The sequence below is a fragment of the Aethalodelphis obliquidens genome, unplaced genomic scaffold, assembly GCF_003676395.1.
Source record: "Aethalodelphis obliquidens isolate GAN/ISIS:26980383/991018 unplaced genomic scaffold, ASM367639v1 scaffold3, whole genome shotgun sequence".
In the NCBI taxonomy this organism is placed as follows: Eukaryota; Metazoa; Chordata; class Mammalia; order Artiodactyla; family Delphinidae; genus Aethalodelphis; species Aethalodelphis obliquidens.
In genome coordinates, this window is record NW_020837947.1 from 71,850,116 (window position 1) to 71,922,204 (window position 72,089).

The 72,089-nt window shown below is 39.7% G+C and overlaps 1 protein-coding gene and 1 long non-coding RNA gene across 10 annotated transcripts; one reads left to right on the forward strand and one right to left on the reverse strand.

Moving 5' to 3' along the window:
* Positions 1-20,518: 20,518 nt before the first annotated feature.
* Positions 20,519-51,842, forward strand: LOC113612090 (uncharacterized). The gene is made up of 4 exons (XR_003429718.1): positions 20,519-20,761; positions 24,880-24,986; positions 37,721-37,809; positions 51,507-51,842. It is a non-coding gene; the product is annotated as an uncharacterized LOC113612090 (long non-coding RNA).
* On the reverse strand, positions 36,667-58,176 carry TPBG (trophoblast glycoprotein). Of its 9 annotated transcripts, XR_003429711.1 has the most exons (6): positions 58,065-58,176; positions 56,853-56,968; positions 51,851-51,880; positions 49,542-49,611; positions 43,580-43,642; positions 41,974-42,290 (listed from the first exon to the last, which is right to left on the reverse strand). XR_003429711.1 is itself a non-coding variant. In XM_027091624.1 (2 exons), exon 2 carries the CDS (start codon positions 56,614-56,616, stop codon positions 55,357-55,359), a length of 1,260 nt encoding a protein of 419 aa, XP_026947425.1. In that variant the 5' UTR covers positions 56,617-56,968; positions 58,065-58,176; the 3' UTR covers positions 54,662-55,356. The 9 variants fall into 9 exon arrangements, 5 of the variants coding, with proteins under 5 accessions (XP_026947425.1, XP_026947433.1, XP_026947417.1 ...); XR_003429712.1 differs by lacking the exon at positions 49,542-49,611; XR_003429715.1 differs by lacking the exons at positions 41,974-42,290; positions 43,580-43,642; positions 49,542-49,611 and adding an exon at positions 36,667-37,582.
* Positions 58,177-72,089: the final 13,913 nt, after the last annotated feature.

A 72,089-nucleotide genomic window follows, 5' to 3' on the forward strand; every position in this document is an offset into this window, starting at 1 on the left:
ACTTACTCAACCCTTTTCTTCTACTGGCACTGCACATCTCCCAAAGACTGCCCCAGAAGTGTCTTGGCACTAACCTTTTCTGATACCATCAAACTGACATTAATATATGCAATTGAAGTAAATAATTCCAGTCTCTCTATCTTACAAAGGGCAAATGAGAGGGAGATCTAACTCCCTAGAACAGCGCTATCAAATAGAACTTTATGATTTGATATAAATATATGTAGATGATGGAACTGAGGAACTAAATTTTTAAAAATTTATTTTATTGAAATATAGTTGATTTACAATGTTGTGTTAGTTTCTGGTGTACAGCAAAGTGATTCAGATATATACATATATATATTCTTTTTCATATTCTTTTCCATTATGGTTTGTTCCAGAATACTGAATATCGTTCCCTGTGCTATACAGTAGGACCTTGTTGTTTATCCCTCCTATATATAATAGTTTGCATCTGCTAGTCCCAAGATCCCAATCCATCCCTTCCCCATCCCTTCCCCCTTGGCAACCACAAGTCTGTTCTCTCTCTATATCTTTGAGTCTGTTTCTGTTTCATAAATAAGTTCATTTGTGTCATATCTTAGATTCCACATATAAGTGATATCATATGGTATTTGTCTTTCTCTGTCTGACTTACTTCACTTAGGATGATAATCTTTAGGTCCATCCATGTTGCTGCAAATGGCATTATTTCATTCTTTTTTATGGCTGAGTAGTATTCCGTTGTATATATCTTCTTTATTCATTCATCTGTTGATGGAAGTTTGGTTGTTTTCATGTCTTGGCTATTGTAAATAGTGCTGCAATGAACACTGGGGTGCACATATCCTTTTGAATTAAAGTTTTCTCTGGATATATGCCCAGGAGTGGGATTGCAGGATCCTATGGTAACTCTGAGCAAGAAAGAATGAGCCTCCAGTTTTCTATTTTTTGGTTGGTTTACTTAATGGGTTTGAGGAAATCCAACAGGTACTCATGGTGAAGGCCTGGGGAAACCTACAGGTGACTATATACCTTAGATCTGCACCTATATTCATCTACTTGCATGTGTTTAGAAGTCACCTCTATTTTCTTCTGAGTACGATATTTATTATAATAATAATAACATAGTTTAACAATCCTGAGATTTCTTTAATTTTACTTAAAATTTGGGAAAAAAGCTCTATTTTAGAGCTTGAGAAAAATATTTTCTTATCATATTCCTTCTCCCTTTAAAATATATTTAGGGCTTCCCTGGTGGCGCAGTGGTTGAGAGTCCGCCTGTGGATGCAGGGGAAACGGGTTCGTGCCAGTCCGGGAAGATCCCACATGCCGCGGAGCGGCTGGGCCCGTGAGCCATGGCTACTGAGCCTGCACGTCCGGAGCCTGTGCTCCGCAACGGGAGAGGCCACAACAATGAGAGGCCCCCGTACCGCAAAAAAAAAAAAAAAAAAAAAAAAAATTAAACTACTATGTATTATTTCATCCATTTCATCATCAGTACCATAATTTTCACATTATGAATCATAAATCATTTCACAGAGTATGAGAAGAGGGCTTCCTTTTTTGGTCTCTTGCTTATATTGTTGTACCCCCAGAGCCTAAAACAATATCTGGCCAATGGTAGGCATCCCATAAATATTTGCTGAATAAATGAGCAAATTAAAGACAGCATCTTCTTTTGAAGCAGTGCTCGTTTCTGGTATCTTGTTGTTACTTTGATGTTTCTGTTTGGGCAGAGTATGAGAAAACTAGACAAACATGTGCTCAACTAGATAACTAAAAACTGATTCCTTTTCCGTGACCCAGTTCAGCCCATGCTATTTCTCAGGCCTCCGGTCTGGTTGTAGTTGGCTCATTGTATGCAGAGGGATTTTATCTCAACTGGCATCTTTTCTTTTTGTTGTATGACTAGGAGCCAAGTCATGTTAAAGACTGGAAGAAATTAGCAACTGTTTAACCTCTGCAGGCAAAAGAGTTCATAACTGGGAGAAATTAAAAAGTTAGTCCTGGGGTCACTTTGTGTACTTTCCCTTCCCTGTTCATTACTGGGGGTTCTCTGGCTGATTAACAAGGGGAATTTATCAAGGTGGACCTGACACATTACATAATTTCCACTGTCTATAACTCAGCAACGGTGGTGGGGGGGGAGATGATTGATCATTTTTCCATTTAGCTTAGGAGAATGTTCCATCTGTCACTTGTAATACTTTCAGTGGCTTCCCTCTGGAAGCTTATTCCGCAGATGGGCAATAAGATTTATGACAGACTTGAGGAGAGTGTTGCCAGCAAGAAATACCCAAACTAGGCTTCCCTGGTGGTGCAGTGGTTAAGAATCCACCTGCCAATGCAGGGGACACGGGTTCAAGCCCTGGTCCGGGAAGATCCCACATGCCATGGAGCAACTAAGCCTGTGCTCCACAACTACTGAAGCCCGCGTGCCCAGAGCTTCTCCGCAACAAGAGAAGCCACCGCAATGAGAAGCCCACATACCACCCCTGCTCACCACAACTAGAGAAAGCCCGTGCACAGCAACCAAGACCCAACGCAGCCAAAAATAAATAAATTAATTAAAAAAAAAAAAAAGAAATACCCAAACTATATCCTCTGGTGACTAAATAGAAGCTCATGCCTGCAAGGAATAAACTCCTGGAGTCCCTGGGCCTCCTGAAGAGTTCCATGAACCGCGTGGCAGGGTTGAGCAAAGAAACAGTGGGAAAATACTTCCATTCTACTGCGGTTAAGTTTGAACCAATAGATTCTTTCAGTTCCATAGTGAATAAGAGCTGTTTCTATTGCACAGCAGGCCTCAACATGGTAAGCGGACAAGAGAGAAAAGGTCATCTTAAAAAGGTCATCTTTCCTAGGCACCGTAACTCTGTAATTCTAAGAATTACACCTCAGTTATTGTTTCTTTAGCCACACAAAGACAAAACCTTTAAGATGTGACAAATCTGGATGCTTTGCGGAGATTTAGAGTTTCTGAGTTACCACAGAAAGCACCAGCTGAGATTTTGCTTGCTCTAAAAATAGGTGTGGGTAGCACTCAATATGGTGAGAAGCAAAGTTACAATTTGTCTACCTTTTCCGGTTCCTCATGTCTGATGTTTGGTTGACAAGTTCATTCCAGCCAACCGTGGGCCCAGGCTTATTACAATGGATCCAGTCCTTAAAGCATTTTTTTCCCTGAAGCATGAACTAAGAATCTTCATTTTTAAATTGTACTATATTTTTGGCTTTAAAAATGATAACTGCAGAATTAGACACATTTGGTACATGTACAGTTCCTAAGTGTAGTGTTTAGTACATTTTACACATGTACTGCATTTTACGTACCCCAGAAAGTTCCCCCATGCCCCCTGTCGTCATTACCCCTGCAAAGATAACCACTCTTCTGACTTGCTTCATGTAGATGAATCTTGCTTGTTCCTGAATCTGCATTTTTCTAAAAACCCAAGAGATTCTTATGTACTCTGAAGTTTGAGAAACATTGCTGGAGGTTTTGAACAGAAAGCAAAATAGAAATCTCTGACGCAGGTCCTTTAAATAAAACAAAGCACAACACCCGTGTGTTGAGATTGCTCTAGTGTGGTGATCACAAATCAGTGTTTTCAATTTCATCAGGAAAGCTCTGCAAGGAAATAAAACACAGCTTTGTGCCTGGACTAATATTGATGCCAAATGTCAGAGACGCCAGATACCTACAGATTCCTATTAGCATAAATAGACCATAATGTTTCCTGGACTCGGACTGCACCTTTATTTGCATGGGCAGGAAATTCAGATTCAGGTCGTATTTTTTTTCCCTGTCAGCTGTGGTATATTTTCCTGGCCCATTCTAAATCTGTCATAGTCAGTCTCATGGGTAAACTTTATGGTTTTCGGTACTGTAATTTTGATATTGAATGCAATTTTACCAGTATACCTTTCAGTGAATCCAAATAAAATCGTCAATATTAAGATAGGAACTCCCCATATCCACTTTCTGTGGTTTACAAAATTTTGTATTGGGTTGAATAGAGAAAATCATATTTTGCTATTCCTTGGCCAACTCTCCCCATCTGTTTAGCAGTATCTTCTAATACCATATAATCATATGAACACTGTCAACCTTTTTGACTTTCTGGACCAACTTTTAATGACTCATTTGCCTGAAAATCTATTCATCTCTTCTCAGCAAGCAGTGACTCCTCAATGCATTTAAATCTTCCCTGGAACTTTCAAGAGCTTCACTCCAAATCAATACTTTTTAATTAAATGGACATTTGAGTAAGGCTGCGTTAAGTTGCTTTCATCTCCCACTGTGGGTTGCAGTGGACCCAGCCAGACTCCCAGTAACATCTGTGGGGTCATGATGTTTGTCAATGTCTATAATGATGATCCAAATTTTCATTATTTGTAGCCCCCATCACCACAGTCTACAAAGAAGGTAGACTTCTTTGGCTACCGTGGCTACCAGTAGCCAGAGTTAATAATTATCAAGTCAACTCTAAGAGAAGTTCATTCTCACCCTGACAGACTCCAACACAATCCTTGTGATACATGCCAACCCTGTGAGTCAGACTATGGAACCCGTGCCGTCATGATGACAGGGACTAAAAGTATTGCACCAATAATTTACATTTTATTCTTACCAATTAAATCCTGTAAAGCAAAACTATGACTTATGAGAGAGGAAATGGTTAACTGGTTAAAACCCATATTACATATTAGTATGGGTACTTATATATCTATATATAGAGAGAAAATAGATACATTTCATTCACTTCTGAAAGTGTAATTTACATTATGATGCACAAAGGGAACTTGATTTGCTGTTAATTACACCATCTCTCTGTTCAGTAGCACTAGGCTAAAATGAGGCAAGTTAGTATCAACAACTTTCCCAGAAACTGAAGTTGACTTTGTATTTTCTTTATTTGTTTGAGGTTTTTGGGTTTTTTTTTTTGCCATACGCGGGCCTCTCACTGTTGTGGCCTCTCCCGCTGCGGAGCACAGGCTCCGGACGTGCAGGCTCAGCGGCCATGGCTCACGGGCCCAGCCGCTCCGCGGCATGTGGGATCTTCCCGGACCGGGGCACGAACCCTTGTCCCCTGCATCGGCAGGCGGACTCTCAACCACTGCGCCACCAGGGAAGCCCTTGTTTGAGTTTTTGTTTGTTTGTTTTTGACTTTGTATTTTCAAATAAAAAATAATATAGTTTCATTACACATATAGAGACAATACAGAAAAGTAGAAAGAAGAAAAAAAGCACTTGTATTCACCTACCTATGGATAACAACTACTGCCACCGTGATGCATTACCTCCTAGGCTTTTCCTGCCTGCAGTTTTGACATGGCTGTGCTCACTTTGTAATCTACCTATTTCATTTGCTCTTTTATCATGATACTCTCCGTATTACTGAAACACGTCATAAGCACAAGTTTTAATAATTACATATTTTATTGTGTGGCTATAACCTAGTTTAGTTTACCATGTGTCTAATGTTGAGCAGTTAGCCTGTTTCAGATTTTTCACTGCTGTGAATAAAACTATGATGGATGGGTATCCTTGCTCATAAGACTTTTATTTTTCTGATTATTTCTTTGGATGTTTACCCAGAAGAGTTAATGCAGGTCAAAAGGAATTTTCACCTTGAGGGTACATACTACAAATTTTTTTCCCAGCATTGCACCAAAGAACACATCCACGAGCAATGCATCCTTTCTGTTTCTATTATTGATTCAATCCTTCAAACCCTACCTTAGCAAACTCCTGTCTAGAACCCTTTTATATGAAATTGGTTTCACCCTCTTCAATGTCTAGGCTTATCTAACAAAGAAACTAGATGGAGGAAAAGGAAGAAAAATGAGGGAAGGAAGGAAGGAAGAAAAGAGGGAAGAAAAATAGATGGAAAGGGAGGAAGACAGGCATGCAGTAAGGCAGGACTTTATAAAGGAAACTGAATATGTAAAGCCTCCCCAGCCCAGAGGATAGCCTTTTACACAAGCTAGTTCTCACTCCTTCAGATTCATGACTAGGGACTGACATACATAAAACGGGTTCCAAGTCTTCTCCTTCCTAAACAGCATTCTTCAAAACCCTAAGCTTATGAAAATAGAAATAGAGTTAAAATTAGCCCTCTTTCTCTTTTTGCCAGGCTTCATGAGTTTTCACACACGTTATCGCCTTTGATTCTCCAATGAATCGTTGTGAAGTAGATATTATTACCCTAAATTGACAAATGAAAAACAAACGCAGAGAGGTTGAGCGGCTTCTCCTGTGTCAGCTAGTAAATGGCAAGGCCAGGTCTCAGCATCAAGGTTGGTGACTCCAATTTTACTCTGCTCCAAGGTTTCTGTGGCTTCTCAATATCTCTTCACTTATCTGATTCCTCGCACCGGCATTGCCCTGGGATTCTTGGACTTTTGCCTGGGCTTTGCTTCTTTGGTCTGGGCTTCTTGCCTAATTCCTTCAAACTGCTACTGCCCACATCTCTACCTGTCAACTTGCCAACTTTGTATTACTGAAGAGTGTGTTCACTTAAGAAAACTTCCTTTTGGTGTGTTTTAGACAATGAAGAGACTCTATTAGAATGTGTAGTGGAGATATCCCCCTTAAGTGTAATCCTGGCTTTCTGTTCATGTAAAGTCCTGACCTATTCCTCGGCCAGTGGTCCCTTGTGTCCCCCCATCACCAGGCTGGGAACAGGAGGGCAGTTTTTGTTCCTGTAAATTCACCACATCAGTCCAGTTGCTACACCATGGTGGAAAATACTGATAATTGTTCACTAACCTCATGTCTCATCTTCCTGAACACACAGGTTAAATTTCCCATATGACTGTATTCTAGCGATTGAATGTGAATGAAAGTCCTGTGTGCCACTTCCAGCCCTGGAAAAGCCTTCCCTGTGCAATCAGTCTTTCACTCTTGTTTCCTTTCACTGGCTTGAAGCTGATCTTTGAAGACACATATTAAAGAGGGTAGAGGCACAGACAGAAAGAACCTGGGTTCCTCTATCATTGCTTGAAAGACAGCCATCTATCAACAAGGAAAACCCATTTGGGGCTTCATATGAACAAGTAATAAACTTCTTTCTTATTTGTCCCATGAGATATTGGGGAGTTTATGTTGCACCAGTTAGCCTACCCTAACTAGCATAGCCAGGAACATCTCTGAATTATAAGAGTGCTCAATAAGGACTGCCTCCTTGGTTTGTGGTTTGACTATATAGCAGATTAAAGACACTCATTTTTAAATGGGTATTTTCAAAAAGAGTTTGTGTATATGAATGCACATGTTTGTGTGTGTGTGTGTCAAATACTATTTAGGATCTAGGACTTGTACGCTTCCTATAAGCTTTGAATTTGTAAAACAAAGTCCTATATTGCTGCTTTGCCTTTTTTTTTTTTTTATTTTTTTTTTGCGGTACGCGGGCCTCTCACTGTTGGGGCCTCTCCCGTTGCGGAGCACAGGCTCCGGACGCGCAGGCTCAGCGGCCATGGCTCACGGGCCCAGCCGCTCCGCGGCATGTGGGATCTTCCCGGACCGGGGCACGAACCCGTGTCCCCTGCATCGGCAGGCGGACTCCCAAGCACTGCGCCACCAGGGAAGCCCCTATGTTCATTTTTTAAATGTTTTCTGTTGCCTCTAAACAAACAAAATTCCACAACGAAAGTTGCCTGATGGCTCTGAACTCTGATCTGCATCTCTGGGGGTTGGAACTCTGCCACTTCTATTTCCCAGACACTCTGGCCAGGTGACTGCAAGTTATTCCTATCAGTGGGAGTTGCTGGAAGGAGCTGTGAGGTGGCAGAAAGGGATCAGCCACTTTTCTTTGCCTTTTCTGCTCCTGGCAGTGTCCCAGGCAGTAGCAGAAGCAGTAGTGTGTGTGGGCTCTGTGCTCCCTGCTCTAAAAGCATGGTTTCAGAGGTAGCAGTAGCAGTATGAACTCCAACAGCCTTGGATCTGGTTCCAGAGGAAGCTGTTGTGGGAGATGACTGCCAGCTCCTGGGTTCCTGGCTTTCTGCAGGGTAGTGACTGTTGTGGTCCCAGTGATCCCACAGCATCAGCGGGTGCTCTGGCAAACCTACTTACAGAGAGTGTGGGTTCGGGTGACAGCATTTCCTCTTTACTCCCAGACGCAACCTTGAAGTGTTGTCACATACCTGTGGATAACCACATCACCTTCTTTTTGCATCTCCAGCCTTTCCAACACCTTATGTAACCAGTTCACTATATTAAGACCCCTCTGTTTAAAATACCTGGAGGGGTTTCTGTTTCCGTGACCGACAGAAGAACCAAAGGATGTGAATTTTTTTTTTTTGAATTCTTGGCAACTTTATTATTTGTGATTATACTTACTCAAGGGAAAACAGTTTTTAAGTAGTCCTTGAATAATCATTCATTGAATCAGAGTGCTAATCCTATACCATGTATATAACTCGTATATAATTCATATGATATAATTTATAAGGACTTTGATTTCGTCAGCTAATGAGGGTAGAAGACACACTGCCTGGGTTCACAACTTGGCTTTGGCACTTGCCTGCTGTGCGAACTTGAGCAAGTCACTTACTTTCTCTCTGCCTGTTTCCTCATCTATGAACTGGAGGTAACGTCCGTGCTCAGTTGCATGATTGCTCTGACGGCTACCATGTCAGTACCTGTGAAGTGCTCAGAACAGTGCCTGGCCCGTTGCGATCACTCAGTAGATGGTAGGTTGGTTGTTATTGTTATAGCTACTGTTATTATGTTAATTATTTTCCCTAAGCAAAGAGAAACAAGTCAAAATCTTAAAATAATCCAAACACTGAATGAACCATTGTTAAATCTAAAGTAAAAATAGTCTTTAAAAATCTTTGAAAATTTCTTCGAACCAAAAAATTTCTATTTGCCTTGTATGTTTGTTAATGTCACTTCCTAACATACATCTCTTAGAGTGGTCTAAGTACTTTGAAAACTCAATAACTTTGAAAAGTCAATAATCCAGACTGCTAGGAATAAAAAATCTATCTAGATTAAATGCATTCAGTAACCTCACAAAAATCCATGTTGCCACAAGAAGGGATGAGAAAGTAGAGCAAAAGCATATCCCATCTTAGTCTGGGGTAGAATGGATACATTCTATGTATGGAATGTATGTCTATGTATGGTTGAGTCTATGTCTATGTATGGTTGAGTCACTTAGCTGTGCACCTGAAACTATCACAACATTGTTAATTGGATATACTCCAATATAAAATAAAATTTTAAAAATGAGAAATAAAAAAATAGCATACCCTATCTTTTATTTTTAGGTGTGAAGACAGATTGTTTTCTTTAGTCCAATTAAAGAGCTTCAGTGACAACAAATATCCTTATTGTGCACCTACTATGTGCCTGGAATTGTTCAGTACACTTGGGTGAGCACATCAAACAAGAGAGACAGCCTCTGCCCTAATGTAGCCTAAAGTCTAATGTGGTTTTTTCAAAAAGAGATCTTGGGCTTCCCTGGTGGCACAGTGGTTAAGAATCCGCCTGCCAATGCAGGGGACACAGGTTTGAGCCTTAATCCGGGAAGATCACACATGCTGCAGAGCAACTAAGCCTATGCACCACAACTACTAAGACTGCGCTCTAGAGCCTGCGAGCCACAACTACTGAGCCCGCACGCTGCAACTACTGAAGTCTGCATACCTAGAGCTGGTGCTCTGCAACAAGAGAAGCCACCACAATGAGAAGCCCGCGCACCACAGCAAAGAGTAGCCCTGGGCTTCCCTGGTGGCGCAGTGGTTGAGAGTCCGTCTGCCGATGCAGGGGACGCGGTTTCGTGCCCCAGTCCCGGAAGATCCCACATGCCGCAGAGCGGCTGGGCCCGTGAGCCATGGCCGCTGAGCCTGCGCGCGTCAGGAGCCCGTGCTCCGCAACGGGAGACGCCACAACAGTGAGAGGCCCGCGTACCGCAAAAGAAAAAAAAAAAAAATAGTAGCCCCTGCTCGCCGCAACTAGAGAAAGCCCGTGCGCAGCAACAAAGACCCAATGCAGCCAAAAATAAATAAAATAAATTTTTTTAAAAAAGAGAGATCTAACTCTATTTTATAAATTGTTGGTATTGTCCGTTTTCATCTCATAAAGTTGTATATTAAATTAAAATTTGCATTTTAAAGTTTAAGTAACAAATATTAAATTCTGGAATCAGGGATCAAATTAGATCTTTGTATATGTTTTCATTTATTTTTAAAAATGTATCAAATACCTACTCTAAATACCTACTTGTGCTAGAAAATGTGAAATTTTAGTCCAGAGAGTAATTATCTTTTTCAGAGATGTTTCTCTATATAAAATTAGAAAACAGAATGTTATTATCATTATAGATTTTATTGAGTAGTTTTAATAAGTGGCTTTTGGGGGGGGTTGCTGGAATTTAAATGTATTACTCTCAAATTTTGGACCAGTGGAGCATAAAAAATTTCTAAACAATTTATACGAGAAATTCTTCAAGGTAAAACATGTCCACATAGTTTTCTTCAAGGAGAAAGTATATTTCACATATATCAATATACATAACTGTGGGGTTGTTTTTACTGAACTGGAATAATAAATATTGACAAATTCATCTCTGAGAACCAGTTACAAATCCAACTAATGAAAGTCCCCGACTTCCAATATGTCTGCCGTAGTATTACATCTAACACCTGATGAACAAATACATCATCAATAATTACAATTATGAAATATCACAGTCACCCAGGTGGGAATCTACTCTATTAAACTACGAAATATTTATCTAATCCTCATAGGGGTCTGACTGGAAAAACTATATATTCTTTTATTTGATACAATTGGCAAAACTGGAGGCTTACACGCGGTAGTCTGGGCTGGGTCAAGGTCTTATTCTTGGTCCCCACACCTTACTCTCATAGTCTAGCCTCCTTTCCAAAAGAATTTGCTGCCATCAGCAAAAACACAAGAGTGTTTTCTTCTGTTGTTTTTTTAATCCTAAGAGAAATGTTGCCAACTATGACCTGCTTCTCTCTCCTATCAGGTAATAATGGTTCTGGTGTTCTGAACATTGATTTAGGTGCCTCTTTTCATCTCTAGGTTCTTTGGAAGCACCTATCACTATCATGCCTGTGCCCTCAGACAAATAATATGAGTCATGCTTAAAAAGAGATAAATTTTCTCCGGGTCTCTATTACATTTTAATAGTGCAAAGAATAAGGCAGGGGACAGATGATGGAAAAGGCAAGGAATAGTGGAAGGAAACTTCTTTGATGTTTTTTTGGCTGAATCACCAGACCATAACTCAGATATCGGCTATCCTCGCTTAGATTTCTGAATCATGGACCAAAAAGACAGAAGTAATGGTGACATTGAGATGCAGGAGCATAAACCTTGCAGTATACATCTAATCTGTGCATTGTCACAAATTCATAGTGGAGGACCACGCTAAATGTTAAAGTGTTTTCATTAGGTTTTCTTATACTTCCAGTAATTACTTACTGTCCTTGCACAAAATACCCAAGTCTGCCTTATAATGAATTCTACCGTGTAGAACAATTAGAGCACTGTTAAAATAAGAATCTAAATTGGTTTTCTAAAATTTTTATTTTATATTGGAGTATAGTTTTACATTGGATTTACAATGTTGTGTTAGTTTCAGGTATACAGCAAACTGATTCAGTAATACATATACATATATCTATTCCTTTTCAGATTCTTTTCCCATATAGGTCATTACAGAATATCGAGTTCCCTGTGTTATACAGTAGGTCCTTGTTGATTATCTATTTTATACAGTAGTGTGTATATGCTAATCCCAACCTCCTAATTTATCCCTCCTCCCACATTACCCCTTTGGTAACCATAAGCTTGTTTTCTAAGTCTGTGAGTCTATTTCTGTTTTGTAAATAAGTTCATTTATATAATTTTCTTAGATTCCACATATAAGTGATCTCATTACATATTGATACAACTTCATCAATTATTAGTGAAACAAAAATGCCACGTGTAAAGATACTAGAAACACGTCAAGATAATGTCTAACTCTGTGTTCTCATGTTTTCATGTTGTTTGGGGCATGAGTGCCTTGCTTTCCTAGTTTATTTACTTGTAAATAATTTAATTAATTTAACAATTTTAGTTTGATTTGGTTCTGTTTCTGTTTCATTGGAAGCACGTTCAGCTCCACAGTCAGGCATCGTCCTTGTGGGACACATCTGGGAGGGCAGGTAATGGTCATTTGTCCCTCTCACTTGTTTTTCAAGCTTCAAGTCAGCAGGCAGAGGGATGAGGTAAGCAATAAGGCCCAGTCTTTCAAACCCCTTCTGAGACCACTCATGCTGGCGGCACCGCCAGGAAGAGCTGCTGGTGCCCTGGAGAAGGGCAGGGAGCTTCCCATTTAGAAACAACTCTGTGAATCCCCCCAAAGGCCATTCTTCTCCCAGCAACCACCAGAAAGGGCAGGGACAGAAAACAAGGAAATCTCTGTTTAAATTCAGTGCTTGTTCCAAATGTCACTTCTGGTGATATAATTTTGAAAGAAGAAAATCAATTATGATGGAAGTTTAATAACTTACAGAAGACAGGTGATTAAAAAGAAGTACAATAGTTTATCATGCCAAAACACCCTTCAACATTCAGAATTCAAAGCACTTTTCAGTCCTGAACTGAGTATAAATCTGATACCCACCAGGGTTCTTGGCCTTCCCCAATCAATAGAAATTGACTAGAGGCCAGACAAGAAATTCAGGCAAGGCTTTTTATTGGGGCCCCTGCTGCAGCAGGGGGAGTGAGAACAAACAGCAGGTTCCCTTGCTCGCTGGCTAAGGCGGGTGGGGCGAGCTTGTTCCTTATATGAGGTCAGGGTAGGGGTGTGTCCAAGGGTCAGGCCGGAGGGGTGTCTTAGGTGTTTTGCCCATCCCTTAGGTGGTGTTGAGTGCAGTGGGCATGTGCAGTACTCTGCTTTTGCTCCCGACACCCTGTTTTTGCTCTGGGCTCTTCAGAAGTGGCAGTTGAGTATTTTGGTCTTTTGTATCTTTTTGTCCATAATTTGCCCCAGCTGAGCATGCATGCAGTTATTTTTAGTCCCATACAATTTCTTTGTATTTTGTTGCTCAAGGAGAGGTGTGTCCATGTGCAAGCACTGCAGCACTGCCGCAAAGGGTCCAAGGTCCCAGGCCTGTCTTAGTTCCTATCACACAAAGAGATTTGGAACTTCGTGGTTGTAAACTTCTTGATCTTATCCATGCTATGAGAAATACACAAACCTGTTTTTTTTTAATACAATGCATTAAAACTTTTATTTGTGAATACCATAATATTTGCACAGAAATTTCTCACAAACCTTACATGGCTTCAAAAAAAATAGTTAATTGGAATGAATATTGTGCTTACAATGAGACTTCTTGAAAGGTAGATCTTTCACTTCTAAATATATTTTCATTATTCTTGCAAGGTACTTTAATCATAATTAGAATCTTTTAATGTTATTTTTAAATCTTTATTTTCTTACAGCCTTTGTACTAAGGCTTTTGGAGCATTTTTAATACTATGTGATGACATCACGTTACATTAATCTTCAAAGCAATTGCAAAGAATCTATCAGTGACAAGGGATGTCAGCTTGTTTTATGTTGATTTCTTTTTGTTGTTGATGTCCAATTAAAGGCAACATACAATAAAAGAAGTAAGTTATTGATCTTGAATAATGATTCACTTTAGACCTTGTTTTATTGAATATCTGTTTCATCTCCATACTGAGCATTGTTCCTCATAATCCTGAGTACTCAAAAAGTAATTGTTTATAGTTTCGGTTGTGTTACACTCTCCACTCATCATTACATCATACTGTTTGATATTATAACTACTGTACTAGGATATATTTCTCTCTCTTCTTTCTTAGCCTTATTATTACCCAAGCTTTTTAGTTACTAAAATTTTAAAACCAGTATCTTTTAATTCTGAAACCAAATCAATGCAGACAGTATTAATTTTCCACTGTTTATATATTGTGATTTTTGAAATCTATAGCCACAGTCACCACTAAAAAGTAGTATTTTAAAAGGCAAATGACCCATTGCTGTATCTCACAGTGCCTGATCTGATAGCCAGTGGTATTCTTCCATAGTTTATGTGGGCAAGAGATAGGGGGCATAAAAAAAAGTGAGAATCCTAAGTCAGAGAAACTGGGCTCTAATTCTGATTTTGTCACTTAATAGCATTATGACATTAGGAAAATTCTGTTTTTGCATCTGTAAAACCAGAATAATACATCTTGCCTCACTGAGTTGTTTTGAGGGTTATAGGAGTTATGATTGATTATTGTGTCCAACACTGTGTGGTCAATAAATGTTAACTTTTTTTCCCTCTCTTCAGCCCCAGTGTCCTCATCTATAAATCAGCAATAATAATATCTTTATTGCCCAGTGGTATGCTGGAGCTGGCTCATACCAGCTCACGAGAGCTGCTTGTTAAATTTTTAAGACCTTCGTAAGCCTGTTTTTTTTTTAACACAGTCGATAATAAATATTAAATTACATAAATTTACAATTAAATAAACTATATTAAAAACAAAGGCAATAAATATTCAAACTCATCACTTCATAAGTATTTTACTATTATCATGCTCCTAAGGTTATGTAGGTGTGTTGGTAATCAGTGTGGGGGAAATATTATATAAACAACACCGCATTCAGTGAAGTCATTATATTGGAAGCTTGGAATTACAAATGCTTTAAATCACGGCTTTTTTCCCATTAGAGAGCTGATTGCTAAACATTTATCAGTACTATGCATATCTACCTGGTTTTTAAATGGAAAAGCACTCCACACATATAATTTTAGAAGTTTATTCTAAGTTTGGAGTTCTAATATTTCTCCAATGTCATGTTGAAAACATTGAGGAACAGATGCTGCTAGTGATCATGGCAACATCAGTAGTTAATAGCACGCTGACTATGTACCTTGGGGGAAGGTGGCCCTGAAGTCTGGGTGTGCAAAATGATTGGATCCTTGTATTCAAATAGATATTAACCTAAATGTCCATCAACAGATGAATGGATAAAGAAGATGTGGCACATATATACAATGGAATATTGCTCAGCCATAAAAAGAAACGAAATTGAGTTATTTGTAGTGAGGTGGATGGACCTAGAGTCTGTCATACAGAGTGAAGTAAGTCAGAAAGAGAAAAACAAATACCGTATGCTGACACATATATGTGGAATCTAAAAATAAAAAGGTAGGAATAAAGACGTAGACATAGAGAATGGACTTGAGGACAAGGGGAGAGGGAAGGGTAAGCTGGGACGAAGTGAGAGAGTGGCATGGGCATATATACACTACCAAATGTAAAATAGATAGCTAGTGGGAAGCAGCCGCATAGCACAGGGAGATCAGCTCCGTGCTTTGCCATGACCTAGAGGGGTGGGATAGGGAGGGTGAGAGGGAGATGCAAGAGGGTGGGGATATGGGGATATATGTGTGCATATGGCTGATTCACTTTGTTGTACAGCAGAAACTAGCACAGCATTGTGAAGCAATTATACTCCAATAAAAATGTATTTTTAAAAAACAGATACTAAACATATAACAGTAATCATTTGCCAGGCATGGATTTCAAGAAGTAAGCCCTGCAAATGGCACTAAATATCATGTAGTCTCTCATTCTAATTATAATCTGTAATTCAGTGCCTCCATTTTTAGAATAGACTTGACAGTACTTGCATGTTTATTATCTACAGTGTCATGATGTGCATTTATAAGGTGTCTTTTGATATAGAGGTCAGTGAATTGTGTAAATGATTATTTCTGAGCAGTTACAGCCTTAAACCTAATTCCATGAGACATAGAAGCTCCAATGAAGTCAAAGGTTTTTACCCCTGAAAAATATACTTTAATTATTTAAGACTATGATATCCACAAAAAATGGATTTACTCAAAAGTTCCAAGAAAAGAAAAAATAAATTTAGACTTTAAAATACGTACTAGTGATGGAGTATTCCCATATATTTTTCAATTATTATTTAGAGTATTTTTCTTGTCAGTGCTGTTTTTAAAAGCTCTTAAATCTCATAAACCTGTACTTTGAAGAAGCTGTTTGCACCTAAACCCTTTTTCATTTTGAAGTAACGAGTTGAATCTGTTAAAAAGGAATCTCAGCATGCCAACTTTGAAAGAATAAGAAATGACAAATTGTAATGTTTGGGGAAAATACTATAAATTAGCCATTTTGAAAATAAAATCTGGAAAATATAAAGAATAAAGAACAAGTTAATATTTGAATAATATTTCCAGCAATGATTTATCTCTCTTACACTAAAACTCATTTTTTTAATCCAAGAGATTAGCTTCTATTACAAATTACTTTATTACAAAGAAAGTTATTCTAATCTGATTATGTAATTTGAGAGATAATTATGAGAAAATCACATTTTATTGTTAAATTTCCTAAATTTTATATTTTACTTTTAAATTAGTAAATCGTTTTCCTATCCACATATTTTTCCTGTGTTAGTACACAGTGTTCTTTTTAACTTTACAATTATGAGATTCAGTTTGGTCTCTATTGCTTACTGATCATGACTAAATTAATAAATTAATTAAATTAATATAATTAATAAATATATATATAAATAATATATAAATAAATTAATATAATAAATTAATATAATTCTCCTGATTAGTTTCTTGCACTCATAAAAACTAGGAATAACAGAACCTAAGAAGCAGTTCTAAAAATGTTCGTGTCAAGCAAAAGTTGATTTCCACAAATGTTCCTTTTGGAGATGATGTTAGCATTTCTCCTGACACTAATGCATGGTAGGGTAAACACACTGTACTGATACAACGGTTCAAAATGTCAAAAGACCAGTCCTTGTTGAGGTCATTTTAACTTTCCACTGAAACAGAGAACATAGAAAGAAATGAACATTCACAACACTAAAAACTGAGATTGGATGTATTACCTACATGAGACTGTGGAAAGAATCTATCCAAATTGTAAGGCATGTGGAGTAGACTATGAAAAATTGGGCTGCCCTCAACTCTCACTTGAAATAAAGAACATTTGGAAAATGGTACAAGATACTTTGAACCCCTCAACTCCACCCCATTTGTCACTGGCTTCAAAGAATGAGGGTATTTACCCATTAGAAAATAAGATAGTCAATTTTCCACTTCCATCACAGCGCGCACGCGCACGCACACACACCGTATTCCAGTAAGGACTGGAGTCAATGGAGAGATGCCCTTGCCCTAGCACTTGCCCTTGAGAGAGGCAATTCTTCAGTACATTTTACATGTTCCTTCAAAAGTCCTCACTGGAATAAAGTCCCAGTGGTCCACAGTTGTAATGAACTCAAAACACCACCTTCATTGACTTTCTCTTTCTCTGCCTCACTCGAGCTTCTTGGGATCATACGTCAACGGAACTATCTAGTCATGAGTACTTATGGCAGACTCTCTTTTCAGGGACACCCAAACTAACAGGAATGTCCTACTTCCCCCTTCTTCGGCTTCTTTCTGCTTTTATTCACCCTTTGAGACTTAGCTCAAATATCACCTCCTCAGGACAGCCTTACCTGACTCCGCCACTCTGATTAGATGCCTCTTTTATTATAACATTATAATTGCTCTGAAGTGATGCTTGTTTTATTAATCTGATTGTGGTAATCATTTTACAAAGTTTATGTGTAGCAATCATCATAATGTGTGCTTTATACAATCTTATTTGTCAGTTATACCTCAATAAAGCTGTGGGGGGAGAACAAATTTTTTGAAATGTCAAGCAGTATTTTTCCTGCTGGGAATGTCGGTTTACTCCTATTTTTCAATCTTACTCAAAACCCCTTATTGCATAATTTATGAGCCACAGCAGCTTTTGACCATTGTTTTTTAAAATTACAAACTGCGAAACCCGTGGTGGCATTTTGCTAAATGGCCTTGTACATGTTGGCTTTTGAACATGTATAGAATAAAAGCACACAATAAAAAAAATAAAAATGCTCCCTTTTTTAAAAAAAAAATTATTTGGCTGTGCCAGGTCTTAGTTGCGGCTTGCAGCCTCCTTAGTTGTGGCATGTGAACTCTCAGTTGCAGCATGCATGTGGGATCTAGTTCCCTGACCAGGGATCGAACCCGGGTCCCCTGTATTGGGAGCATGGAGGCTTAACCACTGAGCCACCAGGGAAGTCCCCAAAATGCTCACATTTCTGTTGGAATATGTATGTGAGTGCTGGGTCACAGTGTAAAATGTTTTGTTAAGTGAATTGTGGTTTAAAGTGTTTGAAAGTCCCTGTTCTAGGCTGGTGCTTCTCCCAAATGTTCGGGACCCTCAAATCATAATAGTTCAGCTAAAAATGCAGCTTTCTTGCCTCATCCCAGAAATTCTGATTGAATAGGTCTAGGGTGGGGCTCAGAAATTTGCATTTTAGAGGAACTACAAGTGATTCTCACTAAATCACTAATTACAGACACAGATGATAACACTTCTGGGGTTGCAGTGAAGGGATGTAAAGAATTGCTTGTCAGTTCACTTTCTAGCATTGCAGAGGGCTTCCCCATGATCAGAATTGTGGAGAAGACCTTAATTCGTGATATGAAGCAGCGTAGGGCAGTGGTTAAGAGGGTTTGTAAAATGAGACAGACTCGAGTTCCAATCCTAGTTTGTCATTTACTAGTTATGAGATACTGGGACTCTCTTTTACTTTGTTTGTGTAAATGGGGTTAATAACTGTTCCTACTGCATAGAGTTGAAAGGATTCAATGAGATAAAGCAGCTTCTGCATGATAATAAAGGAAATATTAGCTATTGTCATCTTTAGGAATCACCAACATTTTGAGAAAAATTCTACTTGCTCACTTAATTTGACAGACGTTAGTTGAGTGTGCAAAGAACCGTGCTAAGTGCTTTTAGAAATGCAAAGATGAAAAACAGCCCCTACTTTCATGGAGCTTACAATCTGACATGGTCATAGACTTTTACAGCAGAAAATAATCAGGTTACCCAATCGGGCTCTCATTTAACAGGTGAAGAAACTGAGACTCGAGAGCCTAAGTAAGTCGTCCATACAGTTAGTGGAGAAGTCTGAAGTAGAGCCTAGACACCTGACCCAGGCCAACGTCCTTCCACCAGCGCAGACTTTACTTCATGGCTGGGAGCCCAGTCCTGACAGTGGTGTGCTGGTAAATGTAAACAGCCAGCTCTCTGGGCACAAAAATGTTTGTGCATACATTTATATGTAATTGTATTCAACCCTTTACTTATGTAAAGGATAAGTAACACATGGTCTACAAATGATAATGAAATATGCAATACTCTATAAAGTAAATGCCGTATGACCAGCTGATTCTCACTGGATGTTTTCATTTTCCTCAATTCTTCTATCCATAGCCAACCCATGGTTGCAATTCAACCATGATTTGACTAATGGCATTGTATCTCAATCCACTAAATCTTTTTTTAATTGTGGTAACACACATATAACACAAAAGTTACCATCTTAACCGTTTTTAAGTGTACAGTTCAATAGTGTTAAGCATATTCACATTGTCGGACAACTAATCTCCACAACTTTTTCGTCTTGCAAAACAATCTCTGTACCCATTAAACAGCACCTCCTCATTCTTCCCTCTCCCTAAATCCTGGCAACCACTCTTCTACTTTTTGTTTCTGTGAATCTGACTATTCTCGATACTTCACTTAAGTGGAATCATACAGTATTTGTCATTTTGTGACTGGCTTATTTCACTTTGTATAATGTCATCAAGATCATCCATGATATAACGTGTGAAAAGATTTCCTTTTTTAAGGCTAACTAATGTTCCATTGTATGCACATACCACATTTGTTTGTCCATTCATCCATTGATGGACATTTGGGTTGCTTCCACCTCTTGGCTCTTGTGAACAGTGCTGAACATGGGTGGGCAAATATCTCTTTACAATCCTGCTTTTAATTCTTCTGTATATATACCCAGAAGTGAAACTGCTGGATCATATGGTAGTTCTATTTAAAAATTTTTGAGGAACTGTCCTGCTTTTTTCCATAGTGGCTGCACCATTTTACATTCCCACCAACAGTGCAAAAGTGTTCTCCTGCTTCTCCACATTCTCACCAACACTTATTTTCTGGTTTTTTGATAGTAGCCATTCTCATGGGTGTAAGGTGATCCACTAACTCCTTTCCCAATAAAATTTGTCATTAAATCTGACATGATCTACTGTTAAACTGTGTGAAAATTAATAAAGTAAAACCTCACTAAAATGGAGTCAGGAGGCCAGAGGGAGAAGCTCTCATGTCAATACAGATCCCAACAGGAAGAGAGGTACTTTGCCTCTCTGGCAGGAAGTGATACTACCTCTCTGGCAGCAAGTGATGCTACTTTACTACCACCAGAAGGAGGAGGAAAGATTTTTCTCCCGCTTGACAACAGCCCAGCCAATGAGAGACTGTCACAACTCAGCCAATGAAAAGCCACTATACTTTGAGCTTTCGCTTTCCTCCAATGGACTTTTTGTTTATGACAGCCCCACCCAACTTCCCCTTCTCTATAAGAGTTTCCCCTCCTGCGCTTCACCAGATTTGCATGTGGTTTGCTGTAGTTGCGTGTCCCAAGTTACATTTTTTGCTGCTCCCAAATAAACGCGTTTTGTTGGTAAATAATTTGCTGTTCTGTTGTTTTAAGTTAACGCTACATGGAGGTCCCACAGAGATCCAGAGAAGAACGCTGACAACTCCGAGGCTGGTGAACAAACAGGTGTCGCTACCTTGGAGCCCACGGAACTCCTGCTTTCTTGCTGACCCTGAAATCTGAGGGTAAGTGTTTTTGCTGGATCCAAGCTCCGCTCTTTTTGCATTTTGAAGCTCTTCAGCCTTTATTGAGGATCTGTTTAAAGTCTTTGTCCTTTATTTGTTAAGGCCTTGTTTGGGCTGTGAGTACTCACACTTCCGTTTCTTTTGAAATCAGGCAGTTCCTACTGTAACTGTGCTGGTATTTGACCTGCCGGCTATTAAAAATTATTCTTTGCTCTAGGGAAGAACCTCTGAAAAATTGGATCCCAGTTATCTAAATGTTTTGAGGTCACACACCCCCCTCCCAGGCCCCAGCCAATTTTAGTTTAAAAACCGTGGTGCCTCCTCGTGTTTATTTGATTTATGACTTAACCAGAAGTAACATCGATGGCCATTATGGGGCACTTCTGGACTCTCCAAACTTACCTTTCTTAAAATCTGTTACACAGCCACGGCTCTGAAATAGCCAAACTCAATTGGATGTTTATTTTGATTGGTATTTTGAGGCTTCCAACCATTATCAGGAGTCTAAAAAATTGCCTCTGTGCAGAATACGATAATTAAATTAATTGAGGTGAGCTGTTAAAGAAAGACAAAATGCCTTCCAAAGGCTCACGTTTGTCCCCCGCTTTCCTCCGTCTCAGGCTCCACCTCTAGTGCCATTTTCCTCCTTCTCTGAACCTAGCAGAAACTGCCCCTTTAGTGTTAAATCTTCTGAGGAGCCATATAAGCCCCCAAGTACTTAGGTCCCCTGAACTAAGGCCAAACTGTGAGCTGCAGTTAAAGAGTTCCCTGAAGTCACCGAGGACCTCCCCACCATATGTCTGCTGAAGAATTTCACATAGTTATTCAAACCTACCAACATGGTTTCTCAGGTTTATATGAGTTAGTCCACATGCTTGCTGGTGAGGGTCAAGCCAAACACTGGATGAAACTAGCCCAATGGGAACATACTGGAAGGGATTAGAAAGGCAAACCCTTAACTTGTCAAGAGGCTGCAGCACTCACTGAAAACCCCCATTGAGCAATTATAGCAGCCTTTCCTAAGCCTGTTGATGGGAACAAAATTCAGGCTTGCGCACAAAAATCCGATGACGCTGTCCGTGACTATTGTAGTTGACTTCAGATTATTTTTAAAGAAAATCCTGTCTGTCTTCAGATGTTTAAGTCCACTGGGTTAGGCTTTAACTCCATGTTTATTAATGGGCTTAATCAGGACCTTTCTCTTTTAGTTGAAAGGACCAGGATGGAATGGGAAAGTATGTTCACTCCAGATTTAGTTAATTTGGCAAATCAGCATACTCAAACCCTGGAAGAGTCGCCAAAAAGACTGCTAAAATTCTTTGTCTTCAACTCTGGCAAATGAAGTTCCCTAAACAGAAGCAAAACCTTCCAGTTTCTGCTATTATTGCAAAGAGCCAGGACATTGGAAAAATGGTTGTTACAAATGTAAATGTTTCAGGTATCTTTAGCTTTCTAACCGGCCTTTCCAATGTCCTCCCATTTCTCAGTGACAGACTTCTGAGCAACTCCAGTCGCGTTTCCCAGTGCTCCTCCTTAGCTCAGAGGAAACAACTCTCCAGATGTGGAATGAATCTCTCTCTGTCCTAACGGACACTGGAGCCACACCACTTGGTGCTCAACCCCACTGCTATGAAGCAGCCCCTGCCTCGTAGTACTAAAACAGTTCAAATAGGGGGTGTCTGCAATGAACCTCAAGAGGTTCCTCTCTCTGAACCGATTCCCTTTTGTTTAGGACCCTTGAGAGATGCACACCCTTTCTCCTTAGCCCCTCTGCCCCTATCCATTTATTAGGTTTAGACTTCTTGGAGAAGTATCATGAAGAAAGCCAGGATTTCTTTCTTCCAAAAGGGGGAAATAATTCTAGAATTTGACAGAAACCATCAAATTAGCCAACCAAGATAAGTAACCAAGAGATGTTAATTAATTAACATCTTTTTCTCTGCCTTTGACAGTACAGGAGCTGGTTCTGGAAACACTGATCATTTTTCCCTATTGAATCTGCCACCATCACCACCCTTACGGGCAAAATCTCTAATAATGGAAAAATTCACAGTGCACCTCCCACAAAAGATTCAAATAGATCTCAGAATCTCTCCCCAGAATTAGACAATATAGTAAAGTGTAAATATAGTAAATATAAGTAAAGAAGCCCCTCAAAGAATAAAGCCCATAACAGATTTCAAGGCTCAGGGCATCATCATCCTTTGCAGTAATCCCTGTAATACTCCTGTTTTACCTGTGAGAAAACCCAAGGGCCAAGAATGGAGGTCTGTCCAGGACCCCTGAGCAATACACAACGCCATTATCCCTCGATGCCCTGTTGCTCCTACTGACATCCATTCCCACTGGGAGCACATTTTCACTGTAATTGATTGATGTAGTGCATTCTTTAGTATTCTAGCTGGTAAGGCAAGTCAATATCTTTTTGCCTTGGGAAAGATGACATTACACCTGGAGAAGAATGCCCCAGGATTTCACAGAAAGTCCGTTTTACTTTTCACAAACCTTGAAAGCTGGTATAAAGTTTTCTGCGGGTTCTACTTAGTTACAGTATATAGATGATTCACAACATATAGATGCTCTCCTTCTTGAATCTGCTCACAGGAAGACAGCATCCACTTACTAAAACTTTTGACTTAAGGTCAAAAGGGACATAAAGTCTCCAAAGAAAAGCTGCAGTCTGCTCAAACTCAGGTTCGATATTTAGAGCACCTGATCTCAGAACGGTGGCTACGTCTGGATCCTGAGAGCCTTCATGGCACCCTGAACTTCTACAAACCTAAACTAAGAACCAATTACAAGGTTTTCTCAGGCTAGCTGGTTACTGTTGAAATTGGAGTCCAAATTTCTCTCTTACGGCTCAGCCCCTCTATGCTTTATTGAAACCCAGCAAACCTGACCCCATTAATTGGGGAGGTCAAGATGACACAGCTTCTGAAGGCTTAAAGAAAAGCTTATTGAGACCACCTGCCCTTGGACATTCTAACTATCAGCTTCCCTTTTTCCTTTTATATGTGGGAAGGAAGGGAATGCCCTTGGAGTACTCACCTGCAAACATGGGGACCATCATTGACCCATAAGGGTATTATAGTCTGACACCTGGTAATAATCTACAGGAGATTCCTCTAACCAATGCAGATTTTTCATGGTTTACAGATGATTCTTATTTAATGGGAGAAAATGGTAAATAGAGTGCTGGATAAGCTGTTGCAACTCCTTTTGATATAACTGAGGCAGCACCTTTACCAATGGCTACTTTGGCCCATTATATCGCTTCATTATACAATCTTTTTTTTTTTAACATTTAACATTTCTCTAATAACATTTCTCTCATTTAACATTTCTCTAATAATTAGCTCATGGAACTATACTCAATTTTTTTTTTTTTGGCTGCATTGGTTCTTAATTGCTGTGGGTGGCTTTCTCTAGTTGTGGCGAGTGGGGGCTACTCTTTGTTGTGGTGCATGGGCTTCTCATTGCAGTGGCTTCTCGTTGTGGAGCACGGGCTCTAGACGCACGGGTTTCAGTAGTTGTGGCTTGCGGGCTCTAGAGCGCAGGCTCAGTAGTCGTGGCCCATGGGCTTAGTTGCTCTGTAGCATGTGGGATCTTCCCAGACCAGGGCTCGAACCCGCATCCCCTGCATTTGCAGGCGGATTCTTAACCATTGTGCCACCAGGGGAGTCCCATACTCAATATTTTGTAATAACCTATAAGGGAAAATAATCTGAAAAAGATATATATATATATATGAACTGAATAACTTTGGTATACACCTAAAACTAACACAACTTTGTGAATCAACTATACTTAAATAAATTTAAAAAAAAAAAGACCCACTTGGCAAAATTCCAAATACCTTGGCGAAAAGCATTGACATTGGTCCTTCTAACTCTCACATCCACTCCTTTTGGAGCTTATAAACTCTCACCCTTTGAGATAATCATAAGACACCCAATGCAATTGGCTTCTGCTTCTTTTGACCCACCGTTGACAAAAGAAGATATACTTCGATATTGCACAGGTCTAATTGCTTCTGTTAAAAATAACAATGTTTAGCAAAAAAAAATATATATATAACAATGTTTAGTTAGAGTAATCTTTTCACATTGTGCTCTCAGGAAATGAAGACCTTAAGCATCACACCTTACAACCTGAATATTCCATCTATTGGAAAAGACACCTCCAGAAGGGCTCTCTTCAACCTCGCTGGAAAGGCCCCTATCAGGTACTGCTAACCAACCTTCTGGATTCTTATCTGAACTCGTAGTCTCTGACTTTGCAACCTATAGGCTATAATACTGAGAAAACATTTACTTCCAAACAGTTTCTTTTGAGGTAACAATACTGTTTAATTACTTCATGTTTATTCCTACAATGCATCTTCCCAAAGCATTTCTTTAATTCCTTCAGTTTTTAGTGTGTCCTCGCTATATTCACTATTCTAAGATACAGACTTTATTTTTAAAATGTATCTTATTGAAGTATAGTTGATTTACAATGTTGTGTTAATTTCTGCTGTACAGCAAAGTGACTCAGGTACATATATACATTCTTTTTTTATGTTCTTTTCATTATGGTTTATCACAGGATATTGAATATAATTCCCTGTGCTATACAGTAGGATTTTGTTATTAATCCATTCTATATATAGTAGTTTGCATTTGCTAACCCCAAGCTCCCAATCAGTCCCTACCCCATTCTCCCCCCCAACCCTTGATAACCACAAGTCTGTTCTCTATATCCGTGATTCTGTTTCTGTTTCATAGTTATGTTCATTTGTGTCATATTTTAGATTCTACATGCAAGTGATATCATATGGTATTTATCTTTCTCTTTCACTGAATATGATAATCTCTAGGTCCATCCGTGTTGGTGCAAATGGCATTATTTTATTCTTTTTATGGCTGAGTAATATTCCATTGTATAAATATACCACATCTTCTTTATCCATTCATCTGTCGATGGACATTTAGGTTGCTTCCTTGTCTTGGCTATTGTAAATAGTGCTGCAGTGAACATTGGGGTGTGGGTATCATTTCAAATTAAAGTTTTCTGTGGATATATGCCCAGGAGTGAAATTGCAGGATCATGTGGTAACTGTTTTTAGTTTTTTGAGGAACCGCCATACTGTTTTCCATAGTGGCTCCACCAATTTGCATTCCCACCAACAGTGTAGGAGGGTTCCCTGTTCTCCACACCCTCTCTCAACAAGCACTTGTTGTTTGTAGACTTTTTGATGATGACCATTCCGACTGGTATGAGGTGGTACCTCATTGTGGTTTTGATTTGGATTTCTCTAATAATTAGCGATGTTGAGCATCTTTTCATGTGCCTGTTGGCCATCTGTATGTCTTCTTTGGAGAAATGTCTGTTTAGGTCTTCTGCCAATTTTTCGATTGGGTTGTTTGTTTTTTTTGTTGTTGAGTTGTATGAGCTGTTTGTGTATTTTGGAAATTAAGCCCTTGTTGGTCACATCATTTGCAAATATTTTCTCCCAATCCATAGGTTGTCTTTCGTTTTGTTTATGGTTTCCTTTGCTGTACAAAAGCTTGTAAGTTTGATTAGGTCCCATTTGTTTATTTTTGCTTTTATGTCTTTTGCCTTGGGAGACTGACCAAAGAAAACATTAGTACAATTTATGTCAGATAATGTTTTGCCTATGTTCTCTTCTAAGAGTTATATGGTGTCATGTCTTATGTTTAAGTCTTTAAACCATTTTGAGTTTATATTTGTGTAGGATGTGAGGAATTAACTTCATTGATTTACATGTGGCTGTCTAGCTTTCCCAGCACCACTTGCTGAAGAGACTCTTTTCTCCATTGTATATTCTTGCCTTCTTTGTTGAAGATAAATTGACAGTAGGTGTGTGGGTTTTTCCCCAGGCTCTCTATTCTGTTCCATTGATCCATATGTCTGTTTTTGTGCTACGCTGTTTTGATTACTGTAGCTTTGTAGTATAGTCTGAAGTCTGGGAGGCTTATATCTCCTGCTTTATTCTTTTTTCTCAGGATTGCTTTGGCAATTCTGGGTCTTTTATGGTTCCATATAAATTTTAGGATTATTTGTTCTAGTTCTGTGAAAAATGGCATGGGTAATTTGATAGGAATCACATTAAACCTGTAGATTGCTTTGGGTAGTATGGCCATTTTAACAGTACTCTTCAAGAGCATGGGATATCTTTCCATTTCTTTGAATCATCTTCAGTTTCCTTTATTAATGTTTTATAGTTCTCAGCATATAAGTCTTTCACCTCCTTGGTCAGGTTTATTCCTAAGTATTTTTTTTTTATGTGATTTTAAGAGGGATTTTTTTTTTTACATTCCCTTTCTGATATTTCATTGTTAGTGTAAAGAAATGCCATCAATTTCTGTATATTAATCTTGTTTCCTGCTACCTCGCTGAATTCGTTTATCAGTTTGACTAATTTTTGTGTGGAGTTTTTAAGGTTTTCTATATATAGTATCGTATCATCTGCATATAATGACAATTTTACATCTTCCCTTCCAATCTGAATACCTTTTATTTCTTGTCTGATTGCTGTGGCCAGGACTTCCAATACTATGTTGAATAAAAGTGGTGAGAGTGGGCATTCCTCTCTTGTTCCAGATTTTAGTGGGAAGGCTTTCAGCATTTTGCCATTGAGTATTATGATGGTTGTGGGTTTGTCATAAATAGCTTTTATTATGTTGATATATGTTCCCTCTCTACCCATTTTGGTAAGAGGTTTTATCATGAATGGATGTGGAATTTTATAAAATGCTTTTTCTGCATCTATTAAGATGATCATGTGGTTTTTGTCTTTTGTTGATGTGGTGTATTACACTGATTGATTTACGTTATGTTGAACCATCCTTGGGACCCTTAGATGAATAAGATACAGACTTTAGAAAGATGTCTGGGACAAATCCCTCCTACCCTTCCTTATTACTCAAATGTGACAACAATAGGTTTCCTGTCTGTGCACTTTCCCTGTGATGGGGGACATGACACCCAGGAAAGGTCCTTCCTGGCATTGAGAGATAAAAAGCCACTGAGTGCTAGTTAAAACAAACAGACTCTTGATCAGCAGTGCTTTCAGAGAAAGGTCTTGATCAAAAGGGAGAAATGTGAAAATTAATAAAGGAAAAGCTCACTAAAATGGAGATTGGAGGCCAGAAGGGGGAGCTGTCATGCGTATACCACTCAACACCACTACAGATCTCAACAGAAAGAGACGTACTTTGCATCTCTGGCAGGAAGTGACACTACTTTACTACCACCAGAAGGAGGAAGAAAGATTTTTTTTCTCCTTGCCTGTCAACAGCTCAGCCAATGAAAAACCACTGTACTTCAAACTTCCAGTTTCCTTCAGTGGACTTTTTGTTTATAACAGCCCCTCCCAACTTCCCCTTCTCTTCTATAGAAGAGTTTCCTCTCCTTTGTTTTGCTGGCCTTGCACGTGGATTGCCATATTTGTACATCCCAAATTGCAATTGTTTGCTGCTCCCGAGTAAACCTATTTTGCTGGTAAAATAACTTGCTGTTTTATTTATTGTTTTAGGTTAACTGTTTCTCAGTCCCATACAGATTATATTCATTACACTAAAATTTGTCTTAGTTTAGCATATTTATGTTGGAATTTCACTCACTTACCAAGAACGTGAGTGATTATTTTGCTGAATCAGATAATAGTTTTCCAATACTGGAAGATTCTTCCCTCAGTTTTTTGTGCTATTCACAATGTAACAATTGCAAACAACAACATGCTTTTAGTTTAATTTGCATTATTAACATTTTCCTCATCACTTTTTTAAGTCTAGATGAGGGCTAGGCCAACTTATATCATGGACCCGATACTAAATATTTCACACTTTGTAAGCCACACTGTCACTTTCAAAATAATTCAGCTCTTCCATTGTAGTGTGAAAGTAGCCATAGACGATACATAAGTGAATGGGCAATGCTGTATTCCAATAAAACTTTATTTATAAAGATACGTGATGGGCAGGCCCTAGTTTTCTGAACCCTAGTCTAGACAGTCAACAAAACAACAGATCATTAGCCCTGCTGCTTGCCGGTTTCCCTTGTGTCGATACTCTCACCATTGGCTACTTCAGGTTACCAACATGAAGTTATTGAAAGTGAAATCAGAAAGAGACGCGTAGAAGCATGCTATTTATAGCATTCCTAGCATACAGATGCGATAGATATAAATAACCTCAGCAGTACAGATACTAGTAAAATACAATAAAATAATTAGGAAGTGATGAATTCTGAGTATGTATTACCTATCTTTTTACTATCACTTATTTAATTGAAAGCTTATTTAATATAATTTTTATTAATAGCTCTAATTAAAAACTGGCTCACAAAATTCCTGAAAATTGAACAACTGGCTCTCACAAACCCCTGTTGGCCAGCTGATTCCAGACACCAGTCTCCTGCCAGCTCCCTCAGAGAAGTAAGAACCAATCAATGTCCTGCTCCTTGTACCCTTTCAAACTTTAAGAAAATGTTCTCTCCTGAAAGAGGTCAGAAAACTAAGTTCTATAAAAACACCTCCTCTTCCAGTTATTATTTAGACTGTCTGCCCTTAAGGTAATTACATTTCTGACCAAACCTGCACTGTCTTGGAACTTACAGAACCAAACAATTGCTCATGTGTTTGTATTGTGAGTCACATTTGGTCTAAAAGAATTCCTGTACTCTTTAGAAGTTTCTAAAATTACAGCTTTGCCCAGTCTGGGAACCAATAACTTTGGTAGAAAGTAAGAAGGATATAAGATAGCATGTGTGAACAGAATGAGTTGATCTGTATTTTCACTCAGCCCCAGCCTTCACAATGTAATCTTGAACAACAACTGATTTCACTTATTTATTTGAGTCTGTTTTCTCCTTTCTACAAACCAATGCTTGGTACTCTTAAAGTTTGTGAGGGCAAATATTGCTAAAGTGATTTGAGAACGTTGGCTAAGGGGGTGTTGGAAATGTAGGTCATCATTTATCATCTGGACATGAATGTGAGGCCTTAAAGATTGTAATTCCATGAACCTGACATAAACACTTTAAGCGCTGAAAAATGTGCTTAGATCATTAGGGCAAATTGAAACCACCAGCTGAAATTAGCTTTTTAAATTTTTATCTTCATTTCCTTCACCATGTTCTCCCTTTCTCCCTATGTCCTAAGTAATTGAGAGGTGATGGCTTAATTTATTCAGACATTTTCCTTTGTGTATCTTTTGGACCTGGAACAGACAGTCTGTGGCACCAAAAATCACCATTTCCGTGCCTCTCCTTTCTCTGCTCTTCCTTTCCTACTTGGTACTTCCCATCCTTTTTTCTCCCCCGATTCTTCTTTCTTTCACTTTACCTTTTTTCTTGCTTGCCAGAGTACATGTATACCCAAACAGTCCAACCTGCTATGACCCTTAAATCTGTTTGAGGTATTAAGTTACATAACAATATATATGCTTCTTCTTTAAATAAGAGGCAACCTAGATGTGAATGATCATTGAATCCATGTTTATTAAGCCATTAACTTACATCATCCTTTTTCTGTTTCCAAGTTACTTCCAGGTTCTACCTCTCGCTTTGCTATTGGTACATATACCAAAACAAAGCCCTCTAGCATTAATATGTCTCTTTAGTCATAAAATATGGGGAAAACACAGGATGTGGGTACTGGAGTTCACTTTGGTAAAGCACAGCCTTTGCATGGTAACTCTAGTTCTCTGTAGTCTGTCGATCCCAATTGGGTTCATGCTCTAGTCTCACGAGAATGCCAGCTGACCCATGGGTCCTTCCAGAGCCTGACCTGTCTCCCTGTTATGAAGACCCAGTGTGAAATCTGTATGCTTAATATCCCAGGTCTAATCATTCTTTTCTGGCATTGCATGTAATGGTAAATGTTCAAAGCCACATCAAGTTGGGAAATGTATTTCTCATTTTTAGTGGAACACTGTATTTATTTATACGGAAAAGCTTTTGTTGATGAGCATTTTGTTGAGGAAGGTAGCTGTGAAAGGGTTCTGCAACCCTGGGTTTTATTTGCCCTTTGTATGTGTATGGATTGGAAAGAGAAAACACTTGCTTTTGTATCTGCTAAGATTAGCTACAAGTAATTGTGGTGAGCTTTGCTGAAATTCCTCCTCCTAATGATGCAAACAGAAATCACAGAGCACAGAGCTTCAGGTTTCGGAGGTGACTCACAGAGTCTAGCAATCCATCTTGGAAGTCTTAGCAGGCCTATTTTGGGCTGTAGTCCACACATGGCAAGGCCGAAGAATCCCAGGTGTTCTGCCTGAGAGCAAAGTGAGAGCATGAGGATTGCCCTGCGAAGCAAGAACATGCTCATTAAAGCGGGTTTCTGGTGGGAGGTGGATCGGCCCGGCAGTTCTGCATTTCTCCTTGAGGTGACCCCTTTCCTTATTAGAGAGGGGTTCTGATGTCCAAATGCGTCTGCGTTTAATGAGTTGCAGTTCACCGGGGACCCAGAGAGGGCAAAGAAGTACCTGCTTGGTGAACCGAGAAGAGTATACTGTTTATTTCGTGGATACTACACTGTTTAAATAATGTGAAAGTTTTTCTTTTGCGAGATCTTTCTACTCCATGGTAGTCTGAAATGGCATATGTGAATATAGGAGACCTAGAGCTATGGGGTAAACAGACTAATCAAGTTGGCTGGATTTATGAATTCTCTTATGATAAAATCACTGAACTCTTAAAATGGTGAGATCAGCAGGCATTCATCTCTCTATCTCAAAGGAAGATGGAATAAAATTAGAGAAATTCTTCTCACAGGTCTGCAGATGGTGGTTGGTTAATTAGGTGAAAAGATCTTTGAATAATAGACTAGGGAATTGGGCCACCATATTATTGTTTTAATCTGTCAGGTACTTATTATCAGCAAGAATACTTTGTCTTGCAGGACATTTTTTACTAAAATGGCAAATAAATGTGCATCTTGGTGAAATCAAAAGTGAGAAATTGTATGTAAAAAAATTGTGAATAGCAAAATGACTATATATGGCCAGAGAATAGAATTTTATACAAAATATGAAAGATGTGATGTCTGTATAAGAATATGCATGATGACTACAGCAGTGTCAAAGCCCTCAAGAAACACCAAACGTGTATCAGAAGGTAAACTAAGCATTAACTTGGCATTAAGTGCCATGAGAAAAGATTTTTTTCCTTTGCCATATTTTGGAAGACTTTTCCATCATTCAAAAGTAAGTGTTTTTTTTTTTTTTCTGCCAGTATTCTAGAAATAAATTCAAACACAGTTAAAGTGTATGAAAACCTTTTCCACTATTAGCATGAAAACTCAACTGCAAAGGAAAACTCTGTGCTTTCGAAATCGATGTGTTAAATATCTTTATAAAAAATAAATAAATATCTTTATAGAATCAATTACACATATAATGTACAATTACGTAATTTATGATATAAATTTGCTTTCTCTGTTCAAATAAAAGTTCTAAATCTTTGGAATTTTTTTTTTTTTTTTTTTTTTGCGGTACGCGGGCCTCTCACTGTTGTGGCCTCTCCCGTTGTGGAGCACAGGCTACGGACGCACAGGCTCAGCGGCCATGGCTCACGGGCCTAGCCCCTCTGCGGCATGTGGGATCCTCCCGGACCGGGGCATGAACCCGTGTCCCCTGCATCGGCAGGTGGACTCTTAACCACTGCACCACCAGGGAAGCCCCTGGAATTTTAATATAAATACTCAACTTCCTATTTTGCTATGGATTGTGTAACTCTAGTCAATTCACTTAATTTTTCTTTGCTTCGGTTTCCCCACTGAAAAATGAGGATCATGAGATAGCTCGACCCTCTTTATCAAACTACACAGGAATCAGTTAAACTGAGCACAAGTAAACTATTATTGTATGATGTAATAAATGTATTACATAAAGGTATTAGTACTCTTAAATTTTTCAGTGATCACAACTGAAGAGAACTGCATAATTTTCTAATTAGATGAAATGTAAGTGTATGATCTAAGTCATCACTGAGCATGTCAGGTCGGCGGGGGAGGAAACTGATACAACAACATATACCACTTATTGTCTACTTTTGTGTGCCAAGCATTTTACATGAACTGTTTCATATGACTGTGTTGACACTTTGAGGTAAATACCACTATAAGACCTCCTTTATAAACGAGAAAATCAGGACTCACAAAAGCCACTTGCTTATGTTCAATAGGAAGCGAGAGAGACCAAGATTTGAACCTAGTCCTCTTTTTTTTTTTTTTTTTTTTGCGGTACGCGGGCCTCTCACTGTTGTGGCCTCTCCCGTTGCAGAGCACAGGCTCTGGACGCACAGGCTCAGCAGCCATGGCTCACGGGCCCAGCCGCTCTGCGGCATGTGGGATCTTCCCGGACCGGGGCACGAACCTGTGTCCCCTGCATCGGCAGGTGGACTCCCACCCACTGCGCCACCAGGGAAGCCCGAACCTAGTCCTCTTTGATGCCATAGTCCAAGTTCTTCATCGCACTGTGACTGCTTATCCAAATTTGGTTCCCTGTTCACATGATCCAAGATTCTGCAATACTCAAAATACAAATGGAATGCTGCAGTAGTTGAAGTCAGCACACAATTTCTGAGATCTCCCTTTCCAAAATTCACACTTGAAATGCACGCCCTTTGTCATCTAAATGAAAATAAACCTAGGAGAATCTGTCCCTGGAGCTAGTAGGTGGGAGATATGGAAACATTGGGTCTCCTGCTTTAATTATGTGGGTTTGATAAGATGCATTTTCTTTAGAGACGATCAAATATTTCTCATGCTATTCATGAAAGCTTCAAATAAAACAGTTAAACCAATATTCATTTGCCACTGCCAGGAAAAAAATGTAACCATGCATTACTCGGAAGTTTCTTTCATCTTTGGAGTAGTAATAAATATTTTTTCACCTCTTCCACACAGGGAAATGTTATGATGGTCCAGGAAAATGACGTTAGATGCATAAGTATTATGAATAATCAGTGTGGAATTAAGTAATATAAATAAGCTACCCACTGACTTCATGTACTCACCTAGTACACACTTTAAACAAATATTTCAATTTTGGCATTTTTCCAAAACAATTATTTTAAAAGAAAATATAAATTAGATTAACTTTTAGAAAAGAGAAACAAATATACTCTAAATATTGGGGGAAATGATATACAATGGTTATTTTTTAATACTGATTTCTTGAAGATGTACATTTGTTTATTGAACATAATTAGAAAATAATTTTAAAACGTGTATGTAGTATAAATTGCTATGGCTTTCAACTAGGAAACAACAATTTTTTCCAAAAATATATTATTAAATGTTTGAGCCTCCTAGAACAGGCTAGCTCAGTTTTCACTTCTTTGAAATATGTGTATTTTAAACAGTAAGTGTCACAGTGAGTTCAGCTCACTTTTGGAAGTGTTAGGAGGATCCAATGAAGAGCTACTTAAACACCAGGGAAGAAACCAATTATTCAGAAACAACTACCCTATGTAAAAGCTTCATCCAAATAAGGAGTTTTGTGCAATGTAAATGAACCCCTTTTACTAAATGTAGACATTTACCATTGTTATTAACACTTTATCCCCAGGAGGTACAATTTTCCCAATGCTAAGCAGTAACAGAAAAATGCACAATTATTCTTCCTAGAAAAAAAAAAACTGCATTCAATTTGTATTATTTTACTATTTTGCAAAAACACTGGAACATAAAGAAGAATACACCATATAAGATTTCACTCTACGTAAAACTAGTCTTCAGAAATATTATCCAGCCTGCCAGATGTTTTCCTCCCAGGTGTTTTCCTCCTTTATTATAAATTAACAGTAGTGATATAGAGGAGTTTGCAACTGTATTAAGTCTCCTGTTCCTCATGTGTTGGCATCTTATTTATTTGCAATAAATAAATGTATGTGTATATCTATAAACACACTAAAATTTGTACTTGATATCTTCTAACTGCAAAGCTGCTCTAACAGATACATTGTTTTTCCATTAAGCTAATTTCTATTACTCCATTCCACCTCATCTTGTAACTGACAGCCAAAGAAAATGAAAAGATTTGCTCTTGTTTGCTTTCATGAGAAAATGCCACTTTGTTAATGTTAAAATAATCCTATAATTTTCCAGTTCTTTTTAAGTGACTCCGGAGAAGTAATCCAAGATAAAGAAAAGTGTTGATAAAGTCTGGAAGCACAAGAGGGAACTATACAGGCAGGAAATGTCACTGCACCAGCGCTGCCTGGTGGTTCAGAGCAGGAGAGTTACGGGTGGAAACACACTCACGTGCACAGATGTCCTTGCACACACGTACACAGAATACACCGTCAAGCAGATTCTCCTAGTGTTATTTGGAACTTCTTTAACAGATAGCATTCTACACCAAAATGTGGCTAAATCAGACCTGCTCAGAAAAGCAGAAAGAAACGTCTTTCCTGGAGGAGCTCCAGTGTCTGAAGCCTGTTGCAGTTCTGGTATCAGATCAGTGAAGGTTCTCCTGCCCACTGCTGCCAAGAGAGCATGATTCTTTTTTTTTTTTTTTAATTTATTTATTTATTTTTGGCTGTGTTGGGTCTTCGTTTCTGTACGAGGGCTTTCTCTAGTTGGCGGCAAGCGGGGACCACTCTTCATCACGGTGCGCGGGCCTCTCACTATCGCGGCGTCTCTTGTTGCGGGGCACAGGCTCCAGACGCGCAGGCTCAGTAGTTGTGGCTCACGGGCCTAGTTGCTTCGCGGCATGTGGGATCTTCCCAGACCAGGGCTCGAACCTGTGTCCCCTGCATTGGCAGGCAGATTCTCAACCACTGCGCCACCAGGGAAGCCCGAGAGCATGATTCTTAAACCTTTGGAGTCAGTTACTCCTTCTCAAAATAAGGCTAATAATAGTCCCAAGCCGTCACTTTGGTTTTACACAGCATCTCTTGGATTGCACCTCTAAATGCTTTAGGGTTGCCCAGGTAGGAACCATAATATGGGCTGTTATTGGTGGTATTAAAAGCTCAGAAACCCAGTGGACAGAGAATAGGTCGGTATCATCCTCAATACAATCTTGATCTTTTGGCCAACACGGTAAACACTGATTAAATTGATGTAAAATTAAATCTAGGGCAAACCCCCATATCTTCTTAATAAAAGAAGTGAAAACTTGTGACGAAACATACTCACAATTTCAATACCGTCTCTAATTGCCTTTTGTTTACTCTGGCTTCCTCTAGGAGGTTTTGATGCTATCTTAATTATCACTGTTGTTTTATGCCTAATAATTAATGGTTTAAGTTTTGTACTTTTATCCTGAGGCAATTTTATAAAGGGAAGTATTTTTAACAAATCAAAATGTTACCCCCCAGTTCTTCATCTTAGCCGGCTGCACAGGTGTAATGGAGCGCCTGGCTAGGTTCCATTCCCCCTCTGGCGGTCTGAGAATACTTGTTATGAAGCCTAGTCGGGACCAAGAGAGCATCTTAATGGATGTCGGTGATGAGGTTCTCTGGCTGGCACCATCTGTTCATGTCTGTATAGCACTGGTTACCAAAAGCTTGCTTGGGACTTCGCATGATACAAAGCCATAGACTAGGAAGGGGACGGGGAGGTGCAGGGCTCTGTTCCAGAGCAGATGCCACAATGGAGGGTTAGCGTGGGTGAGATGCTGTTTTGGATAATGCCTGCTACAGAGTAGATACTCATTGAATGCTCAGCTTAGGTTAAATCGCTTTGATGTGGGGAGGAAGAAGGGTGGTAGCTGGGGTTAAAAATGCTGTGCACTAGAAAACAAACTTATGCTTACCAAAGGACACTACTATAAACAAAATAAACAATAAGGTCCTACTGCAGAGCACAGGGAACTATACTCAGTACCTTGTAATAACCTATAATGGAGAAGGATCTGAAAAAGAATAGATAGACAAATAGATGACTGAATCACTTTGCTGTATTCCAGAAACTAACACAACATTGTAAATCAACTATAACAGGAACAAGTTCCGTTCCAAGAGTATGTTCGTAAGTCCGATTTGTTTGTAAGCTGGTACTAACTTTGCAGTACCAGCTACGTCACCGCTGCTTTGACGCTTGCTTTTGGACATCCTGGGCTTGAAATACAGATACTGTACTGCCGTACCCTATACAGTACTGTACAGTAAAGTACGCAAAAGCACAGCCACTTGTAGAGGATGCACGCACGTGACAATGCACGCCAGACACGGGAGCGAACTTACGTGATTGGACATGCAAATGCACATTTGCATCTTTGAAAGCCTGAAACTTGAAGGTTTGTATTAGGGGACTTACCATATTTCAATAAAAAAAAGAAAAGCAAATGATACCCATGAGCCCATCAATCAAAGATCATCAGTGACAGCATTTTAGATATTTTTCTAGGCACTTTTGTTTATAGTGATCATATCAATTACACAAAATTTTTACGGTTCTGTATCCTGTTACCCCACTTTAGATTAATGTAAAATTTGTTTTTAAATGCTGTACACTAAAGTATGACTAAATGTCTGGCATTTAACGAGCAGGCAATTGTGTATCAGATACCATACGTCTTCCATCATAACATCTCTTGGCTTATTGTATAATGGCATTTCCGTTCTTTCTTTCTTGGATATTTATTTCTTATTACTTCTCATTTGTAATGAGGGAATTTTTCCTACTATAGAAACTGAGATCTACATGCTAGTGAGGAAACAATAACAATTTGAGAATTTCAAGTGAAATGAAAATATCTTTAGGCCAGTAACTGACTTACCAGAGTCTGGCATTCTTGTAGCTTATAATTTAGGTATCACTTCCAGTTAAGATTTGTGGTGCTCATGGCTGACCTCAGACTTGATCTTTAAAAAAGACGAAACATGACAAATGAACTTTGACAGAAATATATTTAATGACTGGTTTGCTGACATCCACAGGTAAGGCAGAGAAAACTGCCAGTTTTCAAAAAAAAAAAAAAACTAATTTGCATCTTTCCTCAGGAGCTGCCTGGAGGGGTTAGTTCTGTGCAGGGGAAGGAGTCCTACACAGCGTGCCCTGCACCCATGCCTGGCTGCGCCTAACCAGTGAGGTAAATATTTACTTCCCTTCACCTTTACTTGTGCAAGATGATTTTAGTCAAGGGTGGGGGGGGGGTGGAAATCAGCTTTGCAGAAATAGCTTTCTGCTAAATGCCCAGAGTTCAGTATTTTTTTAAAAAAAAACACAACCTCTATATAATTATATCTCATCTGTTATTAGCTACGGAATTAGTTCTGCCTAAATTCCTTCCTTCCCCACTTCATGAGTGTTTATGAAAGACCAGTAACTAGCCTGAATGTCTGCAAAATGATATCGAACACAAATCCAGCATTTGCAAGACAGGAGCTCACGTGTAGCTCCAAACAGAGCATTAATTACTTGCTAAGAGTATTTAATGAAAATGACTGCACTTAAATATGTTCATAGACTTGGAAAAGACAGATTCCATGTTTCCTTCCACACACAGATCCAAAATACGAGCTTGTATTTGATGTTTGGAGTCTGCAGCCTAGACTAGTTTAAACCCATTGGGGAAGAACATCAGGGCTATAGAGTGATGAAGGGCACAAAAGAAAAACGTTTTAGAAAATGTAACTAAGTTAAAATTTCATGCATTTTTGCAGTTGCAAATCGCTGAGTATTGAATGATGGCCTTTCCTGATCATAGCATTTCATGACCAGTTTACATGTGATTAAATTGATCTATCAGATAGTTTGCAGAATACATTTTTCTGGTTGGGTAACAGGAGCAATTCTTTTTTCTGTTCCTCTAAAACCAAGTTATTAAAAATGTAGTCAGTGAACCAGAAGCATCAGCATTGAGGTTGTTAGTGATACAGAATCTCAGGCTCCACCCCAGACAGCTGCCCTCTAGATGATTCACGTGCACACTACAGTTTGAGAAGCATTGATCTGAAACACAGCTACGCATCTTTCTTATAAAGAGATGGGTTTTTTAATTTTCAGAACTAATTATTAAAGTTCAGTCAAAAATGTTTTTTTTAATTCTAAATTTTAAACATTTAAAATATTTTTAAATCAACTCACGCTAGTGTAACAGACTTCTAGCATGACTTTAATTTTTTTTCTAGAAATTCTCCCATACAGTTGGAGGTTCGTTACAATGGTCCCAAACAATGTGTAACAAACAAATTATGTTACAAAATAAGAGAATAATTCTTGATGACAAACCAAACAGCAACAGCTAGTTTTGTCTGATATAATATTTTTTAGTGGGCCAAGTTTATTATTTTGCCCTCATTTATCAAATACTTTGTGCCTTACATGCGGTATTTTCAGAATGTATGAAAACAGAATTATGCTTTAAATCGTCTGGCAAAATTCTAAAAAGTTTTGTTCAGAACAAGAGTAACGTCTACGGGATTGCTATTGTCTTTCTAGAAGTCCAAAGCCAAGTTGAGGTTTGCTCAGTTTTTACTAAGGAAGAGTAATTGCTCTGTTTACTCTGACATAATCTGCCTTCACTTTCTGAAATAAACTGAAACTCCTAATGAATAATATGCTTGTTTCCTGAAGAACATATTATCTAAATAATAATTTAGAGCTATGATATAAGATTCTACTGCCAAATCATGAAGTCAGATTTATTTGGTTCACTTACATAAGCCAATTACATATTTTGTACTTGTTTAAATATTATAATGCATCATCTTCAGTCCTTTAAAAAAAATTCATTTCAGGAAAAAAACTAAAGGGTAAGTAGTGGTATGAGGGTAAAGGAACTGATGTTGATTAAATTGCTTCAACTCCTGGTAAAACTACAAAATAATTGCACATTAAAATAGAATGAGCATCTCTGATAAGAGTTCTTCTCATCTGCAAATGTCCATAAAAATCACATCTTTTCATTTTAAAGATGCCTAAATGAGAGTCAGTTAATTAAAGGGAAACTACCTTATGCAATTATAATTGTTAAGGAGTTATGCAAAGTTAACCAGCAGTGGTATAAAAGGCATAAAAATCTGTCCCTCTTTTTGTCTTTGTAAGCGACATGTTCTTGATGACAGGATGGAGAAAATTCAAAAGGAAAAAAGTGTAACCATGAGAAAGTATGTGTGTGCGTGTGTGTTGTGTGATATTCTTCAAAAAAAGCATAGTTTTGATTACAGTTCTCCCTACGCAAAAACCTTCAACTGCTCACTGTTTCTTTTGAATAAGTTCTAAACTCTTAAATATGCCTACAAAGCCTTCCATGCTTTTGTCCTAAACTATCTTACCAGTTACCTCCCATTACTCGCCACCCTCTCTTCTCTTGGCTCCAAACAAACCACTTGCTATTTCCCTAATATAACCTGGGTTTTTCCTTTCCACACTTTTGTTCACACTGTTTCTGTTGACTGGAATATTCTCTCTCCAGCACCACTTCACCCTACCCCACCACCTACCATAACCCCAAACTGACTGGGAAAAATCCCACTCTCTCAGTTAAGATGCTTATGGCTTCCGGTAGCAGAATACTCAACTAACTGCTTTAAACAATACAGACATTTATTATCTTACATAGCAAGAAGTTCTGAGAAAGAGCCATGTGCTTTCTTTCATTCTACTTTGCTGTCTTTAGCATGTTGGCCATTGTCTTGAGGCTTGTTTCCTTATAGTCACAAGATAGTTGCCACTGCTCCAGGCATTCCTTCCTATGTCAACAGAGAGGAAGAAAGGAGTTCCTTAAAGGAGTTTTTTAAGGGAAGGAAAAGCTTTTCCAGCATGCACTTAGCAAACCTCTGCTAAGGTGCTAATTAAAAGGAATCATCCATGCTCATTCTCTAGCTTCAACGAAGGCAAGAAATACAAGCATCTAGTACTTTCAGCCTCTAAAACGGGAGATGGGCTGTACTATCCAGGAGGAGGATAGGAATGGTGACCAACTGTTGCCTCTAGTCCTCCAAAGCCCTGATCTAATGACGTTGACTCCATGAAGCCCTCTCTGAGTCATCCAGTAAAAGTTACCTCTCCTTTGGTTTTGCACAACACTGTGTAGCTTTTATATTTACATTTTGCTTTGTATTCGAGTTATCTGTATGCTTGCCTCATTTCCACTATGAGAATGCATCAATCCTGTCTTGTTCATGTTTTATTCCCATATCCTCTAGCATAGTCCTTGACCCTTAGAAAGTGTTGAATAAATATTTCCTGAACTGAAAACCTCACTAATTTGAACGACAGTTAGATGATTCACTTTAGCTACAGGGGGAAAAAGAAACATCATATCCGCCTCCCAAAAAAAAACCTTAGAACTTTCACCACATTTGCAATTAATACAAATGCTGCTTTTCAATAAACAAAGTACAGAGGTAACAGTCAGAAACAAAATTAAAAATAGAGAGAGGCTGACCTTATCCTCTCTGCTGACAAAACAAAAACAAGCACAAAATCTTCCTGGCAAATGTGCTGTTTTCTCAAGACTGGTCCACTAGCTACTGGATGAAGGAAGACTCCCAAGGGCTCATCCTAAAGGATCCCAGACTCAAGCCAACTTAGACCAAAAGGATCAGGGCTGCCTACCAGGGACAGAGCAATGAGCTAGGAGCATCCTGAGTTCCTGAGGATTTCATGGAGCAGGGCTGCCGTATCACCTCTGGACTTCAAATCTACGAACTTGTAAGAGAAAGAAGTAAATTCACTTCTACTGAGTTTTCCGCCATTCACAACTAAGCCTAATCCAAATTAACGCACTCGATCTACCCTGCGGACTATGGTACTGCCAGAACCTTTGGAGCCGGTCAGGGCCTCCAAGAAGCCATTGCCATTAGGCAAGTCCTCTTGAGTTAAGCCTCAACCCAGCTTGGAACTCGATTCAGTTTGAAGATGGGCCCAAACTAATTCCATCCAGTCATGTACCATCAACTCTCTGCACTCATTGCTCTTGGCAAAATGTTGGCTGCATATTGAGTTTCTCAAGCAAAACAAAGGATAGTAACAAATCCTCAAACATCCTAAGCGTCAACATTGCTGACTGTGTTTAGTTAAATGCCATTTTTTTCCTAACACAAAGTCATAGGATTGAGTGAGGCCTTCCCAAGGAAAAAGCAACTTACCTCCCTCCAGGGGGTAGGTGAGACATACGGAAAAATCTGATTTAATGGTTCTTTGCTTTTTATTTATGTTGCTATATCTTTTATTAAAGATCATCTGGCTAACACTGTGGCAACCTGCGCAAGCAGAACAGTCAAGTGTAGGGGAAGAAGAGGCAACGTAAAAATGCATTTTGTATTTATTCTAAATGTCAATTTAATTGAAAAAGTTGTTTCTTTGCACGGAGAGGTTATTTTGCTGATGCGACCAACAGAGTCAGTTAAAGTAAGCTGGTTTGTACACGAAGATGCAGATGGCTTGAAAAATATCCTTATCACAGCGCACGTCAGGGAGGGTTTACATAGACAGCAGAGGAATCCGTGAAGCTGGGCCTTGCTGAGAACAGTGGGATTAACACCCTGGAAGATACACAAGAAGGCCAGGAGCACTTGTTCTCAGTTTCTCCACCCAGAGGGCAACTGTCCAGCCAAGATTAAGCTGAAAAGACAGGATAAATTATTCTTAGCTCTAACAGGGAGAATTTTACAACCACTCTGATTCAAGTGATAAACACAGACCTCACATCAGATAATTAAGGTCCAAACATTGAAGAGAAGGCTTGAACTGTCTGATTTCTCTACATTGGTCTTATTATACTGATTTTCAAAACTAAGTTTCACTTTGTGGAAAACATTTCCCCAGAATGGATGCAGCCAATCGCATAAAACTGATTTAAAGCCACAAAGGAATTCTATGAACCCATCTAGATATTGAAAGTAAAATAGTGATACTATTTGTCTTAAAGAAAGTGCTGGTTTTTTAAGCTATTGTGATTTTTTTTTTCCATTTCAGATTTGCAGATGGAATTCTCACATTGCTCTCTTCCATATACAATATCTTATTCGGGGCCTTATATTTACCATTTCTTCACATATATTAAATACCACTGAAATGTAGTGATTTTGTGTTTATACTTTAACATCAAAAAATGAAAACCTAAGGACTTTGAAACTGAAATTAAATTATTTGGTGACTTATCCATAACCCCAAATACCATACTTGTTAAGGAGAAACCTGTTATATATAGTCTTAACTTCCCTAAGAATATAGCATTGTGGTTATCGTGGTATGTGTGAGAAGAGAAGCAATATAGCACAGTGGTTAAGAAGTGGACTTTAGAGCCAGATTCAAATTCTAGGATCCTGGCTTCCAAATCTTAGCTCTACCACTTACCAGCTATGTGAACAATGGGCAGGTTATTTAACTTCCAAAGTGCCTCGGTTTCCTCATCTATGAAATAATCCCTACTACACCCTCCCATTAAGAGGACAAAATAATTTAATGTTAATGTAGCACTTGGTGCCAAAGCACTTTCTTAAGTAACACAAAATGTCTCTGCAGTTAACAGTAAAAAGCTAATTTAAAACTCCCTACCTATATGTGACCAACTTACTCTCAGGACTATTAGAACATAATACCACCCAGCACTTAACTTGATTAGCCAGTATTAAATTATTAAGATTGCAGATTTGCTCAAGCAGTCTCTCTGGTGAATTCATTTCTCATGAGAACACAAATCGAAGGATAGAAAAGATGAAGAAAGGACAGAGTATGAAGTACCCTGGCTGTTAGAGCCAGTCTCCTCCATTCATTCATTCATTCAAAGGTCAAAACCAGCTGGCCCTAAGAACTGACACACTAAATAGTGGCACCGTCTTTCGACTTGATCAGGGAAACTTTTTCTTTTTGATTTGTGAGATAAAAACCAATATAAAGTACCATCTTACCTTAACTATTGAAACAGCCATGTATCTCCTGTCTCTCACTACATCACTGCCAGACAGGTCTTCCTGGAGCAAAACAATAAGAGTCTGACTCCATTTTTGATGTTTGTTCTCTGATACTCTCAAGCCCCACTCCTCCCTATTCATTTGTTGCCTCACATCTGGGCAAACCAATAAGAAGTGTGTCATGTATATAAATGTCAAACCACTATGTTGTATACCTGAAACTAATACAATATTGCATGTCAACTATACTTAAAAAAAAATTTTTAAGGGCCAAGGATGCCATTACTCTGTTGGATAACTGCAAAATGGACCAACAAAGACTATGGGTTCTATTGCATGCAGAGATTTATCAACATGCCAAAGAGTTATTTCAAAACTGACTTAAGACCAGTGTCTCTCAACCCATTAAAGCAGTAATCACCAGGGAGGGGCCTCTAACCCTGACAGTACTGAGTTGGGACTCTCTGTAGGAAGAAACTTATAAATATGAGCAGAGTGAAGTAGAACCCTCCAAAGTATATCCAGTAACCACCAAGTAGAGGTATGGGGGACTTTGCTATAGGGCAAGGAATCAGAAATGAAACAGAGTTCAGCAATTTGACCCAATTGTGAATCCAGAATATACTAAAATAATTTATCCAACAGAGCACTGATTGGCTTTTGTGCCTCTACAACACTGGTTCTAAATTTTAACATCAACTAAGATGCACCCATTGGCCTTAATCAATACTGGTGCCCAAGTTACAATTACAGCTGGGTATCCCAGTACATTTAAACAGTTATAGCTGGGGATCCCAATACATTTGCCTCCTTAGGTAGGAATAAACCTACCTAAGGAGGCAGAAAACCTGTACTATGAAAATTATAAGACACTGGCGAAAGACACTGATAATGACATAAGCAGATGGAAAGATGTACTGTGATCTTGGATTGGAAGAATCAATATTGTTAAAATGACCATACTACCTAAGGCAATCTACAGATTCAATGCAATCCCTATCAAATTATCAGTGGTATTTTTCACAGAACTGGAACAAAAAATTTTTAGTTTGTATGGAAACACAAAAGACCCTGAGTAGCCAAACCATCTTGAGAAAGAAGAACGGAGATGGAGGAATCATGCTCCCTGACTGCAGACAATACTACAGAACTACAGTCATCAAAACAGTATGGTACTGGTACAAAAATAAACACCTAGATCAATGGAACAGGATAGAAATCCCAGAAATAAACCCATGCACTTATGGTCAATCTATGACAAAGGAAGCAAAAATATACAACGGATAAAAGATAGTCTCTTCAATAAGTGGTGCTGGGAAAACTGGACAGCTACATGTAACAGAATGAAATTAGAACATTCTCTAACAGCATATTCAGAATAAACCCAAAATGGATTATAGACCTAAATGTAAGACCGGATTCTATAAAACTTCTAGAGGAAAAAATAGGCAGGACATTCTTAGACATAAATTGCAGCAACATATTTTTGGATCTATCTCATAAAGTAATGGAAACAAAAACAAAAACAAATGGGACCTTATTAAGCTTAAAAGTTTTTGCACAGCAAAGGAAACCATAAACAAAACAACCCACAGAATGGGAGAAAATATTTGCAAACAATGCGACCAACAAGGGATTAATTTCCAAAATATGCAAACAGCTCATACAGCTCAATATCAAAACAACAAACAACCCAACTGAAAAATGGGCAGAAGACCAAATATATATCTCTCCAAAGAAGACATACAGTTGGCCAAGAGGCACATGAAAAGACGCTCAGTATCGCTAATTATTAGGGAAATGTAAGTCAAAACCAAAATGAGGTATCACCTCACACCGGTTAGAATGGCCGTCATCAAAAAGTCTACGAATAGGGCTTCTCTGGTGGCGCAGTGGTTGAGAGTCCGCCTGCCGATGCAGGGGACACGGGTTAGTGCCCCGGTCTGGGAAGATCCCACATGCCGCGGAGCGGCTGGGCCCGTGAGCCATGGCCGCTGAGCCTGCATGTCCAGAGCCTGTGCTCCGCGACGGGAGAGGCCACAACAGTGAGAGGCCCGCGTACCGCAGAAAAAAAAAAAAAAGTCTACAAATAATAAATGCTGGAGAGGGTGTGGAGAACAGGGAACCCTGCTACACTGTTGGTGGGAATGTAAATTGGTGCAGCCACTATGGAGAACAGTATGGAGGTTCCTTAAAAAACTAAAAATAGAGTTACCATATGATCCTGCAATCCTGCTCCTGGGCATATATCCAGGGAAAACTTTAATTCGAAAGGATACCTGCACCCAAATGTTCATAGCAGCTCTATTTACAATAGCCAAGATATGGAAGCAACCTAAATGTCCATCGACAGATGAATGGATAACGAAGATGTGGTACATATATACAATGGAATATCACTGAGCCATTAAAAAGAATGAAATAATGCTATTTGCAGCAACATGGATGGACCTGGAGATTATCATACTAAGTGAAGTATGTCAGAGAAAGACAAACACCATATGATATCACTTATATGTGGAATCTTAAAAAAATGATGCAAATTAACTTATTTACAAAACAGAAACAGACTCACAGACATAGAAAACAAATTTATGGTTTCCAAAGGGGAAAGAGGGGGGAGATCTGCTGGCCACCTGGAGAGTGTGTGTGTGTGCGTGTGTGTGTGATTACTCAGGATGAACTTTTATCTGTGATAAGGTCACCATAACGTGATGGAGCCTTCTAGCAAGCTGCTGCTATCCACCACCTAACCAAGTCAGCCTAGATCAAGGACGAGATTCAAGGGTCAGCACAACTGGCCAAACTTCATGCAGTCATCTTAGTGATGGAAAATGCTTGATCAAAAATTGGTCCAAAGTGTATGTTTTTGCTGCGGAGCAGCTAGGCCTGTAAGCCATGGCTGCTGAGCCTGCGCATCCGGAGCCTGTGCTCCGCAATGGGAGAGGCCACAACAGTGAGAGGCCCGCAGACGGCAAAAAAAAAAAAAAAAAAAAAGGGCAAAAGTGCATGTTTTTAAAAAATCTGAAAAAAAAAAAAAAAAAATGTCCAATTAGTCTCACCAATGGCAACAACTCCTTATCCAAGGAGTTGATTGCCCTTTAGATACCTAAGATAAAAATCAAGGTCCACATAAAGTCTGCCCATACTACAGCCAAAATAAAAGGCCTCCTCAAGACATTTCTTATCCCTTTCAGAGTTCCAGACATTACTGATGGTGACCAAGGCATGCATTTCACTTCTCAAAACAAATACCATAGACTCTAGAACGAGACATTCAATGGAACTTCCGCCTTACTAATGGCCACATGCTGTAAGCCTCAGAGAGCCATAATAGCTTACTTAAATAAGTTCAACATCAATGAAATGAGACATAGCACATCAGCAATCAAACATCAGTGGTGAATTATAATTGAGTCTGATTTCATCTGTGATGTCTGAGTACTGACAGCTTTCAAGCCCATAACCCCCCTGCCCACTTTCTGTCCCACACTGGGGCAAGCTCCTAAGAAGGCCCATGAGCTTCATCCCTTGGCCCCTGCTGGGTAGTTAAAACCACAAATACCCCAACTCTCACTCTGGTCCCACCCCTTAATCACAATGAAAAACAAAGCCAAGCTCTACCCTCCCCGAAAATCCCGTATGGGAGTCATAAACCTTTTGCTACCCTCTTTATGCATGTGTGGTGTCATCAGGCTTGATATCCAAACTTATTTGGGGAGGGGATGGGGATCTCACCCACGAGGGGATGACCACATCTATGCGTATCACTCCCCTGCTCATAGACCTCCAATAACTCCCCCACTGTCCACTGAATTAAATAGAAACTATTGATCGTAACTACAGATTTATCTTTCTAGTCTCCCTCTCCACTATTCTCCTTGATAAACATCATGCTTCAAATGCTGCTGTTCCCAGAACGCACCTGGTCTTTAATTGCCTCCATTCTCTGTGCTTATGCTCTGTCCTGAGTTTTCTCTTCTACCCACTGTATCTATCGGCCCTTCTTCAAAATCATCTTAAAAGCCAATCCTCCATGAACGATTTTCTGAATCTTCCAGTTAGACAAGCTCTCTCCCTGCTTTGAACCCCATATCACACAGTTTGAATCTCTGGCAGTGCTTTATCACATTCTACCCTATAACAAAGTCATTCACATCTTATTGCTCCTGAAGCTCAGGGGTTGACAGCACAGGTCCTGGAAACAGACCAAAAAAAAAAAAAAAAATCCCACATCTGATTCTTGCTACCTGGTTGTGCTTGGGCAAGTCACCTAGCATCTCTAAACCTCAATTTTCTCTTCCAATGAGAATAAGATCTTACACATGAAGAGTTTTGCCTAGAATCTGATGCATACTAAGAACTCAATAAAATGTTAGCTATTATCATTGTTTATCCTCTCAACTGGATCAGAAGCAATTTTATGTCATAAACTCATTTTTTAATCCAATGCAACAACAGTGTCTGGTATATAGAAAGCATTGAATAGATATCTATTGAATGAACTGAATAAATGGTTCATAGGACTTCACTGAAATTTTAAAGCAGATTAACAGTAAGATCAGCACAGTTAAATCACGTGCATGAATGTAAATTAATTCTAAGAACACACACACACAAATCATCTAAAAAGAGAGTAGAATTCAGGAAAACATAGGTTTGTCTTAAAAACTGCTTGCTAACTTGTAACTAGTTTCCCAGAGGTTCCTCCACACCCCATATCACCTCTCCCAACCCTGCAACACACACATACACACTCTTATAACTGGGTTATGGACTTAGCTATCTTCTAATTTTGGTATTTTAACAGAGAGTAGACATTTGTGGATCAAAAACAGTGACAAGTTAATTAGCCACTTAGAGTTTCTTTCTGTTCAAAATCCTGTCCACAGAGCATTCAGTACTTTGTTTAAGAAAATCATATAGTGAACGATGTTGTTCCACATTTAATATTCTTAAATAGACATCAAAAATATTTTTAGAGTTTAGAAGAAAAAGATTACCCTCTGCTGCAGTAATTCTCATTCAAGGATCTGCTTTAAGGGAAAAATATGGGAGACGTAGAAACACAGGTAGGTATAACGATGCTTATGAGAACATTAGCAAGAAACATCCTATGTGTGTAAAATATGTGATTGTCTGCCGTACTTTAAACTATTAAAATAGCTTTTTTTTTTTTTTTTTTTGCAGTATGCGGGCCTCTCACTGTTGTGGCCTCTCCCGTTGCGGAGCACAGGCTCTGGACGCGCAGGCTCAGCGGCCATGGCTCACGGGCCCAGCCGCTCTGCGGCATGTGGGATCTTCCCGGACTGGGGCACGAACCCGTGTCCCCTGCATCGGCAGGCGGACTCTCAACCACTGCGCCACCAGGGAAGCCCTGAAATAGTTTTTAATGGTAGTAGGGGATGGTCACAACATTGTGAGTGGAAAGGCAGGTACAGCGTGATGCCAACAGGAAGCAGTTTATCTCAACATTAAGGCACTTTTCCTTAGTGATAGGATTATTCATGGTGTTTGTCCCCACTGTATTTTTAAATAATCTACGAGAAACATGAGTTAATTTAAAAATATGTCCTTTAGGGCTTCCCTGGTAGCGCAGTGGTTGAGAGTCCGCCTGCCGATGCAGGGGACACGGGTTCGTGCCCCGGTCTGGGAAGATCCCACATGCCGCGGAGCGGCTGGGCCTGTGAGCCATGGCCGCTGAGCCTGTGCATCCGGAGCCTGCGCTCCGCAACGGGAGAGGCCACGACAGTGAGAGGCCCGCGTACCGCAAAAAAACAAAAAACAAGTGTCCTTTAAATGTTTGATAGCCATGTGTTTGCCATGATCTATAAAAATAACTACAGAATGTGTCTAATTGAAAGATTAAAGCCTTCCTTGAAGGCATTTAACTAGCTGTATTGTCAAACTCAGAGAATCTGCATTGCACATAGAAAGGAACGTTTGTAAATTGACTGACCTGATGTTTCAGTCAGTCCAGCTCTCCTGTGTGCAAGTCGTCACCTTGAAATGTTATGTATCATGGTTCTCTTTAGGGGAAGAAAACACAAAGTTGTACAAATAGGACTGTGGGGGGGCGAAAGGGAGGTCAGGAGAACTGTAAACTTCCACTTTAAAAAAGCCTATCTTGATAACATCTTCAGGTTCTTGAAAACATATTCCCAAATATTTACTTTTCACAAAAATATTATAGTTGGTAATATTTTAAGCTTTGGCTTCCTTAAAAGCAAATGTATCCTTACATTCACCAAGTCCAAATGGGAACCACCAATAAATCCTATTAGCAGAACATGTCAGCTAAACTGCATTTCTGTTTTTATAAACACTTACATACAGGTTTGTGACGTGGTAACCATGATCCTGAATCTTATACCACATTTTCATTTTCAGTAGCCAAGCAAACCTCATGAATTTCCCACGTGACACATTAAAAGGCACCAATGATAGATTTTTCTCAAAATTCACGTAAGATGAGAAACCTTTTGCGATCTGTGGCATGCATGCTACAGGACATTGGGACTGAGTTTGGTCCTGTATATGTAGAGACAGTGAACTGGCACAGCAGCAGCAGAGCTGCTGGGGTTTGGCCCATCAGTCCACTGGTTTTCCGGGGTGATGATGGATTTCCGTCGATTTGGATTCCCTGTTTGGTCTCGGTCCTCAGAGGATGGGTGGTAGCCTGCACCCGGAGTGGGTTCCAGCCGGGAGAGCCGAGCAGAGCATGCAAAGCTGACTGCTCACCTGGTGACTGACCGACTTCACGGCCTGTGAACTTGGTCTCATTTGTTTGGTGTTCTCACCAGCTGAGCTAACTCATCTTTTAAGATAGAACTACACAGGCTCGCACAGCTTTCCAGAGTTTTCTCTTCCAAAGAAATATCACCATTAAATTTCCGAAATATTTCCTATCATACTATGGACTCAGAGGAACTTTATGGAAGCATATTCTGGGGTCTGACACTAATTTTTTGCATGCACTGAAAGTGAAATTTAAACAAATGTAGTGAATGTTTGAGCACAAAGCAAAAACAATAAAACAAATTCACGTCAATTGCCTTTTTTTAAATTAGACAAGAGAATTTCAAAGGTCTCAAGGTAGGTAATTAGCAATACCACCATGTGGCAAAAAAAGAACTAGAAAGGGAGTCTGGAACCCTGAGATCTAGTCCTAGTTGTTGCTATTTAACATGTCACAATTATCAGGTTTTCATTTGTAGAATGGGAAACTGGGCTTGACACATTTAAGAGCCCATCCAATTTTGAAATACTAAGAATTCTTTTTCTTGTCAAAAATACATAAATCATATATTAAATGTTTTTAAATCTAGATTTTTTTAACCCATGACAAAATTAGAGCTGCTAAAATGTTTTAAGATAAAACATAAAACCAGCCTGCATTTTTATTTTATTTTTTTTTTGCGCGGTACGCGGGCCTCTCACTGTTGTGGCCTCCCGTTGCGGAGCACAGGCTCCGGACACGCAGGCTCAGCGGCCATGGCTCACGGGCCCAGCCACTCCACGGCATGTGGGATCTTCCCGGACCGGGGCACGAACCCATGTCCCCAGCATCGGCAGGTGGACTCTCAACCACCGCGCCACCAGGGAAGCCCCAGCCTGAATTTTTAATCAAACATTACTAGGGATGGAAAAATACCTGTACAAAACATCCTCAAGGAGCTGTTTTTCTCCTCCTAAAAGACAGGATCACCTAGACAATACAGAATGTATTTTCTTAAACTAATTATTTTCTAGTGCAGTGCTGCAGTATTACTGAAAGATTTTAAAAATACATCATCAAGGTATTTTTCATATATGATCTAGAAATATAATTTCCTCCTTCCCTCTCCTTTACTGCGAAAGATCCTTGCACAAGTGTGAAAGTGAAACTTGAATCTCATCTGAAAAATGTCTGTCTTCACTGCAGGGTGCTGCTCTCTGAAGGCTGGATTTTGGAGCAGAAAGCAAGCACGGGCCAAACTGGTTTTAACTTGCAAACCAGCAGAAATGATAGGAAAGATTCCCAAGCTAGAGCTGCAAAGCCTCTGATGTCCTAAAGAAGGTAAGCCTCCTATTTGGAACATTAGTCCAAAAGGGACAGAGTCAAACGAAATCCCTAAGGAAACAATCATAGTTCATTTGGGACCTTCTTTTTTTCCACCCACTTTAATTAAAAAGTCAGATAACAAAGCTGTAACTTATTTCCGATTAAATATTGAGATGAGCATAATCCACATTTGCTGCCAATCAAGGTATTTTAAAGGAATGTACCTTTTATTTCAACCAATCTTTCCTCCGCCTCTGAAAAAAAAAAAAAGAAAAATCTTGTCTATTATCGATAGTATCAATTTAAGTAGCTCTTTTTTCTTTAAAAAATGTTATCAAATGTGCTTCAAAGAATGCTTATAAGAAAGATCTATCAGTTATAAGGTATAAGTGTGCCTCATGGGTCACCATTGAGTCGCATGGGGCAGCAAAATTGATGATACATATATTAATGTTGCAAACTGAACTGTTACATTGAAAAGGGCGAGTTACAATTCAGGGTCAAATAGCTGTATTAGCCTAAATTCTTGCCACTTTAAATTGAAATTTATTGGACGTTTTAATAGCTTTTTAAATTGAGGGATTTATCAAGTACCTAAATTTTTAAGTATTTTTCTGACTTTCTTCAAATGAAACTTGTAAAGGAAAAATGAAGGGTGTTTTCTGCTGAAACATTTGCTGAGTAATAAAAAGTATCACCAACCAAAATAATTTTGAAAAATGGACTATTTGTAGGTTTCTAGGATCAATAATGCATAATGGTACTAAAGAACAGTGTTCAAAACAAGTACCCTTAAAGCGGTACTTTCATTTTCTTTTTGCCTATAATCCTTATTGGATTTATATAGCACCTGTCTGCCAAGGAACTCAGACTGCCTTATAAGCTTATAGACTTCGAGTATTATGACTACACAATAACAAATGTTTTCAAGCAGTAATATTTTTTACCTTAAGAATGTCTATTTCCATGTACTGGGGAAGAGCAAGCAGTGATATGATATAAAATTGGGAAGTTTATACAAAGGAAGAAGCAAGGGGGTGAAAAAGAAGCAGAAAATCATAAACTTCAAAAACGCCATCACCTAATGGGCAAAAACTCGGCTTCACTGTATCACAGATTCTGCTTCAGTGAGTTGATGAGAAGAGCTAGACTGACAAATCGAGCGCTTTCCTGGATGTTAGATAGAGCTCAGTTTTTAACTGTTAGGTTATCACATGATGAAGGAGAAATCATTCTTCTGAACGGAGACTCTATAAATTTTACAATTTGTTGTTTCCTACAATATCAGCAGACTTAGCAATGAAAGCCCATCGGCAGTGTATTCCTAAGATGGTGTGCTTTTATTTATTAGATGTTTTCACTATTTTTTGGCTGTGTTTTGGCATCACCCTTAGGAAATAATGGCAGCCAGCCAGTTTATGAATTCCTGGTGAACACTTAAAATGTTTAATGGAATAATATTAAGTACCATATATTTAACCTTTTCTTAGGAATTGTAGGATCTGACGTATAACCCCAAAATAATGCATACTGTTTCATAAAATGAGCCTTAAGGAACTTAATATAGTTAAAATTAAAACATCATATTCTGTCTGTCTAATCTAATCTAAACAAGGAACAGATTCAGATATTTTTAGCTCTGTTTTGAAAACTTCTGAATTTAACTCAAAGAGGAAAAAGCTTTCTATGCTTCTATTGTAAAAAAGATTTCTAGAACTAAAGTACTGTCTAATCCTATTTCATTTATAAAAGTATGGAAAACTAAATTTTATTTCAAATATAAAACACCCCCGAACATGATCTTTTTTTTTTTTTTTCCTGGACGTGGGCCTCTCACTGTTGTGGCCTCTCCCGTTGTGGAGCACAGGCTCCGGACGCGCAGGCTCAGTGGCCATGGCTCACGGGCCCAGCCGCTTCGCGGCATGTGGTATTTTCCCAGACCGGGGCACGAACCCGTGTCGCCTGCCTCGGCAGGCGGACTCTCAACCACTGCGCCACCAGGGAAGCCCACCAGAACATGATCATTTTAAAGGGAAAGAAGGGCCCTAAGACTTACTGGCACAAGTTTACCTACACTTTAAATTAAGCAGTAATGGCTAAATTAAAAGTCACTTTATATAAGAGTTTAGAGACTACTGGAATTTACTTTTAAACTTACTTGGCAAATAATAAACTCTGAAAAAAAATCTTGTCTATTATTGACAATATCACTTGATTAATCAATTGCTTTTATTTACACCTAAGTGTGATTTATTCTTCACAAAGGTGTATATACTAACATAGAGTTTAGCTAAAGTCAAAATGTCCCCAAATTCTTAAGTGCTGAACTGAACATAAGAACCTACGATTAGTTGAGACACTCATTTGTAAACATAGACAGTTATCTCTGGTTATTTCCTCAAATTCATATCCTACCATAACAATTATTTTTTAAACACATTAGCAGTCTCTGATAATCAAACTGTCAACCCTATAGGTACCATTTTAAGCATTTAAAAAAATATATTCTCAGGAAAATCTAAGTTCCAATTTACATTATGACCTTATAACTTTTTAAAGTTACTCTTTTAAATCTTTTATTTTAGAATATTCTATGTCTTAAGACACTTCATTTTCATATTTATTTGCATTATATTTGTTTCATACTCTGCTCTAAAAATCCACAGAACAATTTCACATGGAGAGTTTTATTATGTAAATAATTTTGTTCTGTCCTAACAACTTAGTCTAGAAAAAGCCCCACACTGTGAACTGCTTATCATACCGAACTCTTCCCTCTTACGAACTTTATAATGCTTTTACAAAATAGTTTAATGAATAGCATTAACTTTCACATGAATATTCAAATTCTCTATGTAAACCCTGAAAGGATCCACCATCTCAAAACTATCTCCAAAGTCTGTCTGTATAAGACACTGCTCCCGTTTCATTCTCAGCTATAATAACGAATACCTTAATTATCATCAGAACCAAGACCATTTAATATCACTGCCCCTAATCTTTTTTTCAAATAGTAAACTTGAACACAACTGTAATTCTTTTAAGAATCTTTATTTAATTTTTTTGGAACAATGTAGTTTGCTGGATCTCGATGCAGTTTATAAAAAAACGTCAGCACAGTTTCATATAAACTGCAATCAGAAAAGTAACTTGTCGAAGAAGTTATCTGAAGTTGCAAGTTATTTTTTGTAATATGCAGAACAGGAAAATGTAAGCATGCTCTCAGATGCAGGCGCTCCTGTGTGCTATGGAGTTACTTTGAAGAGCTTGCTAAGGTCTGCGGGCAGTTTATGGAATGCAATCATTCTCTCCACAATTTTGGTACATGAGAATAAAACTGATATTTATGAAATACGTCTTTTTCTCAAAAAAGTTGAGGCAGCTTTTGTTGAATGCTATCTGTGGGAGTACACTTGATAACCTTGAGCTGTACTAAGAGAAACAGCCAGCCAGGAGGCCATGTTCATGCTGAAACTTGAGAACATCCCTCCAGACGTGTTGATTTCCCAGAAAAGGAAGAGGATAAAACACTAAGCACAGTTGTCCATTGTCTTACAGTAGCAGAACACACCAAGAAACTTTACATAAGGGAGCAAACTCCCTTCACTGCTTTCAGTCAAGGTCAGTGGCAGCTACAGTGGAGGGTGGTGGTGCAGCAAGCCTAGGACAGGACAAAAGCTGAAGTCTACATCTCATGCATAGCTGTCCTTGTTCTGTCCCCGCGCGGTTCTCAGACATCCGAATTAGAACTGAGGTTTGTTAACCTGGGGTCCGCATTGATTTCATATCTGTAATGATACCCTTCCATGTGATCCCTGCAGGCATCTCTGATGTTATGCATCCACTTTTTTATCCCTTTGCGGTTCAAATACAAAACCAGTAGGAAAATGGCGCCTATCAGGGCTAAAACAATACCGAGGAAGACATAAGACGTCTGCAGGGATGGAGGAAGGATAGGGTCACAGTCCAGGTCGGAGCTGTTGAGTTCCAAGAGGACCCGATTCCTCATTTTTTCCGGGAATGCACAGGTGAGCCTGGCTTTGCCCTGCACTACCTCTGTCTCCTTGAGCCAGGCCACCATGTCCGCCATGTGGCAGTCACAGACCCAGGGATTGTCGTCCAGGAAGACCCTGACGTGAGGCAGGCTTTGCAGCTCTGCCAGGGTGCCGTTGTGCAGGACCTTGAGGGCGTTGTTCTCCAGGTGGAGGCTTTCGAGGTGTGTCAGGTTGCGGAAGGACACATAGGTCAGGCTCACCAGCGAGTTGTTGCGCAGGTCCAGGTGCCTGAGGCCGGGCAGCTGGGCCAGGACGTCGCGGGGCAGGTAGAGGAGGCGGTTGCTGACCAGCTCCAGGCGGCGGAGCCCGCGCAGCGCGTGGCCTGCTCGCAGGGCCGCTGCCACCGCACCCTCAAAGCTCCGGTTCTGCCGCTCGGCGGCAGGGGGCACGATGCGGTTCAGGATCAGTTCCACCAGGGGGCTGGGGGCCGCGACGCTGGCGTTGCCGCCCGAGAAGGCGAAGGGGCTGAGGTCGGCCAGCGGGTTGTGGCTGAGGTCGAGCTGGCGCAGGCTGGGCAGATGCGCGAAGGCGCCGGCGCGCACCTCCTCCAGGTGGCTGCCGCTGAGGTTGAGCGCGGCCAGCTCGGCCAGCGGCGGCCGGCGGGCGAAGGCCCCGGCGGGGAGCACTGCCAGCTGATTGCCGGTGAGGAAGAGGTTGCGCACGTAGGGGGGCAGGTCCGCGGGCACCTCGGTCAGGTTGCGGTTAACGCACTTGACGGTGCGCGCCGCCTCGGAGCACTCGCACGCCGGCGGGCATCGGCCCGACAGCTGGGGCTGGGCGGACGCCGCGGAGACCGGGAACGCCGAGGAGGTGGACGAGGACGCAGAGGAGGGGAGGGAGGACGACGAGACCCAGCCCAGGAGGACCAGCGCCAGCCGTGCCAGCCGCAGCCTCCAGTCCCCGGCGGCGGGGCCCCGGGAGCACCCCCCAGGCATCGCGGCTCGGGTCTCCCCGGAGCTGAGCTGGGACGCTGCCCGCTCCGAAGGTTCGGGAGGTTGGGCCCGGAGGGCGCGGGCCGGACGAAAGCGTCTGGAGAAAACTTTCGTCTTGTGGAAGCTGAGGAGGGCCGCTGCCGCAGCCGCTGCCGCAGGAGCTTGGCTAACCCCCTCGCCGCCGGGCGTCCCCCTCCCGGGGCCGAGTCCCCCGCCCCTTCCCTCCAGAAAGTACGCACGGCGGGTCGGGACGCTCAGCGCCGCGCTCTTCCTCCGCGCCTCTTCCAGCAGCCGCCCCCGGGTGGCACCTCCTCGCCTCTTTTGTTGGCGCCTCGCGCAGGATCCGCGGCGCGACCTGGGACAAGCGGGAGAGAAGCGTGAGGGGCAGCGGCGCCCGCAGCTCCCCGAGTGCAGGAACCGGCCTCTGCCAGCCAAGTCGTCCCCACTCGGTACCCGAGACCTCCCTCCTTTAAGCCCGTCCGAGCCTCGCCTCCCCCAGCGCGCCACGCAGATCCGTACCCCGGGAGAGGGGCGCGCGACCCGAGATGCCGGAGCGCAAAGTCTGTCGTCTGCTGCGGCCCCTACTATATATACCCTTGCAGCTCCCGCCCTCCTCCTTTCCCGATCCCACTCGTCCTGTCCCCCACCCCCCACCCCCGCTCCCCCGCTCCCCCGCATCGAACTTCTCGCTTAATCCCCAGCGCCTCCCGGCCAAACTTCTCACTCTCCCAGGTCCTTCCCCCCACCGTCTCCGCAGACTACCTGCCTTCCGGGGTCTCCGCCCCCCGCCCGGACTTCTCCTCCCGGCCCAGGTGAGGATGAGAGGGAAGTTTCATGCTACAGGAGTATTTTCATCTCTCAGAACCCTCTCGGATTAAGTGGAGGAGCGTATAGCTGGCGCCCCCAAGCCCGCGCCCCCTCCAGCCCCTCGGATCCGAGGGCATTACAGTCATCTCCGAAAGGGAGGGGAGAGGCCTCGAACAAAGCGACGGCGGAACCCGGACCTGCGCTCCTCTCCTGCCAGAGGGTGGGGAGGGGCCCCGGAGCTGCCTTCTCCGCCACCTCCCCACCGCTCACCTCCGCGCGCCCGCCCGCCCGCCACCTCCCGAGACAACTCCCAGTCCCACCGGAGTCGCGGGGACTTCTCGGGTCCGAGCTGCGCGCCGACTCTCCTCGCACCCCAGCCCCAGGCCCAACCTCCGCAGCTGGGAAAAACCAATCCGGGGGGCGGGGGAGGGCAGGCCTGCCGGAGTGGCTGCTCCGGCCGCGCGGCCAGCCTCGGCGGACCTCGGTGGGGGGATTGAATAAAGGAGGCGAGGGGGGAGTCTGCGCCGCGCACCTCCCCCTGGTGGAAACTGACGAGGAATGCGCCAGAAAAGGTGAGGGAATCCCTTCTTCTCCCCCTTCCCCGACATTCCATGGTGGTTCCTCGTTTTGCATACTGGACTTACCTTGGACAGGAACAAAACCGCTGGTGAATCTCGTGGAATTCGTCCTGATTCGGGCACTTATGGCAGTAACCGGGTAGATTTAGGCGTCACAGAGCAACGCGAAGCAGCAGCGTAAAGAAGGGAGCTGAAAATGCACAGCGGCAGCGGTAAAACGCCCAGCAGCCTGCAAGGGAGTTTCGCGAGTCTTCCCACCAAAGTGATAACGTTAGACTGCCAACTTCAGATTTAGGTGTAATTAACGCGTCCCTACCTGTCCCGCCCCCGCACTTCTCCGGATAAGTTACGGAACTTGTGAAGGGAGAGAGCTAACTTTAAGAAGGGGGGGGGGAAAGATTGGTGGAGAAGAGATTCACTTTTGATTCATGAGCTTTTCCCTTCCCCAAATTAAAAGCAGAAGGAAGAAAACGGCCGCCAAAGCGTCCTAGAAACAAAAGGCATACAGAGAGGACGTGAGTCACCCGGAAAGCGGACCCGCCCCGCTCACCAGATGTGGCAGCGATGTGTCAGTGCAAGTCACTTAAGATGGGAGAGCTCACGGGGTGGCAGTGGGAGGGAGGCCGCCTGGGGAGAGCAGAAGTTTGGTACCAATGTCTAACGCCCCAGGAGGCGCCAGGTAGGCAGGGAACCGAGAGGCTGAAGTCGGGAAAGGAGACTCTGAATGACTGAGTATAGGGGGGATTTGTTACATCGGAGAGGTTTGGGGTCCTGCAGGCTCAATCCTTGTTCTCTCAATGACTCTGTATCTCCTTTCTCCCCATCAAATAATTTCCCTGAAAGGATGAGAAGGTGGCTGGTTATTCAAGGCTTGTTCATTTTAGAAAGAAAATGGCAATTAGAGAAAACAGTTGGGGAAATTAAGATCTGGTAATATGAAAAGGATCGAATAAAGAATGCCGAAGTTTGTGCCTGTGACGTGTGCCTTTACTGTGAAAAAAGGCCCCAACTCTCAAGTTGATTCCTTATTACTTTTGTGGGAAGAGATAGCCTGCAGAGCCAATAGCCAAAATGACCCAGACAAGACCTGGAGGGGTTGGAGAATGCAACAATTTGTGCAAAAAGCCAGTTTTGTTCACTTGTATCTTCAGCACGTTTATCTAAATCTCTTTTTCTTGTTTTTAAAAGTGTTTTTTAACACGAATGTGAAACACTTTGACAAAAGAATCTGAAAAGCTGTAGCGATGTTCTGTATCCCGATGGTGGTGGTGGTTACATAAATCTATACATGTGTCAAAATTCATAGAACTTTGTACACCGAAAAGAATCAGTTTTACTGTAGGATAATTTTTAAACAAAATTAACTACTCATGGGGAAAAAACTGTCATAATGCTCTGGCATGATATTAATTCTGGTTCTGTTCTGTTAAGGAGAGTGAGAAGCACTTTAGGATTTAGAAAGATAACATTCTCATCCGATCTTAGAGTCAGCTCGGCAATATAGATACCATTAGTACTATTGTCTTGTTATTCGTGTTGTTATTCTGTTTCACAAATGAAACAACTGCGGCTCTGAACTGAGGATAGCTAGCATTGACAGTGTCTTTTACTTGCCAAGCCCTGTGCTTATCACTTTACAGAAGTTATCTCTTTTGTTCTTCCCATCAGTACTCAAGTAGGTTCTCTCGCTGCAGTTTTAAAGAGGAGAAAAACTGAGGCAGGAATCAGTTATATAACTTATTCTAATGTGTGGTGGAGGTAGGGACCAGGCCCGGATTTGTCTGCTTTTCTTAAATAGCTCACATTCTGCCTCTGGGTAAAATTGAGGAGTTTGTGCAAAGTCCTAGTCTGTATCACTTAGGCAGACCCGAAGCCTCTCCCCTGGTTCTCTTCCTCCTGATCTTCCTCTACTTGCCTGCAGCTAGCAGTTGCTTATGGCTGCTGAATCAGGACTCAGAAATTTGGGGTCATTTTTAGCTCCGCCACTTACTCATTGTGTGGTTTCTGTTTACCTCCGTTTCTTAATCTGTAAAATAGGGCCACTAATAAAACGTTATGGCATTTCCATGAGAACTGAGATAACAGGCAAAATTGCCTGTTATTATTGTGCTCTTAATTACTCGCCCTCTCGCCATTTATTGTGCACCCACCATATCCCTGTAACTGTGTTAGGGATAGGAATCCAAGGATGAATAGTGTAAGGTCTCCTTCAAGTAGAATTGCCAGATTTAGCAAATAAAAATACAGGACACTCAGCTAAACTTGAATTTCAGATACACGATGAATGATTTTTTAGTATGACTATGTGCCACGCAGTATTTGGGATGTACTTACACTAAAAAATTTTGTTCTTTACCTGAAATTCTAACTTAACCTGGCATCCTGTATTTGGTCTGGTGACAAAGGAGTTCATAACCTGGTGGAAGAAACACAGGAACAAGAGCTTTCAATGCAGAACATTGAATGCAGTTTAGTATGTGTATCTTTCCAATCTCTCTCTTTGTATATATTTTACTTCTGTTTTTGCTTTTTTTTATATGAATGGGATCATAGTATATGTATTATTCATGATTGTTTTAGTTTTGAACTAACCATATATCATTCTGTGTCCATACATATAGGTACGCTTTCTTCTTTATTTTATAGACTGCAAAATATTCTGTTCTGTGGATTGTTTTACCACATTTTTTAACTGCCCTATTGAAAGACATTAAGATCAGTAACTACTTTTTAAAGAAGTTTCCTTCAAGTGAGAAGAGCTTACTAGGATCAGTTCTATTTTGATTGTCTTCAGCATCTAATTATCCGGAATTATCATACTTGCTTTACTCCTGACAGCTTGAAAATTTTTTTGTGCATGATGCTATTTACATGCTCTAAAGCAGAACAGAGGATTTCAGAGCACATTTTCCCCCATTTATTCTTCCATTCCAAAATAAAATAAAAGAAGGATCTGAATGTCCTAATGGAGAAGAACCAATCTAGTGTATTTCATAGGTCATTTTGTAGCCTTCAGGAAAACGTCTCTGCACTATTATTTATTTAGCACATTGTTTCTGCAGGAACCGTTTTTCTTCTAATGACCCAAAGGAAAGTCATTAGTAAATTTTTGAGATATTGCTGCTAAATCCTGGGAAGGCAAGGAATAATGTAGTTTTTTAAATAATGGGCGATTATGGCTACCCTCATAGTAACTGGAAGAGAGAAACCATGTGGTGCAGCATGGACAAACATCAAGGTTATTTAAGACTAGTTAATTTTGGTCTCTGCCTTAAATGAGCAAAGGAGTTGATAAAGGTGAACACTCTCAAGTCTAAAAAATTTCTAAAACAAAATCAAACATTGGTGAATGTCAAACCCACATGTGGTAAAACCAATATCTGCCAACTTCAGATTTAGGTGTAATTAACGTCCCTACCTGTCCCATGAACCAACACTTAAAACCAGAACAATCAACTTGACAGTCAATTTGGGGGGGGGGGGAATATATACGCAGGCCTCTCACTGCTGTGGCCTCTCCCGTTGCGGAGCACAGGCTCCAGACGCGCAGGCTCAGCGGCCATGGCTCACGGGCCCAGCCGCTCCGCGGCATGTGGGATCCTCCCGGACCGGGGCACGAACCCGCGTCCCCTGCATCGGCAGGCGGACTCTCAACCACTGCGCCACCAGGGAAGCCCTGGGGGAAAAATATATATTTTAATTGTTAATGATTAGAAAGAAAACTCTTCTCATGTGCTGATTTCAAATTATTTGTGAAAGAAACAAGCTTCTTGTCTGAGATATATAAACTAAGTAAAATATTAACTAGGGAATGGGTTGGAAAGGACATATTTGTTTCATGAGTCAGTACCATGGGGGTTGGAGCTAGTAAAAGAAAAAATATAGCAAAGACATTTCAGGATTTATCAGAAATTAAATAAATACTAAAGAAAGAACAAGCTAAAAGGCTGTAAAATTGGAAAGATTAAACTGGATGTAAATTTGTGATTCTTCAAGGATGAGAAACCCTTGAAATGTAAATAGAACAATTATATAGCAATATGCAAAACTTTCCAAATAGTGAACATTACAGGATTATTCAACTTTAAGTGTATTTAACTTTTTAAGTCGTTACTGTATGCCCTCCACCTATTTGATGTTCTTGGGGTACAGAGGTAAATAGGATAAAAATCCCTGCCTTCAGATAACTCACAGTCTAGTGGTGAAGGCAGATTACCTAACAGTTACAAAACATATGGTGACTGCAAGGGTCGTGGTGGAGTGGGGAGACTGGAGAAGACTTCATGGGGGAAGTAATGCCTGAATTGCATTTTGAAGTATTAGTAGGAACTTGCTAGACAAAAGGTTGACAAGTTGGTGAAAAGACTTAGAGAACTTTTTCAGTTCTAGAGACTACGTGGGGAAGAGCACAGCACGCATTGGAGAGAGTGGTACAAGGCCAGATTTGAAACACGGTGGGATCAGATTACTGCCCTCTATTGGAAAAAGTTTGATTTCATCCTATAGAGCTGGGGAACCTGCGAAGGTATTTAGCAGGGGAACGACGTGATCAGATGTGCATTTTACAAAGATCACCTCTGCAATCTGTTTGAAGAGTAAGTTATAGGCAGAGAGACTGAGGGCAGGGAGAGAAATTGGGAGATCCAAGTGATGCATGTTGAAGAACTAAACTAAAGCAGTGTTAAAAGATTGACAAGGCAGGGACAGATTATATAGACCAGTGGTTCTCAACAGGGTGACACTGCCCCTAGTGGGCATTTTGGATATTTGTGGAGGCATTTTCTGGTTGCCACAATCAAGTGGGGAGAGCTACTGCCCTTTAGTGTGTAGAGGACAGGAATGTTAGCTATCCTGCAATTAGAGAGACAGTATCGTACAATGAAAAATTATGCTTCTTCCCACGTGACTTTCACGTATCCATCTAGCCATTCTTGTAGGTGAAAAACCTGATCATAATCATCTCAGCCTAGAAACAATTCCATTCTACACTTAAATTGCAAATAGTTATAAAATGGTTTTAATATACACTGAATTTTCCAGGAATGCAGCTACCATGTTCATTGGAGAAAAAATATTGTTTTGTTTGGGACTCTACCAAAATTTTATCTCTGACAGCTATGCCACGCATGCTATGTGAGACACTAATACAACCCACCTGTATCAGTGTGCATTTGTATTTATTGCATTTACAGTAATTCTTATTTCAAAATGTCGAATGTAAAGACAAACTATTATCTTTTCACTATTCATTTGAATCTTAGTCTAATTTCTCTTAAATCCTAGCCTGTTTATAGGTAGATGGAAGTAAATTACCACTTCATTAGATCTTCTAGTATAGTTATTTATATGTTATACTACATGTTAGTTAACGTTTAATTATGCTCCTCTTATTTCTCTCTTATATTTTAGTTAGTATAATATATATTTTAAAATTTGTGTGAAGGTATGCTTTATATAAAGGGGCTTTATAAAATACTTGTTTTAAAAAGTTTGAAAGTAACCTGTATAGATACTTGAGAGGTAGAATCTATAAATCTTGGTGATTTATTCAATATGGAGGCGAGAATACAGGCATTTATAATTCTAAAACATGTAACATAATAGTTTCTCTATTTTAAATGATGCCCAAGAGAAATCCTAATAACCCTAGATTGAAGAGTCAAATTTGACTGTAAGGAAGCTGAAAAATACCTAGAGTAAAGGATGGAACAGTGAATTTATTTGCTTGAAGAAGACCTGGCTTATTTGGTTGAAATTATTGTCTTTTCAAAAGAAATTGTGATAAATATTTAAATCAGCAGTGTTACCTAATACTCTTTTTCTAATGTAAATTAATTCAACTTTGAAGTTGACATTGAAGATTTTCCATTTCTCTAGTCCTTGCCCAAACTGGGTTCTAAACCAAAACTGGAATTCAGCCAAGCAATGGGAACAGTTGCAATTGTAGCTACCATCCAAATTTAATTAATTTCAATTAAATTTAATACAGTTCAATAAATGTTCACTAATGTGGCTTTTTTGTATGGAATTCACTTTGTCTTCCAAACAGAGCCACCGCCAAAGCCAGAAATTTTCCTTAAAAATTTTCTAATCCTGGCACACTGACAGGCAATCTATTGCATGTCCATGGCAGAGGTTCAGCAGATAGACTTGGGCCAAAGCTCAGATATATGACCCAGGTGTCTCTAATCTATCTTACAAGTCTCATCCAGTGAGCTAAAGCACATAGGTCAATAAGTTGCCTGCTAGCACTGCTTGAAATATTCAAAGCCAATAAGTGAATATTTATCAGATTTGGTTTAGCTCCCCATATAAAAGTCCAGGAAAAGAAGGCTGAAAATATTGTGTATTTTGGAATAGAATTTTATCACATTACCTTGGCAGTGAAAAAAAAGAATGAAGTTAAAGAGTTTAACTAGAGAGACAAAATCAAGCCAGCATCAAATCATATGGCCTGAACAGTGGGTGGGTGTTGAGTATGTGTTTTCTATATTTAATAACAAAATATTTTAATTCATCTAAAATGGTAGAATAAAGGAGTTGGGTGCAAAGGGCATGTCAGAGGATACCTACTATGGAACTTGAACAAAAGCCTGCTGGAGGAATGTGTGACGTCAGGAGGTACTTGAACCCACACAATATTGGTGTGATGACATTTGCAAAGACGTGATATTCAAAATAGTTTACAACTAGTATGGCATAGCCACTGACCAGTAAGTGTTCAATAATCAGGGTGCCACCCGTCAACAAGTAGTAGGGCTTTGGTGTTGCAAGCTGCCTGAATACAAGCAATTGTATATATACTGAAGGTTTCTTATTCTCTTGGCACTCCCCACAGTACAGGCAATCATTAAAATTGTTTCATAACTTCGAAACTTTAATCTAAGGAATTGGAAATCTTCCTTAAAATGAGAAAATAATCAATAGTTATGTATAAATTGAGTTTATTCATTATTTGTTAGATTAAATAACTTTGGAGAGCATAAGTGCTTCTAGGCACTGTCCTGAGAACTGAGGATGCAATGGTGAATTAAACAGACAAAAGCCTTGTTTTCATGGAAACTTATTGTTTCCATCAGTTTATTAAATCAGTTAACTCAAGTGTGGGAAATCTAGTTTTCTTTTTTAATTGAATTAAAATATTTTGTTATTAAATATAGAAAACACATAACAAAGGATTGTATAACAAAAGCTTGTGTCTACTACTCAGCTTTACAAATCCTAATATTTGGTTTCTTTTTCAGTTTTCTTTTGTATATAATTAAAGTGAACAAACTGATAAGTTTTGACACATACATACTTTCTTGAAACCATCATTCAAGAAAATTGACATACAACCCTCAGAAGTTTTCTCATGACCTTTTATAATCTCTCTATCCACATGTCACCCTCACCCCAACCCATGCCCAGGCAACCATTAATTTGATTTCTGTCACTATAGATTGGTTTGAATTTTCTAGAATTATATATAAATGGAGTCATACAGTATGTGCTCTTTTTTATCTGGCTTCTTTTCACTCAGCATAATTAATTTGGGATTTATACATGTTGTTATGAGTATCAATAATTGATTTTCATTTCTTTACTAAGTAGTATGCTATGATACAGACATAGGATAATTTGTTATCCCTTTACCTATTGATGGACATTTGGACTTTTCCCAGTTTGGGGCTATCACATATGAAGCTCTGATAAACATTCACATTCAAGTCTTTGGGCATATGCTTTCATTACTCTTGGGTAAATATCAGGAGGTGGAATGGATAGGTCATATGGTAGATTCATTTTTAACTTTTTCAGGAATGCCAAACTAGTTTCCAAAGTAGTTATACCATTTTACAATCCTCCCCTCAGTGAAGAAGAGTTCCAGTTGCTCCACATCCTTCCAACACTTGATATCATTAGATTTTTTTAACTTTAGATATTCTAAAACATGTAGTGGTATCTAATTTTGCTTTTAGTTGTTGCAATGATGTTGAGCACCTTTTAATGTGTATATTTGCTACCTGTGTATCTTCTTTCATGAAGTGTCTGATCAATTCATTTGTCCATTTTTATTGAGCCATTTATCTTCTTACAATTGAGTTTTAAAAGTTCTTTACATATATATTCTAGCTATGAAGAAATAATAATAGAGTTCTACACCTAGGCCAACATCACTGAAACTCCTGATTTAAGGAAATAGTAAAGAATCCTACAATTATCGAAGCAAAATTGGCACTGGGCAAGGGAAGAAAAATTTAACTGATTTTAGAATTTTTTCTGCTTTATTAGATGCTAGAAGAATTTGGTGCTCTATGAGTAGCTTCAGTTTTTAAAATTAATTTCTATTTTGAAATATATAATGCATTTAAACAGTTGAAAATTCAAAAGTGGCAGGAAGGTAATACAAGGGGAAATCTCCTTCCAATCCTATCCCTCAGCTATCCAGTTAACCTCTCCACAGACAACCGACTTTTTTCAGGTTTCTGTGTGTATCTTTCCAGTTAGATCTTATGCACGTGTATGCAAATTCCTTTTCACAAATAATTGAACACTGCACATTGTTCTGCACTATGTTTAATTGAACAATGAGACTCAGATATTCTTCATTCTTAGGGTAATAATGGGCAGATGGTGTTCACTAGACTTGTTTATTAGCTACCTATTGCTGTGTAATTAACCATCTCCAAACTCAGTGGCTTAAAACAATTCTTTATAAGCATAGCTTATGCATCTGTAGGTTGGCTGAGGATTGGGTCATTTGGGTTGGGCTTGGTTGGCAACCTCTGCTAATCCGGGCTGGCTCACGCTTCTGCAAATTGATTTGATTGGTGGGCTCTATTCTAGGTTGGGCTTGACTGAAACACCTTATCGGAAGACAGTTCTGCTCCAAATGGCTCTTACCTTCCTCCCAAGACCAGTGGAATAGCCAAGGCAGTAGAAGCATGAGAGCAAGCAAGCTTAATCCATATAAGTCCCTTTTAAGATACAGCTGGCATCACATCTGTCACCACTCTGTCAGCCAAAGCAAATCAAATGCTAAAGCCAAGGAATAAGGAATTAGACCCCTCAGGTGCACAGTGAGCGAGTGCCGCAAAGTAAAATGCCAGGGGCTTGTATAGAGGATGGGCTGAAGAAATGGAGCTGCTGGTGCAATCTACCACAAACTGATATGCCACGATTTATTTCAACAACCCCTATTAAGAGATTTTCAGCTTTTTGCTATTACAAGCAGTGCAGCAATGACTGAGTACACATGTCATCTTTCACATATGCCAGTATAGCTCTAGGATAAATCCTTAGAAGTGAACTTCATGGTTAAAAAAATGGGCTTTTATCATTTTGATAGGTATTGTGAAGCACTGTTTGGAGATTATTGTAACAATGTATATTCCCATCAGCAACGTAGGGACTATGTTATCATTTTTTTTTAATCTTTGCCAATCTTTCACGTGAAAATATAATTTTTGCATAGCTCTAATTTGTATTTTTTAATTATAAATGAGGTTGACAATCTTTTCATATGTTTAAAAACCATTCGTATTTCCTTTTTAAATCCATCTGTTCATATCTTTTGCCCATTTAGTTCTAATGGGTTTTTAAAATTTTTTCTCAATTGATTTATATATGTTAAAGAAACTAAAACTTATTAAATTAAGGGCACATGCAAAAAAAAAAAAAAGCTTCTATAATTAAAAACAACAAGCAGAACCATAGTCCAGCCAGTTCACCAGGGAGTCATTGAAAGAGAGAGCTAAGAAGAGCCGTCCTGAGGTCAGAACAAATCTTAGAGATGGCTTCAGAAACTACTCCTACTTGAATTTAATTGTTAACTTAATGGCTTACCTCAGGCTGACATAGCAAAATGCCATAAACTGGGTGACTTAAACAATATAAATGTTCTTTCTCACAGTTCTGGAGTCTGGGAAGTCCACAATCTAGATGTTGGCAGGGCAGGTTACATTCTGAGGCCTCTGTCCTGGCTTACAGGCAGCCACCATCTCTGCTATATACTCACATGACCACTTCTTTGTGTGTGGCAGAGAGAGGAATCTCTGGTGTTTCTTCCTCTTCTTATAAGAACTCTAACCTCATGGGAGCCTCACCCTAATGACTTCATCTAAACCTAATCACCTCCCAAAGGCCTCGCCTTCTAATACTATCACATTGGGCTTTAGGGCTTCAGCATAGGAATTGGGGGTGGGTGGGGGAGCCACACAGTCATTCAGTCTATAACATTTCATTTATTTTAAACTTACTTTATTCAATTAATAAAATAATTCGTTTTAGCTATAAAAGATAGTATAAATGAATGTTCTTATTTCTTTTCTTAACTGATTTAAAGCACAATTGTATAAAATACTATATATATATAATTGTACTGTTGGGCCAGAACATATAGAAATGTAATATATCTGTCAATAACAGCAGCAAAAAGGTAGACGGGAGCAAAGCTGTGTTGAGCTAAGGAAATGACCCCGATGGTAACTGGAATCCTTGGAACATACCTAGAGAACCAAAAACAGTAAACAGTAAGGTTACTATAACAAACTCTGTAAATATAAACTTGTTCTCATTCTTTTCTCATCCTGTTTAATACACATAAAAATATACAAGCTAGTGCTATTGGTGGTTTAGTAACATATATACGTGTATCATGTATAACAATGATAGTGGGAAAGGGGAATGAGAGAATATCATTGCATAGAAGTTAATGTTTCTATATCATATTGTAATTAAGTTTGTATAAATCTGAAGTATCAATAGATTTTGATGATATGTATATAGTAAGCCCTAGAGCAATCACTAACAAAATAAGTTTAAAAATAGTGAAAAAGTAATTAAAATATTACTCTAGAAAATATTCCCTTAATTCAAAATAGAGCAGTAGGGGGAACAGAAACAGAAAAGACATTAGACAATAGAAAACAAAAATTTAAATGGCAGACATAAATCCAGTTATATCAATAATAATATTAAATGCAAATGGGTTAAATAATCCATTCACAAGGCAGAAATTGTCAAACTGGATAACAAACATGATCCAACTATATACTATCTACAGGAGAAACACTTTAGATTCAAAGATACAAATTAGACTGATGGTAAAAGAGTGGAAAAAGTTATATCATACAAACAGCAACCAAGGAAAGCTGGAATAACTATAATAGTATCAAATACAATAGACTTTAAAATGAAAATACAATGGTACTAGAGATAAAGAGGGCATTTTATAATAAAAGTGTCAAACCATCAAAATGTTATAATAATTATAAACATATGTGCCCGTAGCATCAAAGCTCTGAAATACATGAAGCAAAGCAAACAGAATTGAAAGGAAAAATAGACAATGTGACAAAAATAGTTGAAGAGTTCAATACCCCCCCATAATGGATAGAACATCTAAGTAGAGTATCAAAAAAGGAAATGGAAAACTTGAACATTATATGCGAAATAGATCTAACAGACATATTTAGAATATTCCACCCAACAACAGCAGAATACACATTTGTCTGAGTATATGCTCAGGACAGACTATATGCTAGGCTATAAAACAATCCTCAATAAATTTAAAGGGATTGTAATTTTAGAAGTATTTCTCTGATCACAGTGGAGAGAGGTTAAAAATTAATAGCAAAAAGAAATTTGGGATATTCACAAATAATGAAAAAATTAAGCAGTACACTACTAAATAACCAATGGGTCAAAGAAGAAATCAAAAGAAAAATTAGAAAATTTTAGGATGAATGAAAATACAACCTATTAAAACTTATGAGATGCAACTAAAGCAGTTCTTAGGGGGGAATTTATAGCTATAAATGCCTACATGGAAAAAAAAAGAAAAGAAACAATCTCAAACAATGATTTAACATTCCATTTAAGACTCTGGAAAAAGAAGAGCAAATTAAACCCAAAGCAAGGATAAGGGAGAAATAATAATGATTAGAACTGAAATAAATGGAATAGATAAAAGAAAAATAATAAAGAAAATCAACAAAATCTAAAGTTGGTTCTTCAAGAAGATCAACAAAATTGACAAAACTTTAGTTAAAGTAAAAAGACTCACTGTCATACAGAGTGAAGTAAGTCAGAAAGAGAAAAACAAATACCGGGGCTTCCCTGGTGGCACAGTAGTTGAGAGTCTGCCTGCCGATGCAGGGGACACAGGATCATGCCCTGGTCCGGTAAGATCCCACATGCCACGGAGCGGCTGGGCCCATGAGCCATGGCTGCTGAACCTGCATGTCTGGAGCCTATGCTCCACAACGGGAGAGGCCACAACAGTGAGAGGCCCGCGTACTGCAAAAAAAACCAAACCAAAACAAAAAAAAACAAATACTGTATGCTAATGCATATATATGGAATCTAAAGAAAAAAAAAATGGTACTGATGAACCTAGTTGCAGGGCAGGAATAAAGAGGTAGACATACAAAATGGACTTGAGGACATGGAGTGGGAGGGCGAAGCTGGGGTGAAGTGAGAGTAGCATCGATATATATGCACTACTGAATGTAAAGTAGCTGGCTGGTGGGAAGCAGCAGCATAGCACAGGGAGATCTGCTCGGTGCTTTGCGATGATCTAGGAGGGTGGGAGAGGGAGGATGGGAGGAGGCTCAAGAGGGAGGGGATATGGGGACATATATATGCATATGGCTGATTCGCTTTGTTGTGCAACAGAAACTAACACAGTATTGTGAAGCAATTATACTACAATAAAGATCTATTAAAAAAAAAGACTCAAATTACTAAATCAGAAATGGAAGAGGATACATTATCAAACTTACAAAAATAAAAAGAATTATGAAATAATGCTATGAACACGCGTGTACCAGCAAATTAGATAATTTAGATGAATAGAACATTTTCTAAAAAGACAGAAGCTACTAAAACTGACTCAGAAAGAAATAGAAAGTCTGAATAGACTTCTAACAAGTAAAGAGACTTAGTAATCAGAAAAACTTCCTATAAAGGAAAGCCAATGACTAGACAACATCACAGGTAATTTCTACCAAACACTTAAATAAGAGATATAATATTTTACAAATTTTTCCAAAAATAGAAAAGAAGGTAACATTTCTTTTTTTATTGAAGTATAGTTGATTTTTTTAAAACATCTTTATTGGGGTATAATTGCTTTACAATGGTGTGTTAGTTTCTGCTTTACAACAAAGTGAATCAGCTGTACATATACATACGTTCCCATATCTCTTCCATCTTGCGTCTCCCTCCCTCCCACCCTCCCTATCCCACCCCTCCAGACGGTCACAAAGCACCGAGCCAATATCCCTGTGCTATGCGGCTGCTTCCCACTAGCTATCCACCTTATGTTTGGTAGTGTATATATGTCCATGCCTCTCTCTCGCTTCGTCACAGCTCACCCCTCCCCCTCCCCATATCCCCAAGTCCTCTCTCCAGTAGGTCTGTGTATTTATTCCTGTCCTACCCCTAGGTTCTTCATGACATTTTTTTCCCTTAAAGTCCATATATATGTGTTAGCATATGGTATTTGTCTTCCTCTTTCTGACTTACTTCACTCTGTATGACAGACTCTAGGTCTATCCACCTCATTACAAATAGCTCAATTTCATTTCTTTTTATGGCTGAGTAATATTCCATTGTATATATGTGCCACATCTTCTTTATCCATTCGTCCGATGATGGGCACTTAGGTTGTCTCCATCTCCGGGCTATCGTAAATAGAGCTGCAATGAATATTTTGGTACATGACTCTTTTTGAATTATGGTTTTCTCAGGGTATATGCCCAGTAGTGGGATTGCTGGGTCATATGGTAGTTCTATTTGTACTTTTTTAAGGAACCTCCATACTGTTCTCCATAGTGGCTGTACCGATTCACATTCCCAGCAGTAGTGCAAGAGGGTTCCCTTTTCTCCACACCCTCTCCAGCATTTATTGTTTCTAGATTTTTTGATGATGGCCATTCTGACTGGTGTGAGATGATATCTCATTGTAGTTTTGATTTGCATTTCTCTAATGATTAATGATGTTGAGCATTCTTTCATGTGTTTGTTGGCAGTCTGTATGTCTTCTTTGGAGAAATATCTGTTTAGATCTTCTGCCCATTTCTGGATTGGGTTGTTTGTTTTTTT

Bases quoted from the DNA above. Each gene is read 5' to 3' on its own strand.
- TPBG (XM_027091624.1), bottom strand. From the start codon at position 56,616: ATGCCTGGGGGGTGCTCCCGGGGCCCCGCCGCCGGGGACTGGAGGCTG.